This window comes from Calonectris borealis, chromosome 7 (assembly GCF_964195595.1).
Source record: "Calonectris borealis chromosome 7, bCalBor7.hap1.2, whole genome shotgun sequence".
Lineage (NCBI taxonomy): Eukaryota > Metazoa > Chordata > Aves > Procellariiformes > Procellariidae > Calonectris > Calonectris borealis.
In genome coordinates, this window is record NC_134318.1 from 24104230 (window position 1) to 24176318 (window position 72089).

General features: G+C 39.1%; 1 protein-coding gene across 14 annotated transcripts; it reads right to left on the reverse strand.

The window, feature by feature from the left end:
• Positions 1 to 2110: 2110 nt before the first annotated feature.
• ERCC6 (ERCC excision repair 6, chromatin remodeling factor) lies at positions 2111 to 50318 on the reverse strand. Of its 14 annotated transcripts, XM_075154631.1 has the most exons (23): positions 50223 to 50305; positions 49675 to 49727; positions 48700 to 49133; positions 47214 to 47296; positions 46020 to 46140; positions 43506 to 43614; positions 40936 to 41662; positions 31585 to 31710; positions 27621 to 27779; positions 22798 to 22933; positions 15804 to 15974; positions 15165 to 15341; positions 13688 to 13804; positions 12194 to 12289; positions 10148 to 10366; positions 9269 to 9379; positions 8705 to 8824; positions 7538 to 7632; positions 5488 to 5633; positions 4674 to 5405; positions 3898 to 4099; positions 3486 to 3564; positions 2111 to 3036 (listed from the first exon to the last, which is right to left on the reverse strand). In XM_075154631.1, the coding sequence occupies exons 7-23, from the start codon at positions 41634 to 41636 to the stop codon at positions 2608 to 2610; spliced, it is 3816 nt and encodes a 1271-aa protein (XP_075010732.1). In that variant the 5' UTR covers positions 41637 to 41662; positions 43506 to 43614; positions 46020 to 46140; positions 47214 to 47296; positions 48700 to 49133; positions 49675 to 49727; positions 50223 to 50305; the 3' UTR covers positions 2111 to 2607. The 14 variants fall into 14 exon arrangements, 13 of the variants coding, with proteins under 13 accessions (XP_075010732.1, XP_075010727.1, XP_075010725.1 ...); XM_075154626.1 differs by lacking the exon at positions 47214 to 47296; XM_075154624.1 differs by lacking the exon at positions 47214 to 47296 and having other exon boundaries at positions 49675 to 49908.
• Between the last annotated feature and the right edge of the window lie 21771 nt (positions 50319 to 72089).

Below are 72089 nucleotides of genomic sequence, written 5' to 3' on the forward strand. Positions count from 1 at the left end.
TATCATTAGTCAGGAATTGTTTCAGATATTCTATGAAGATGTGAAAGGAATTCACTTTACACAGGTAAAGCTAAACAAACAAGAAATCAGATAATGCTTTATGTAATAAAAGTATTCTGAAATAACTCTTCTACTTTAAAATGTATAGCAGCTATATTATATTTCAGAACAAGTTTTACCTATAAATCAGCCTGTAGACCTTTAATCACATACACTTTTGAGGTGAAATACTTACAAATTTTTTTTTTGAGTATTATACTAACATTCATTCAGTCTTTTAAACATTTTAAACAAAAGCTAGCACTGGAAAAAAATCTAGTGGCCAGAATGCGTAACTTGAAGTTGTACAAAAAATGGAAATGTACTTAAAGATAATATGAGTCATTTAGTCAGAGCCACACTATACAGGAAAATACTGCTCTCCCACCCCATTCTTCCCCCTACCCTCAAAGAAGACTTCTAGAACAGACTTCTGGTTTTGCTTTTTTAATAAGTCCATAAAAGCCAAGGATTTATAAAAACCACATGCAAGTCTATTTACATTAACAGATCAGTGAGAAGCTGCAAACTTTCCTTAGTACAGGAACTATGTCTTTAAGATTGGAAGTAGTAAATAAAACAGGACACCAGAACTGACAGCTAAGGTGACAACAGCAGCTTTGCTGACAGCTGAATTCCTGGTTTCTTCCTGGGGCATAGGGACGCATGGGGGCATGACACCCAAAACCAATTAAAATTCCCTACAGCTTTGGAGAGAACAGCAGAATTGGTTTGTTTTTACTCTTTTACTGACCCATTTTAAGTCCTATCGACATATCTACAATTTTTGAAGTGTTTTGTAATTGCAGCCTAGATTCTTGGTTTCATCTTTTTCCTGAAAGAGGGAATGTAAATGAATATAAATGGGATCAGAAAAAGAGATGTCAGGAAAAGGTGCAGCAGTCCCACCTTCAAATGCCATGAGGAAAAGAAACAGATTCTTGGACTGTCTGCCCTCTCCAACTCCAGTCTATGAAAAGCTAACTGACCAGTTACTGAAACAGTGAGGCACCACTTTTTGCAAATCTCTACAGATCCTTTAGCACTGAGCAAAAACAAGAGGAAAAGCCATTAGAAGTATCTTAAAGACTTTCTTTACGAGACCAAAGTAACAGTTTATATTCCTGCTTCACCATTCATCTTTCAATATTTGTACTTTCACTTGCAGTAAACAAGATACTTTCACTCTGAACAAAAAACTAGAAGTAGCTCAGCTTTCCCTTTTCTCAACAGCTTAGGGATAGGAAGGACATTAGGCATATTTAACTGTTCCTAGTTTAAGCCATACAGTAATTTAACGTTGCTGCAAGAATGTGCAAGAATGTGGTTTTCTTCTCAAAATTGATCCCTTTTTTCCCCCTTAAGATTTCCTTATGTAGCACACTAGTACCTTGAAGACAGACCCACTATAGTACTCGGGTTTGCTACAAATAATCCAATCCTTCCTTCCTTGGAAGAAAATGGGTATCAGAACTTGTCTGACTGTCAGGAAGACTGAGATTTTCCCTATCTACAGAATAGGTATGACCTGTAACTTCTGCATATGCTCCAATTATGTCTCTGGCCAAAAGTGATAGTTTAGTAAAATACAGTGAAACCATTCCCCCTCTGACCAACTAACACCTCAGTCTTTGTCAAGGTATAAAATTTTAAGTGCTAACAGGGAAGTGGAAAGTTTTTGACATAAATTACAGTGAGACACATTAACATTTCATAGGATTTCCATTATTAGTCCACAACCTGTGACAAACATAACAGTTACTGTCACCTCAGTGGTAAGAAATACTGTACCAAGCAATTGCCAGTGGTGTACGGGACTGTAACCGAATTGATGATTATGGTGTAAAAGGGTTTTCCGTAATATAATAAGTTTTCCATAATTATCACCTGTCAGTCATCTCAATATCCTGCCAGGCTTTCAATTTTTTGTGATTAAACCTCCGTGGCACTAGAATTATTTCGCAAGTTAATTAGTGATGTAAGTTACACTGCATATGCAAGATGCTGCCAACAATGAAAGCACCAATATTAAAACAAAATTCTCACTACTGATGAAAATATCATACAATGATTTTGATGCATTTGTCAGTACAAGCGAATCTCTCATGCTGACCACTATCATCTCCTCTTTTTTTTTTTTTTTTTTTGATGGTACACTGTGTGCCCGATGACCATTCAAGTAACATACAGAAAACTGAGGAAGAAGTTCTTGGAATTTCACAGAAATCAAATAAAAGTCTTACAACCCACGGCAACATCCATGGTTCTTATTGCAATAAAAAGTCAGTATGGATTCTTCATCCCATTTATATTAAGATTTGTTTTAAAGAAAAGGTGCTGATATTTTGTATTGTTTCATCTAAGAGGTAGATGGCACTTTCACATAAATAGTGTAAATCAGAAATTAAGTTAGCTCTAAGCCTGCAACACGCGCTGCACCACTGACTGCTCAAGTCAATTACTAAATTATGAATATGAAATAATTCCTCATTTTAAAAGACAAACAGTAAGTCTTTGAAAGGAGAGTGGTGGCTGAGTGCACAGACAGGTGCCTTCCCTTGACAAAGGTCAGCGGAATTCTGGCTTTAGCCTCCAGACACCTTCACCGTTCGGGCTCCTATGGAAGGTGCAGAGATTGCGGAGAAGTTCTCTAAAGACGCAAGACTGCGCCACAGGCAGTTTGGACTCAAATTCGTGCAGTAGTTCCTGAGTGCTAGCCTCGCCGTCCGCGCGGGCCTGGAACGCTATGAAGTTACGCATATCCACGAGCAGTTCATCGTATTCTGTTGAAACCGGGGCTGGGGCAGGTGCTTGCTGATGATTCTCATCTCCCTCATTCCCTGTCCGTTGTGGTAAAATAAGGTGGTTTCTGGCCCTCATCTTAGCTAATAAAGATGAAGAGTCTAGTGCACTGGATGACGATTCTCCAGATTTTCCATCAAAGTGTCCATTGGAACCACACTTCTTTATATTTTCTTTCTTTATTGTACCTGCATCCTGCAAATAAACATACAGACTATGGAGAAAGTTGGATTTTCTGGGGAGATCCACAAAATCTGTTAAACACAATCTGCCCAGTGTTTAGGCTTAAACAACAAACATGAACACTGAGAAGCTAGTCATCTGAAATACACAATGAAGAGGTAATATGTTCTGGTCTCAACTTTAGAACTTACAAAGTGAAAGAAAAGCATTGCGGGTCTTGAGACAGATAACCAGACCATGCTGCAATTTGTGACTGCTGTATCTAATTAGTCTTCATCAAGATCCTATGTCAAAACATGAAAAATCAAATTCACAGGTGACTAAAAATTCTAGAATTCTACATAATCATACAACAAATGGGTATGAGACACATGTACAGTATAAATCAGATTGGTTGCATAAATCAGAACATTTCACATATATCAGCTCTTAAAAGAGAAATGTTAGCTTGCGTCTCTTACCTTGCACTTCTTTGCAGGTGATGCACAAGTGGAATGTGAAGAAAGCAGCATGGGGTTTCTTTTTTGACCAAACCGACTCCTAAAAACCCATAAAAGAATTAACTCCATAAAACATCCTTCTCAAAATGATTAGGATAGTTTTGCGAAAGACACTGACTGGGTTTGCGTTTTAGGGTTCTCAAGAGCCCTCTGCCAAACTCTCTCTCCTCTACTGTGCAACAATAATGCTTTCTTTGTACTTCAGAATGGACTTCCTAGGCTTGTAATATGCCTTCATGTCTTTATTAAATATAAAACATGAAACGCCACTTTGATACATGTTACTGCAAATACCAAGTGCAAAACAAGATAAATCCATAGCATCCTAAGGAACTCTTCTATTTTGGAAAAGTAGTGTGAGAACTGAACTTACTTTATTCCTGCTGGTGCACCTGAAAGACCGCTCATGCCTGTCCAGGTTGGCACACCAGAAGCAGCTCCTAAACATTGCTGTCGAGAGACTTTTAAGGCTCTTAAGGCATCCTGGGCCACTCTGTTTGCTTCTGCTTCCACCAGCACATGATCTGCACTGGAAGCTTCCATAATGGCATCATGCTTCATAACGCTGTGTACCCCTAAAAAACAGAAGATACACGAAAAGGTGAAGAAGGACATCTGTTAATTTACATGGTTATCTGTAAAATTAAATATTCACCATTTAAGTGAATGCCACAATCACATATTTCCTTTTTCAGGTTGATTATATTCAGCACTTCAGTATAGTCATTTCTAATAAGAGAATCCCCTTCTATCAGTTAAGCAATCAATTTGGCAGTAAACCACTTCTGGTGTGGTCATGAGGTCATTAGTCACAACAGACTTGGCAATTATGTGGGTAAATAGATAACTTCTACTGTTATGGACAGGACAGCAGAAGTGAAACCCTTGTGTAAATGAAGGTTGGTTACATCCTTATTTCCAGAAGAAACACTGCATTACTTCTATATCCAGAAGTGTTTCTGGAAGGCTGCAGATCTCTCTGAAATGTTTGTGCCAAGGTAATTACACATTCATAACGAGAGCATTTCAATGATGAACACTTCAATGTTTCACTACAGTAATAGAATAGATAAAACACATTTTGTATTGTAGCTCTAACCACCAGTTTTACAGTCTGACACTGTTGAGCAGCCAAATAACAACGGTTACCTGATTTTTTGAAAAGTCTCTCCAAGACATAATCATCATTTTTCTTTGAGTCCTCCTCCTTCTCTTCACTGTTTTCCCTTCTGTATCGCTTTTGTTTCACTAGATGAGGAATGCGCTCTCCTTCAAATTTGGCATCTTTGTGACGTTTCTTCTTAGACTTATTTTTGTGGCTCTCATGTGACAGCATATCCACCCTGTGCTTTGTTTTTGAGGTACATTTATAATGATTATTATCTAATTGCCCATCTTCAGTTTTAGCAACCTGCTTTTCCCAAGAGCCAGCTGCACCACACGTAAGGCTAAGATCTCCCTTGACATTTGCATTAGCTGCTCCATGTAATTCATCAGCCACCACAGCGTTCAGACATTTGGCATTCTCTGAAGACCCTACATCACCTGGCAATGACTGGAACATAGATTTGTCAGGTCTTTCCAAGCTTCTGTCCTTGCTTTTATTCAATGAATTTATATTAGTAGCAGCTTGTGCATTATCTTTGGCATTGCTATTTTGGTCAAAGGCTTCCAAATTTCCTTTGGTTTTCTCACTTGTCTCTATTGTTTTAGAAGAAGAATTTGTCATGTGGGTGGTTGAGTAGGAACTGGATGACTTGCTGTACTTTGGTGAGGTGCTTTCTGTAAGATGGAGATCACCTTTAGAAGTGTCATTATCAGGTGGCTTTTCAAGTTTCTGTTTCAATTGGTGTTTTGGGACTTGAACATCTGAACCAGTACCTGAGGGATGAATGAAATTAGTATCCATTTATCAAACACTTCAGACATTTTTTCTTTCAAACAGATAGGAAAAAATGTGTACCTGCAAAAATTGCACTTGTTTCTGTCCCCTGAGATACATCTGGGCTGCTCAGAGTAAAAAGTTCATAAAGGTCATTGGATTTGAAAAAGCGCCTCTGCTTAGGGTCTTTCAGCACTCTATTTGTTAAAAACTGTTTGAAGATTTGTCTAAAAAAGAAAAAAAAAGTACTTTGTGCATGAAACAACGTCTAGCTATGTTTAAGTACTGAATACAGTACTTAAACAGAAAATTGTATAAGCACAAATGTTACCCTGCAGAACAATTAAGCAGTGGGAAGATGATGTTAGTTTCCAAAAGACAATCTTGAGTTAGCAACTTTCAAACAACCAACTAAACTGTTAAACACAGGGATTTATTGTTTTGCAGCAACCCCATAACACAACAGGTAACCACCATCCTGAAATATCCTATGAGGCATTCCTTAACTAAGCAATAAATAACTTCACAGCTAGAATTTTTGTCCATTAAAATTGAAAAGCTTGCATATATTACAATAGAACTATCAGAAAGCTCCTGAAAGAAAAACAAGAGCTTGTTAAGATGACAACATTTTAATGGTTCAATTGGTTGGAGGAATCAAAAGAAGCAGAGTAGCTCAGTCTAATGGTGATGACTGGATGACAACCACTGAAAAGGAAGATCAGACTTGTGGTTGAGAGGAAGGGAAAAAAGAGCCCATCTCCAGAGGACGGAAAGGAACAAATTTGGCAGAGAACTAAGCTGCAAAAAGTCTTCTAGCATTGGTAAATCTACTTATCTACTTCTATGCCATGTTTGTACTACGTAGGTTTTGATTGCAAGTTCTAGGCACTATTTTCCTGTACAAAAAATACATCCCTAAATAAAGCTGAAAATCAGTTCTCAAGAAGTGTTTTTATCATGATTTTGGCTCTGCTGGCATTAAACAGGGAAACTATTTTTAAATCCAATTGGCAAAAATCAAGTTTAAACATAGGTGCCAGATACCGTAGTGCACCCATCAGAAGACTTTAAAGTTTTTAAGAATTATCTGAGCTTCATAGCTTCCTGCAAGAATGATCACATATTTGCAGGGAAGAAAACACAGGCAAAGAGAAAAGACAACTTGCTTAAAGTTCAAAGTCCATTGTATTGTTCTGGAAATAAATGAATTTCTGATGGCTGTCCTGACCCTTAGAGCCCACTTCCTTGATGTGGTCAGTGTTGTTCAAACAGAAGTATGCCAGAGGGACGCAAGCCAACCAACAGCGGATGCTTTGTGTCCACGTGGTAAAGTAGATTAAAAAAGGCACTCAGTAAGTGCGGGTATTTCATTATTTAGAGCTTTTCATTCATCTGCATTTTCAAAGAGGATATTCCAGTTCTAAAGAGTAATGCCTAGACAGAGGATTCCCATGTACATTCATTTGGAATTCATGTGAGTGAAGCTAACTACTGAGAAAGCTAATGGGAAAGCAAAACAAAAATATTTCATTGATTTCAAAATACAAGCACTTTAAGGCTTTAGCTACATTTTGGAATAAATAACGTGAACATGACTGGTGGTTCTTGGGATTTAATTCTCTCACTTTGGAATGATTTGGGAATAAAATCAAATTGGGTTTGCAGAGTAGTAAATAGATGTATGTACTGCATACATCTTTACATATCCTAAGGACAACATAAAGAACTTGTTGATTTCGATTTGCATTTCAGACTTGTTGAGTCTCATGTTCTGAGTAAGGGGTTCATTTTTTCCTGTCTATGCCTCAATAGTCTCTCATTTACAGTGAATTCTGGATGTGCTGGACACAGCTGCTGGAACAGATTGATGAGGTATATTTAGCATGTGGGTCTTGGAGCTAGAGAGCCAGCAGCACAACCCTGCAGCTGGGAGTCTAACATTAGGAGAAGGCCCATTTCTCAGCAGAGATTTTTAAAAGTTTTCCATGACGTGCCCATCATGACCAAGGTTGGGGGTTACAAGCCATGTGTGCACATGCACAGGTATGTCAGTCTTACACCACCTCAGATTCGCTACAAACATTTTCTTGATACATATGGCTGTCTCCAAGGAGTAGTTCTGACTGACCTGTGGTATATCTTCTCTTCAATAGTACCTGCGGTGAGAAGCCTATACACAGTCACCTGTTTCTTTTGGCCTATTCTCCAAGCACGTTCCCGAGCCTGGAACACAAAAGGTTTGGTTACCAGACATTAGCCTCTTAGACATCTGTTTGACAGAGAGCTATCGATACCACTGTTTCAAACTTAGTTTGGACGTTTAACAAATAGTTCAAGAAGTTACATAGCCGTGGTATTTCTACAGCATTAGGACAACTAACTCAGCAGGAGAGGAAAACAATTTAGAAAGTTTACATATGTAAAAAGACAAGTCTCCAATTGCACCAAGAAATCGATGCAAAAAATCTCAAAAAATAAATTATGTTAAAATTAGAACTCATATCTAGGATATGTACTTTATATAGACTTATTCCAAAAGGGATCTATTTCACAATAGAGCTTTAACAAACACATTTCCTTTGAACGTTTCTTCTTTTTCTTAATGAAAGCTTTCCTACAAACATCTTGAACCAACTGCTATAACAGACCACTCTAGGTCAGATTACACGCTTGCAGATCTCATAGCTATGTAGGATTTCCGTCAAAAATAGTTTTTTTCCTCTCAAACATGTAAGCTCCATATACTGTTAAGGGATCTGATAAACCAGAGTCTTATCACACCATCAGATAAAGAACAACTTCTTTAACATATTGGCTTAACAGCAGTTTCTAAGGGCATAGCTACGTATCATTATTTAGTGACAAAGCCAATTTAAGCAATACTTCTCCTTTTCTTACCCTGCATTGCCACCATGAACAGTCACGCCTGTTCAAGAGCTTGCACAGTTGTACTCTCCCTTCAGAAACATCTAGTTTGTTTGTTTATTTATTTAAGAAACCCAGACCATTTCAACTGTTTGTTTGGCTACGCTCTAAACAGACTATGTGAATTCACAATATTGAAGAGTGGTAAGGTATAACAGCATAAAGGGGATGTGGTGGGAACCGCTTAAATTGGCTTTGCCACAAGAGTAATCATAATGTGGAACTGCACCCTAAGCCATCATTGCTGAGAGCAGCAACTTAGGGAAGAGCAACATTAGTGCTTTAACACTATTTGAGGAGACAAATGTCATTCGGTCTTCATTTTTATTTCAACTTAGCAGGTAAATGGAATGTAATGAACCAAACTCACCTGGGTGTCTGTACTGGGATTCCAGTCAGGATCATAAATAATAACTCTGTCAGCACCAGTCAAGTTAACTCCAATGCCACCAACACGAGTTGTTAGAAGAAAAATAAATATGGATTTGTCCTATAACACAAGAGAGAATTTACTAAAGCAAGAATTACCAAAGTACAAGATAATTTTTTTTTAAAGTTTCCTGGATTTTTTTTATCATCAGCATTATTTGCAAAGATGCAAAGGGAGTCAAGAGAAGGAATACATTTCCTTGTTTGCCTAATATCTCTTTTGACAAATAAAAGTAGCTTGATCTAAATTTCATTTACTGTTGTCCAATAAAATTTCTCTTCCCCCTTTTCAACAGCATTTTTTTTTTAGCAGAAAACCCAACTTAAGTGTGAAAAAAGTGATGACTTTTCTCCCCTCTCACAAAGAAAGTGGTTTCGTTTGACTGAACTCCTCAGTTTTGTGTCTCAAACCTGAAGCAGTATATTTAAAAACAGACCTAAAAGGAATGCAAGAACTCAACCATACTCACTAATAGGCATTAGTGTGCGGGACGCAACATCTCACCTCATTGTATCTTGTTATAAGGGGCTGTCTGGAAGCTATTGTTGTGGTGCCATCCATCCTGAGGTAGGAATAGTTTCTGTCTCTCACAAAGACTTCAAGTATCTGCAGCATCTGTTGTGATGGAAAAAATATAATGAAATCCAGACGTAAAGACTGAGCAACTGTCTAATCAAGTCATAAGAATTTCTGGTACTAACTGCAGTGCCAATCAAACAAACAAGATGACGACCAAAAACTTGTGAATCTTAAATGAGCAGAAAATTCAGTAACTTATGTAATTGCGGGGCAGGGAGGGGTAATTAGTTACTTCACTGCTGAATGCACGAGTGGAATGTTTGTGCTTAGTTTGGGAAGTCAAGAGCCGTGGTTTCAAGACAATTAACCAGGTAAATGGTGCAGCATTCCAAGAGAATCCACAGAAGCAAGACAAAATCGTGAATACATAAGAAAAACAAATGATCATTGTCTGTGCCCAAAGCAGACAATTCTCAGGATTAGATGTGCACATGCACTAAACAGTGTGAGCAAACTGACTACCAATTCCATCCTGAAACTACACAGTAGGGACAATAAATACATCACCACAATAAATATATACCCACTGTATTATATGGGTACAACTGATACAAGCTTTGACCCAGTACATTGAATTTGGGCAACACTGCCACAACACTGTCATTCCAGTAAAGCTGGGAGCTTGGGAACTGGTCTCCAATTATTCCAAAGACATTAGTCATTTTAGTATTTTTTTCAATAAGATGTTCATTTTCTGAGAAGGACACTACAAAAGGTGGTTCTAATTACAAGTCTCATTGGGACACACATGCACTTTTTTAGTTTCAGTAATAACCAAAACTAAAACCAATTGGCTTATCTTACCTGTCTTGACTGAGTAAAAAACAACACTCTGTGACCTTGCTTGTGCCATATTTTCAGCAAGGATTCTACCACTACCATTTTTCCAGAACGTTTCCAATATCCAAACTGATCTGCTTCCTCCACTTCAGCATCTGGTACACCCCTCAAAATCCTGGGACCACCAGAGAAGAGGTCAGGGTGGTTGCAAATCTTTCTCAAAGCTACTAGTCCTGAGAAAATCTAAAGAATACAGGAGAAAGATGTTTTTATTTTCTTGACAAATACTTGTATCTATACGGGCTGAGAAAAATAAATAGCAATGGATTAATCCAGTCATCATCAAGAAGTTTGTTTTTAATAGTGGTTTCATCTTTAGAGAAGCCAATGGACGCTAATACTCATTTCACGGAAAGTTTTAGGAAAAATCAGTACAAGAGAAGGTCAATGAAATTTTGTGTTCTTGTGAGCCTATTCTGGTGACAAAGTTAAGAGAATTCTGCAACAATTTCCACATTAGCAAACGCAGCCCCTAGCTGTAACTCACAGTCAATTTTTTTCCCCACTCAAAAGGAAAAATTCCACCAAGTTTGTTACTTGAAATTATTGTGTCCTTTCTTCCAACCCCCGCCATGTTAGCAGGTGACTTATGACAGACCTTGAAGATAGCAAGTATTCGCACCAGAATGCATGGTAACAAAGAACAGATGAGTAAACATATTTGAACAAACATATGAAGCTGAAAATTACTTTTGATGCCGTGTTAGAAGGGTTCTGTTCAGTTATTCATTCAATAATATTACAAGTGTTACTTATTCTTCTGATATAATGGGCACTCATAAAAATGGACTAGCTTGAAACAGCAAATCCCTCAATCTTCTGTCACTACAAGTTGGATGAGCCTGCTCATAATTTATTGTTTGTACAATGGGGTTTTTGTTTTTCAGCTGGGATTCACTGCTGTCATTACAAAACATCTAACAAAAGTATTGACATTTACTGTTCAAAATTTTCAGAACTCTAGCAAATATGATAGCCCATTCTGTAACATCTTAGAGAAATATCTGCAGATAGTGTTGTACAAGCCATCTCTTGAAGATCAAGCTCCTTAAAATAATTTTCATTGGGATAACTAAAATGGCTAGGCACTTGAAAAAAATTGGGCACTATACTTTTGCGAGATCTGGAAAAATAAAAAAGTCAAAACAGTGATAAGGTCAACATCTGCTTTGTATGGCACTGCAATATACATGGCTGTACTGACCACACAACTCACGGGAGCCACTGGGGGTGAGGGGGGAAGGGATTTCACAGTTCCCAAGACAAGGAAACGTGGTAAATTACATGTTATAACCAAGACATATTACTTTTCCTCTTCAAACAATAGATTTGTATCCTGCAGCTAAAATGGGAGTGAAAAACACCCACTGCATGCATACAAAAGTCAAATGGACCAGATGTGTGCAATGTAGGAGTCACAGGGAATAGCAGACTTTTTACACAGGCAACAGTAGGCATTTGAAACTGTGTTTCAATTACTACTGTCATCCTGGCCACAGCAATTTCAACACTTATGTTGTGAGGATGGAGGCAAAAGATGCTGAAGTGACTAGTAAGACAATAACAAGGATGCTTGCTATTTGCTCTGCTGTATGTTAAGACTCTGTGAAATCATCAACTGTTGCATCACAAAGTTATCACACCTGAACTGTACTCTCAGGACAAATCACTATTTTCCTTTGCTTCACTTTTACAATTGGTTAAAAGCATGCATACAGTTACCTACAGCAGGTCATCCAACAAGCCATAATTTGTTCCCAAGACCACAAACATATTGCGAAGACCATTCTATTCCTACTTTTATCTGGTCATGCCACTACATATGGATCACTAACTCTACATATTCCATGGAACATTTCTGAGAAAAAAAAGCAGGCATCCACAAAAGCAGAACTGAGATCAGTATGTTTGCTTCCCTTTCTGCTCAGAATCCAGCTAGAAGAATGCGAAGGTCAGTCCATGACTTTATCCATCAAATTCTACCTGTCATTAGCCTTAATTAATGCCAACCTGCATGTCTCCATTGAGAATCTGGTAAACTTCTTTAGAGTTGATGAAATTTTGATAGACTTGACGCTGCTCATCTGTCAAACGGCAAAAGAGAACCTACCAAAACAAACAAACGAACTGCTCAAGCCCAAGCTGTAAACTCCAAACAGAGTTTTAAAGTTTTACAATGAAGCTTCATAGATGTCTGACATACTGAAATACTAAGTTAAGAGATAGTGCATAGAAATCATTAAAAAATAAAAAAACTTAGAATTTTTAGAGAACAAAAAAAGATGGGTTTCATGAGGTTTTTTTGTGCTCTCAGTTGTTATTTTTTCCCCTCAAATTGCTTTAGTTTTGGAAGTGCTACCATTTTCCAGTTTTAATGAGGTAACTGTGCAATGTTAGCACTCTCTCAAAGCTGTTTATAGGAAACGCTTTCCATTGTGTGTCTGTTATGTCCCTTACAACTTGCAAATTCCTAGTACCTCATGGGAAGGTTAGCACACATAATCTATTCTGTCATTAGCCTTTGAGATTTTTCAGATGGTTTGATGGGCTAAAATGGAACAAAATCACTTCCTTGCATCCTGCAAGGCAGCCAACATTATGCCATAAGTCAAGCTTATGTACTGCCCTGTGATTGACAAGAAGAAAAATCAAATTTGTTTAATCTGTTTATGATTGCATTCTTTACCCCAGACTCTTTAAAGTATATAGAAATTCAAAATTTGGTTAAAAAAAGATCATTAGACTGCACAGCAGAAACTGAGTATGGCCTACTCATTTATTATATACCTTTCAGCACTGTCTTACAACGACTAGCATGTCTAACTTCTCTTTTAGAGGCAGGAGACAGGAAGGAAAAGAGTGAGGAGAGGACAAGAAAGCCTGAAGCACTGAAACCTGAGTGGCAGAAGAATCTAGTAATTACTACAAGTGAGTATTTGTAGGAATTTCAGTTGTTTAAATAATCCTTTCACCTCCTCTACTTAGAATCAAAATGTTTCCTAAAAAATATCACACCTCTTCGTAGAGCAAAGAGGTGTTAGATCAAAAGGCTGATATTTTGGAAATTTATTAGAATGTACAGGCCCGGCTAGCTTGCAATGTGAACAACCGCCATCAAGTATTTCTCTACTATTTGCTGCCCAAAGTAACCTTTTTACAGCAGGAAACAATGTTAAAGTGTCCAGGAGATGCACCATAGGAAACACCCCACAGACAACTCATTTGTATGCACCTGTGACCTAGGAGGACAGTATTAAGCAGACGGATATACTTCATATATCCTTTGTTTTTTAGATGAGAGTGTACTTGTATAGACCCTGCAAGACTATGACCATTTAATACTCAGAACACAGGTGAAAAGAATATGCAACTTGAAAGCTCTAAATCTTATCTTCAGTTAAGAGTATTTCATCTGCTATTAGCACAAATTATTTCCAAATGTCCATGAAAGACTGGATTTTGGGGAGGGAGAGGGCTCAGAGCTAATAGTAAAGAGAAGCAAACCTGTTCATTTTTATCTGGAAGTGAAAGGCTCATTTTTACATCAGCCTTCATTCTTCGCAGCAAGTAGGGGTTTATGGTATCCCGTAACACACAGGCACATTTGTATGCAGTTTTTACCTGAAAAAGGAAGAAAAAGCAAAAGTTGTATTTTGGTTCTTGATATTAATTTTAGCAAAAAGCAAAATTCCATAGGAAAATCCTAATGAAATGAAATGATTTATGATTTATATGGATCTACAGTTACATATTGAACACAACATGAATTGCAGTAAAATTCATGTTAGCAACAATTACATTGAATAAGCAAGTCTTCGTCAGATACCACTAATTTATCCTTCCTAATTTAATAGACTTTAAAAGAGACCAGAAACGAGATATTTCTTTTAGAAACCAATCCAAGAAGTGAGTATAAACTTGCACAGAACCAAAATCGTCATGAAAAACTGCTAATACATATACTGAAGATCAAAAAAGAAGCCTGCAGCAATGGTGGTTACTAGACAATAAGCGAAGATTAGTGCCCGCTTGAGACTATTAAAAAAAATCGGTACAAGAAAATCCCTACGATCACAGAAACTAAAGGTCACTCTGGCCTTAAATGGAGCATATGGTTCTATAATGGGTAATGGATGTGTGAGATGGGTATTAACTGTACATAATGGCTAAAAATACCTTCATTTCTCTTAAAGCATAACAAAGAATATAGTAAATTATTGATACGTAAAAAACAAATTGGCTGTCCAATTTAGTAAATTACTAAGCTTTAGACCTGGGAAATACTTAAACTGAAAAAGAAAATAAAACTTTAGAAATGTATGTGTGAAAAACATTACAAAGAAAATTTAAAAGGATACAAGTTTATTAGCATTTATATGAAACTTAGTCTGCAGATTATTATGCAGACAATTTATCTATCAGGTAATTCGAAAAATGTTTAAGAAGTTATAAATACTGAGAACCACAACTACAAAGATTAATAGACATACTTATTCAAAATAATATTCCAAATAATTTTTGCTTTCAAAATTAAATAGTTTATCCTCTTTCAGACTTCCAATACCTACTTTAGCTTTTTTAAATGAAAACAGTTTTCCGTTTCGATTTAAGGATTCCGTTATTGCATAATTTGCTGAAGCTTGGTATCAAACAGGAAAGTTCTATTTAAATACATCAAAATACAAAATCAGTCATTTCCCACCCCAATTTGCTTATCTTTACTTTATATCAAAGAATACTTCTAATGATTTAAACTTCAGGGCTTTTGACAAGAAAACCTTGTGTGTAAGCTATACCCCTGTATAAACGAAATGGTCTCATTTAGTTGAACAGTTATTTTCACACACACAGTAGTAAAAAACACATGCAACTCTCTTCTGGGTTAGTGTCTAGAACATACTGCATGAAGTACATTTAAAAGTCAATTTAGAAACAACATAACAGTTTCTGTCAAGCAAAGTGATATTTTTGACGCATTTACCTGGACAGGAGAGGCATTGGAGTATCCTCCCATGGTTATTGGAACAGAAAATTGTTCCATGAACACAGGTAGTGTTCCCAATTTCCCTGGGAATACAAAGTCAAAGAGGGACCAGAGCTCCTTTAGGTTATTTTGCATAGGGGAGCCAGACAAGATGATTCGATGAGGTGTGCGGAACTGTTAATAAAAAACACAAAACCAAAAGAAAGTTATTTTCATGGTTCGTGGTGTAACCTGCCTCCTGCCTCACAGGATACTCAATTTCACCATCAATGAATTTTCATTTTAAGATATGTGGCCTCATATTCCTGAAATAAACAGCTTTCTGCAATATATTGTCCATAAACTGTTAGCAGAAAATGAATACCAGCAATGTGACATTTATCCCTAATGGTAAATTACTACGCAACTTAAATTTTTTAATTTTTTCCCTCTACCATACTTCTGTAAATTTACTGATGTAAACTCATTAAAAATGTTAAGTAAATTAAATAGTCAAATACAGATCATTGTGATTTATGCTTTTACTCTTTATTAATGGTCAAACATGTATTTTTATCATAAAGTAATACAGGCTATTAGGTTTTGGAACCTCCCCCCAGAGCGCTTAAAATCTTTGATTTATTTTTTATAAAGTACCTGCTTGCATGCAAGTGTGACTGCGGCATTTGGATTTCGGATTTTGTGACCCTCATCCAGAATCACATAATGCCAGTCATAGCTGTGGATGTTATCCTGCATCAGTCGAATGTATGAATAAGACGTAATTAAAATTCCATGGCATGAAGCAATTTCATGAATTAGTTTCACCTAAAAGCAAAAGGTGCATGTTGTCAGTAACAGTGAGAAAACTCAGACCTATTGAACTGCAGATTTGCTATCCAAGGTACGTACAAAAAGTTTTGAAAAAGCAGATATGTAATTTATTTTGCAAAGAAAATAAGTATAGGGAAGGTTTTGATTATATGATTCTTAGCTCATCTGTAAAAGAATGAAGCACTTGAATACTGTGTTATAACAGATCAGAATTTGACCTGAAGCCTGGTCAGAAGGAAACAGTGTTTGGTGTTTTTTTTTTTTTTTTAAAGGCAATGTTTGAAAAAACAAACATTAAATTTGATTAAACTAACCGGTTTCTTCAAGTTCTCCTATATTCACCTCACAAACCCAGCTTTGTGTACTGCATGCAAGATCTAGAACATTACAGCAAAATTAAACAAGCGAAAAACTGAAGAACAATCACAAAAATCTATCTGCTTAATCCTAAATTGTGTCCAACCTTTTTCATAAATAGGATTAATATATTTGTTATTAATCTTCAAATTTTGTGCTTCTCTTGTAAGCTATATCCTTTCCCCAAGTTTTTACTGCCTTTATAGCTGTAAATTATGTAGGGCTGGGACAGTCTATATCACCTTCCACAGCATTCACAGTATTCAAGACCCGTCTTTCTTGCATTTATACTCCACATATAAATCTAGAAGACTTAAACAGAAGATGATGGGCTGGGAGGCAATTCTGGATGAAACAAACATACCCAATGTAAAAGAAAAAAAAGTAGAACCACCACAGAATTTGCTAAAGGAAAGACAAAACCCTTATTACTGGAAGTGCCTTCAAGGAAAAAAAAAAACCCCAAACATAAAACCAACAAAAACAAAAGGGAAAAATCCATCTCAAAGACTCAGATGGTGTTAAAAGCCCATAATCTCTTACTGTAAAATTTCTTGCTCAGACATACCCCAAGATTCGAAAAGCTCTTCTGTGTTTAACTGTTCAAGAATTTCTACTTTCTGATTGTCATCTCCTGACAAAACCATGACACCTTTTTTAATGTTGACATCATGATTCTCAAGAGAATACGCAATCTCTAGAACAATTTGTATTACAGAGTAGGATTTCTAGGCAGGTGTAGACATCCAAAGCTTACATTGCCCATAGTCTGCAACCGTGTCCCAGAGTCTCAGCAATGGCCTATCATAGAGTATTGTAGACATCTCTACCCAAACACTTAAGACAAATCATCTCGGGCGATTTCAAATTAAAAGCTTGTAAAATATGTAACCTCTCCTAGTTTTTGCAATTAATAGGGTATGTCTGCAATTAGCCCGACTTACAGAATGCTACACTGTTGTCATTAAAAGATGTTTTGTGAAAGTGCTGCTGTTATTATGGAGGCTCAAGAGACCAATCCCTCCTAGAGGGCAAACAGTGGACTAGTAGAAAACAACAGCCATAAATCACGTTGTCAGGTAGCAGAGAGAACAGAAGTGAAACACAGGCACATGAAGGCCATTCACTGTAAACACACCACAGCAGAATCCTAGTCAGGATTTACTGAACCTGTAATTAATTAAAGTTTCCTTCAAGCTAAATTTTTAATAAACAAGGATTTGTGCTGACAATGAAGAAACACAACACCACAATTTTATCAACTCACACTACAACACTTATTAACTCTCATTTTACTGCATTGGGTACTTTCTCAGAGGTTGCCTTTGCCTTAGCTGCAGCTCTTGGAATGATTTTAAATATTTTAAAATATGATAGCAGATTTAATATTGGATACACACTGTTTTGAGACTGTGGAATTTCAGAATTTATGCTATTTTATCATGTATTCTTTAATTCACAATTCCTATTTGGTTAGATTCAGGCATGTTTAATTTAATTTTTTTTTTCCTCAGGAAATACACTTCAGTGAAATATTTCAGGGCATGCACTGTTAAACTAAAAAAAGAAAAAAAAAAATCAGCTTAAGAGAGACAAATCCTACTAATGCCAAAAGATTACACAGCAGTTATCTAGCTCTGAAATTCTGAACTCTAGCCTTTAAATGATGCTAATGAATAGAGGAACATGCAAGTAGATCGAGTAATTCTGATCTTGTAGTTCTGTTCAGCACAGTATTTCAGGCCTTTACAATTCAAGGACAGTATTTTCTCCTAACTTAGGGTGATAAGTTGATTGTGTTGCCTTGTCTTCACTGGGACACATGCAATGTACAAAGACTGGAAGATTTTTGGCAAGCAGCATTTCTTAAGGCTAAAATGTTTATCATTTATTCTAAGGACACACCTCTAAGCAAATGTTGGTACCTTGCTGTAGCTACAAGTTTGTTTCTGAAACTACAAAAACAGGACAATTTTTTTGACTGATGCTTACAGAAATAAGATTTATCTTTTTTAGCATAAAGTGGTCTTTTAAAAAATATTTAAGAGGACCCGAACTCCTCTATAATATTATGTATTAAAAATGGTAATTTTCTTAAACAGAAATGTGTATGTTAAGACTGAACTTAAAGAACTAGACTAGTGATAACTATGAAATTCTCTAAATATTCAGATACTTTTAAGGCAAGTGTGAACTTACAGAGATAACATCTAGTCACTTTCACAACCATATATCACTTGTGAATCAAAAATGCATTCTTCAGCAGGCTTATCACTATCTCATAACCAACCATTAAGCCCAGAGATCCATAAATTCAACCTATAAAACCTCTTTATTATTTCCCTGCCCCCAACAAAACAATCTAAATGGCACCATGAAGAGGCTTCAAAAGAACACATTACAATGTTTAATAATGTAAAAGTTGCAATAAAAAGAGCTAAAGCACTTACTACATATTTAACAAGAATGCTACTTCTTGTGGCATGATACTGAGTTTATCTGAGTTTGGTCCTTAGCTCAGAAATAGAACCTTTGGCTAAAATAGAGGTTCCATATGCAGTCACGCCAATAACTCTAACCTCTGCAGCTTATTTTCTTTACATGTAGATTGCGTACTCTGCTGTGAGGTTAGAAGGTCTAAAATCTTCAGTTTGCAAAGTCATCTTCAAATAGATGGTTCCACAGGTGAAAGCAGCATAAAGTGACAATTGCTTTCAAGGGCTGCATTGTGTGTCCAACATTTGACCAGAATAAGGGAATGTAAAGTTATGGCTTTACAAATGGTATGTGATTACCACCAGAAAGAATTGTTAAGCTCAGTGATACCTGTTCTAAAGATCAAGAAATTAAAAGTTCAGCCTTGATCTTAAAAAATACAGCTTCCTTCCCCATGCGATACATTAAACCAAGATAACCGAAGTTCATGTTGCCTCTTACATTTTATGATTTACAAATGCTCATGTGCCATCAGAAGTTTTGAAACAACAGGACAAGCTCTTTGTACAGAAGGCTTTTTTTTCCTACACTTACAGAGCTTCTGTTCTATACCATAAATAAAACAGTATTTATGATACACTACATTAGATTTACTTCTTTATTTTCTCTCATTCTTAGAGGTCTCAGAGCACTTGATACTTACAAGTCACTTAAAGCTACATCAGATTTGAGTGTAAACCATAGTAGGAGGTTAATAGCGTAAGACAGCACCACAGGACATACTTAGCCACAAACACTGTACCTTGTTCAAACTGAAAGCTGACTTCACAGGGGAAGACTACTACTTAAGTCTTCTTTCTACTGCTTCCAACTTAAGCACATTTATCATCATAGAAGAGCCAAATGATCTTCTGTGATCACAAATAGTAATAAAAAAAAGCAAGTTTTACATTTCCTCCAAATACCTTAAACTAGCTCTAAAGTCTTGGAAACCTATCCAACTTGCTATTGTGTCTTCCTTCCATCATCTAAAATACCAATCTGCCTTCCTTTGTGGATAGCTGAAGGCCTTTAAACTATTAGTCATATTTCAACTGGTAAAACTGGAACTTTACACTTCTGTCTCTTACTGCCAAAAATTCTCTACCATTGTTATTTTAGCAAAGGAATGAAGTAGTCTCTTTTGAAGCATCACATATGCTAAAAACCTACACAAATACTATAGCAGCAGAGATACCTAAGCAGGATGTCTCAATGACTCATCTGAAACAGGCTGACCAGATTTGCAGCCAATCTGGTGCTCACAATTCAGGCTGTTATTTCATACCATTATTGTGGAAAATTCTAAAGTTGCTTGCAAAGAAAACCAAGATGGACTGGGAAGAGAGGATATGCCAAGGTAATGATCAGTGAGCCTTTCACCTACCACACTGCTCAGAAGTCCTTTTGTAACACTAAAGAAGTGTCACTAACCGAAAAGATGTGCAAGGTATTACCTAGTATCAATTTATGATAAAACAATCGGATCAGATGTTACCCCACTCTTCACTGCCAAGCAAATACTTCTGTGGGCAAGTCTAAAGAACTGGGAGACAGGATCTTGTATTGATGCTTGGGTACTTAGAAGGTGCAACAGAAAATACCTATTCATAAAAGCATATAATTTCACCAGTGCTGAAAGATTTAGTATTTGCTAATATTTCAGGATTCCTGACAACGTTATGGTAATAAATACGTAGATCCATCTCACCTAAAAGATGAACTTAAGTTTTATCAAATGAAACTTCAGCTGTTGTCTCCTTGTGCTATAAAATACTGTCTTGCCTTATGGGACACCTGTCATTGCTTCACTCTTTTCCTCCAAAATTCTCCTTCATTAGTTTTAAGATTAATCTTTCTCTGTTCCTTAGAGATCATTTGTCCCTCTTTTACAGGCCTTGTACAGAACAAGCTGCAATACTGTGTTTTACCACGAACAACCTGCTGGCCAACTACTACAGGATAATGCATTCCTCAAAATCCATTAAGATCTTCACTGTCTGATGTCCAGTTAATTTGGGGGACAATTATGTTCCTCCACTAGGCGAGACCATTCTAACCTCTGTTAGCCCAAAGGCTGAAGTGACCTTTCTCACTCCAAACCAGATAACAACGTTCAGTTCTCCAATCCTGTCTCCTGGCAAGTTAGCTGTCCAGCACAAAACTCTTCTCATTTACTTCGTGATAAACCATGATACATTAACAGAACAACAGGCGAATCCTGGAATTGTCAGTTTAATTCCAAACAGGTCTGTGTAATATTGAGACCACAGATGCACAGCAACTTGGCTTTTGGCCATATAAAATTAATTTCAATCAAAGAATAAACGCATGTTCTTATGCAGTCTAACCGTAATTTTCTTATTTATTTCTTAAGCCTATTTAAGTTTATGCCTTATGTCAGAGCATAAGGGCAGAACGGTCCCTAGACGAGTATTATAAAGTTAACATACGCAAAAGCAGTCTCCTGTAATACCATATGTTATCAGAAAATGGAATTGTCACGAGATCAGGTCAGCACCAATGTATTCATAGAAATAATGTATATTGAAAAGAAATTCTACGTTGGAGTAAATCACCTGGCCTGTATTTTATGTAATATATTTTCAATGTACAAGTGTTATTTATGCTAATAAATTAGCAGTAAACTTTTTTTTTTTTTTTTTACACTTTACTTTAGTCATGAGCTTGCTCTTCTCTGATTAAGAGGCATCTAGGAAAAAAATGTGCATGAGGTGAAGACCACATCAGCAGTGACACTTGTTTAAAGCATACTGTTGCAGCTCTCAGAAGAGGAGGCATTAGGGCAGAATTAGAGAACTGAACCTATCTAAAGTGATCATATGGTATCCGAATTCCTTAATTTTAAGTTGTTGAGCAGCATTTGTGGGAGGACAACAGGAAGGTGAAGTCCTGAAAACCGGACTATTCCTGCAGATGGAAAACTTTGAGCCAGTCTGTCAAGTGCATTAATTAACAAATACCCCAAAATAAGCACACACGATTTAATTTAGAAAGACATGCGAGCATGTTATTGAGGTCAACAGACTTTTAGGGCTTGAAAACATACCAAGTTAATTGAACAACAGGAAGCTATTAGCACATTACAGCGTGCTATTCCTTTTTTGCCATGTACTGTAACTGCATCAATTACCTCAGAATACGTTTAATCAAGTGCAATTAAGTACCATATCATTTTAATGTTATTACAAGAAATTCAATAAATATTTGAAGAGAAATTTAAAAATGCTTTGCTGAATCCTGAAAATCCATTTAAGCATCTGAAATATGAGGCCAAGGGAAAACAAAAAAAAAAACAACCACCATCTAAGTTTTCCTTGTTTTGTTCCTGCAAGGTACTAAGGATTGAAACTTCAGACAAGTCAGGCTTGTCAACTTAAGAAATGGAATAAGAACACGCATATTAAGAGACTGGCCAAGAAAATTAAAAGACAGAAAAAGCACTGCTTGAAAAAAAGTAAACCAACAAAGTAACACTGTCATTAAAGAAAATGAGACTAGCTGATATCAACTGACATACTGACCAACTGAAAAGAAATTGCCTGTGCAAGCAAAACGTGTTAAATATTAGATCAATGATGCACGGAAGTGCAAGGAAACAATTCACCAGTACTAGAAGCATTATCTGGTGTACAAGCAGTCTAATCATGAACTTCTAGCATGGACTACAGTACAAGCAAAGCTCAAGCAAGAAACCTGTTACTATGTTTAATTTGTTCAGGCAACACTAGTCTATATCACAAATATAAATGTACCCCATGTCATCCCCTTTTGGTCCAGTTTCCTAGCAAATCTATGTAAGACAGTGAACTTTTTGTTCTTTTAAAACAATCAGAGAAAGAGCACAAGCTTGCACAGAAATATTCAGGAACAGGGGATTGTTTTTTTTTTGGCTAGCACAAAAAAAAAAAAAGAAAAAAAAAAGAGAAGCTTCTAGAGTTACAAAATGGATGTCAACCATTACCTTTTTGTCGGTATAAGAACCGGTTTCATGGAGAATGGCAACTCTAAACGGAGGCCACCAAGTGTGGAATTCTTTTACCCACTGATGCATCACAGTAGCTGGACAAACAATCACTGTTGGACCCAATCCCTGGTACCTAAAATAAAGTATTCAAGAAAAAACCTTTAACATGAAATAAATACTCTATATTAAGCGGCTTATTAAAATACACACATATTAAAATGACACACTTTATAGTTCAAGTGGAATATGAGAGCTATGAAAATTAATTGGCACTTTGTTTTTCTGGAAGTCTGTTTTTTAAAGGAAGATGAAAGGGCTACTGCTGTAAGAACCTATCCACTGAACAGTTAATGGATGCATCCATCAAGATAAACACAGAAATAGAAAAGCTCCAAACAATAAGGCATAAGGGAACTTCCTCCTGTAGTAATACAAATCAGGTTTGGGTGACTGCTGTTTCTATAAGAGAAAAGAAGTCATTAACAAACAACTATTTTATTACTTCTATTAAAAAGAATGTGTAGCTTGAGTCTCACAAATGGACTCACACACAGGTGTTCTGCTTCATGTTGGCAATATACTGTACTATTATCACCATAATTTACAGATAAGACAAAGACTCTAAAGCAGCAGAATATATCATCCATGGAAACTGAGGTCTGAACTGGGCTTAAACTCTCTCGTAAGTTTCTTATTCATAATCAAATGATTGTTTCTGAGAATTACTGACAGAAACAAAGTCTTTCTGTACATTAAGTTCAGAGCTACTTTTCAGGTTAAGAAGAGAAAAATCTCTGGCACAACAGCCAAACAAGAAATATTACCGTCACAAACAAATACCAACAATCATATAGGAAATAAATTAAGCAGTGGTTACTAGTAATTATTTTTCAAATATATTTGCTGTTTAAAAAACAGAACAAAATGAGTTTGCAGACAAAGGCAATAGCTACAGTTATCACATACTGATCTGTGTCTGGCCGACTATGTACTACTCAAGTGGTAATAAATAAACAATTCAAAAGATCACAGTATACATTCAAGATCACATGCGTATAGCAATTCCCAGACACCAGCAGTACCCTGCTTTAAAAAGAACTGTAACGCCTTCAGAAAGTGCTGACATTAAGAAATAATATTCTTTATTAAAAGCTTATACATATGCAGAATAACAACCTGGATGTTGCTTATCTCTTTCATTATGAAAAAATATTATATACATAGCCTAATTAAAAAAATCCCAGCAATCCAAGGGGAAGTTAGAAGTTGGAGATGCAAAAAATAGCTTCAGCTATGCTACAAATCCAAATAACCACTGCTACTGCTCTTAAAAATATCTGTAGCAAAAGAGCCAACTGCTCTTAAGAATATCTATATCAAAAAAGCCAACTTTCCCAGAACATATTTCTCATTCTTCATGGGTAGTAACAAATTACCTCTGTTTATTCCCCTGGTGTGTATCAAATAAGCTCACATGCTGGGTTTATCCAGGTTTTTTTTTCCCCCTCAGGTTACACAAAGAGTTTACACTTCCTTTGATCAATTTTCAGAAAATCCATTCCCCCTCCACTCAGCTGTGTGAAACCTCTTCTGTGTCTAGTCTGGCTCTAACCACTTTCCACTACTTTCCAACATTTTACTCTTCTCATGAGAGCTTTTGTTTATTTATTTATATAAAAGAGTATCTAACTTCTTCCGGTCTGTGCTGTTTCACAAAACTAAACAAACCACACACTTCTGCTTGCTACACTTAGGAGGCATCCTTCATTCTCCTGATCACTGCAACAGATTTGCTCTGCTGCCCATCCAATTTATATTTGTTTTCCTTGAACAAAGGTGACACTAATAACATTCCAAACCAAAGTTCTACTGGTGCCTTGTACCAGTATACTAATACTGCCCTACCCCAAATATATTGTCATAACGTATTCTGTCCCTTTTTCACAGTTGCATTGTAACTAATAGCTTATGGTCAATATCATGCATTCTATACAACCAAATCTCTTCCTTCTTCTTCTGTTGCTTCTGGTTTATAAAACCCAAATTCACAGCAAGTATCCTTTATTAGTTCTTATTTAATTGGATGTGATTAGAATTGCAAATGAGATCTATTCCTGCAACTTACTACGAAGAAAAAGGAAGCTGTAGTCATACTATATAATCTAAGTATTCAAAAAATTTGCAGAGGAAAACATGTTGCATTATGACCAACTCTATTGCCAAGCACTGGCAAATCACGCTTTCAAGATGAAATTGAAATGACAACTAAATCCTATGAAAATAAAAGAACAGAGCAGCAAGACCAATACAAATTATCTGGGGCAATGGATTTTTATTTATGTAAGCACCATGGAAATTAATCTCTCTGCCAGTCATAGTAGAGATTGAGCCTTAATGTTTAATGTGTATGATTATATCTCAGTATCTTGAAGAGCACAGATGAGTAAATAATCAGTGTATAAACTTTATGGCAGAGTTTCTCATCTGATCTCTCAAATAAATGAAGCAAAGTCTGTAGTGAAAGGTAACATCTTTGTTAAACAAAATAATGTATTTGGAAACAAGCAAACTTGTGGACCCCCAAGCCCTTCAACAGGTTTCAAGAACAGATTTCAACCTAGATAGAGGCCAGAGATGGATTACTTGAAGTTTGCTGCTGCTTTGTTTTTTCTTGTGAAGGGACCATTGGTCTGAAAGCCTTTGCTTGTTCCAACTATCTCAGCTTGTCTAAAAAAAGACCGTTCCCCCTCTAAAAATCTTGCTTCCCTTATATCCTTTACACCACCACAGCTGCAACGCTTCTAGTGATACCTCACATGACATTTGGCTTTCCCCAGCTGTATGGCTCAATAACCGTTAAAAGTGAGACAACATTTTCATTTCTGTAATAGTTATACTCCACGTAACAAGTAGTTCCTTACTTCAGCTAGTCTTGAGGCTCCTTCAAAATCAGAAAACCATTAGAATCCGAAGCAGTTTACAAAAGGAAATTTCTATTCACCTTATTTTAAAGAATACTTTTGCAGAAAATTTCACTGATAGAAAATAAAGCTGAATATTTTGAATATCAACAAAAGTAACCCTATTGTCTTAATACTCAAGTGCCTCCAAATACAACAATCTTTGCAACTCTGCGCAGGAATGACAGTATTATCTCCATTTCACAGAAGGCCAGCTGAGGCTGGGAAAGCCCGCAGTGCCAGATTCATACAATAGTACGCTAGCTCCACCTACACATCAAGGTAATGAGATACAAGCTAGGCTGGAAGTCATTTAAACATGCTGACAACACAACTACACCCACTCTTAATGCTTGCTTCTCAGCCAGACTGACCAGAAGGTCTTCTGCTTACTAGACTGCATGGCTTTCAGATAGAAGCTAGCTAGCCGGTGTTACTGCTTTCTAATTCAGAGTGCAGATGGGGAAAATACTTGCCTATGCAAAGATCAAGTTGTTTAGACCCTCTGCCTTTCGGCACACAAGCAAAATCAGAGTAAGTTTCACCAAAAAATTAAACCTTGTTTCCTCCCATGGGATTACTATCATGATGGACTTAATGACATGCACCAGCCAAAAAATGAAACCAAACACATAATCTTACATGCAGAAAGAACACTGCAACTTAGGTGTGTATTTATATTTTGGCCTTTTCACATTTTTATTGTTTTCACCGCAGTATCTTGGTCTTAAGCTGTAACTGTGTAACCAGTCAAGAGATGTTCCTGAAGGATTTCCATCAACTCAGTGGTCCTCCAACTGGGGCAGGGAATATACCTACACAAAATAATCTGTACAGTAGCATCCTTAAATCAGGAAGCCATATCAAAGTAAATAACTGACCTGAGTGATGGAGGACCTGGAGATTTTTATATAAAGGCTACAGTAGGAAGCAACTGGAGAAAAGACAGTAATATTTTCTCTTTAAAACAATTTTACAATTCATGTACATGCTGAACATAATTTAAATATGCCTCTATATAAAGTTAATTATTTTTGTTTACTATAGTACTATGACATTTGCTTAATTGCATGTAGTAATTTACACCAGGTAAACAGGCCAACAGAACTAGAAAAATCAAGTATTATTCATGCATGCCTTTGTAAATCCAAGGACACCAACAAGTATCTTTTCCAGTAATTTCACCTATGAAGAAGGAATTTTAAAGCATTGTTCAGTAACAAAAAAGCATAAAAGACCTTGTAAGAAACGCCAGTCACTCTAACAGTTTTGAAAAGCAACAACAACAACAACAAAAAAGGCAGATGGAAATTCCTCTGCCTAAGTTACTGTTTTTACTATTACTACTATTTTTTTTGGCATGGATAATTCCCTGCCGATCAGAAACTCTAACTTTCATTGCAAATCAGCTTGCTACTTCCTGTAAAGCATTTACCTGGTGGCTTGCCAGAACAAATATTTTAATGTAGAATTTAATAAATGGAACTAAAGGTATTACAGCTAATTTAAAATTCCATATTGTGTAAACTATTGATATTAATGTAATTGAGTTTGTAAACAATCCATTTGTGGAAGCTAACCTTAGACACTGTATTGACCCAAAATATCTAGTGTGGCTCATCTGCAAAATGAAGCATCAATGCCTGGAATTCATTAAAAGTGTTACATGTTTAATTTTTCCTGCCCTACAGCTCCATTGTCTCGTAAAATTTTTCCTTTGATGTCCCCCACTAAAAGAATTAAAGGAATATTGTAATTGAAATGTCATTAATAATTCACAGGACCCTCCTCCACCAGCAATACATCTGATGAAATATTAATTGAGCTCCACAGACTGACAGTCTGCAGAAGAGCACTTGCCTGTAATTTGAACCACGAGTCCTTATCTTGCTGTAGCTCAGACCTGCCAAGAAGGCAATTATCTGGATGGTCTTGCCCAATCCCATCTCATCTCCCAGAATTCCTCCTGCCTGCTGGCAGTGCAATTCCCAGAGCCACCTAACACCTGTCTGCTGGTACCTAAAACAAGGAAAAAGAAGATGGCAAACATTTGATAATACAGATCATAACAGAAAGTACTCATGAATTAATCATTTGGCAAGGTTCTTATACTAGTTACAGTAACATGCTGGATGTGTGTTTTACATGAGTGCTGTATTTACTAGGTCATACATTTTTGATGCACTCAGACATTACATGTGACTTTCATCCTTTATGCAACACTAAAACATTTCTAATTAAACTGATAGTCATGATAATTAGAGGGTATTTTATTTCATGTATATTTTAAGTGTCAAAAGCAACTTGGAAACCTACTCTAAAAAAGCATTATCTTTTCAGAAAAGATGACATGTAAGGGTCTAGTAAATTATATTATTTGGAACATATACCTTGAACTGAAGGAAAAGCTTAACTTGTAAGAGGTAGAGACTTCATGCTCCACTGTGAATATTGATCTGCCAAAGCATGCTTTCTTTTTACATAAATTTATTTAATAACATTTAGTCTCTTTCAATGAAGAAAAAAGCCAACAAGGCAAAATGTTTTGGAAGGCAAAACAATAGAAACTATTCCAGTGAATGGGATGCAGCAGAGCTTTATTATGTGAGAGTACCAGGGCAATTTCTACTCCCAGTCATTCACTGGAAATTGTATAAGTGACAATGTAAAATACATTCCAATTAAAAGAAGTAGACTAGAAAGCAAGATTTACAATGGCAAGCTAAAAAGGTGGAGATAAGATGCTGGACTGAGAGTCACTTTAGGACATGCGTTCTTACAATGATATGAAATACTGAGACCAGTAGGAATAACACACAACGTGTGTGGGTTAAATTGAAAACAGAACAGAAAGAAATGAAGAAACAGTATATTTAAATTACGGTTAAAAAAAAATACACATTTCAGCACTTCTGTGTCTTGTAACTTAGAGGAAGAACAAGGTTACTGATACCATTTTCTTGATGGCATGCATTCCTGGAGTGCAGAGCACAGCAAAGAGCAAAACACATTTTTTTTTTGTGAAATAGGGATTGTTCATTTTAGGGCATTGTCTTGTGTGCATTTCAAAATCCTGTTTCATTCTTTGAACAAAAAATATTTAGGACTACTGACAGCTAATGACACTGGTATCTACAAAGTAATATTAAAAAACGATTTATGAGGAGTTCTGTATGGATTCAGAGAATGCTAAACGGAGACAAACAAATGGCTTGAGTAGTTAGAAAAAGATGATCAAAGAACACATCTAATGGTTCAGACATCATACTATTTGCTGGTGTCTCAAATGCATTATACCAAGAAGCCCTTAAAAAACCCCTTTTATTAGAAATTAATTCACCTTAAAAATGTAGCAATCTAAAACCAACTATGAAATGGCTTGCAGGATTAGCTATAATTGGGTTAAGATACTACCATTACTACATTTTTTGAAGACAAAACATTTTTTGACAGAAATATTAAAGAATTGGAGAGAACCCTAATTCCAGACAGAAACTGCTCCTCCAGACTAATGTCCAGCATGTCTCTTCAGAAGACAACCTTTCAAGAACTTCCTCATACTATTTTGTATTATTTCTTAGGATTACATCCAGTGCTTAAAAGCCAGCTGCATTTATAAGCACCTTTCTCCCTCTCCCCCTTCTCCTGAGAAAGTTTCACAGTAGAGAATTAAGTTTGTGAAAAATTCTGCTCCAAGATTATCTAAAAATGGAAAAGATGCAAGTGCTTTCTTTGTATAATCATATAAACATGCAATAATTGCAACTACACAAAAATTAAAGTAAAAAAAAAATCCCCTCCAATAATTTTTTATAGTTATATGGTGAGATAATCAATTCTCTTTAATCCTATGCTTTCATTGCATCAATTTTTATGTTTTGTTTTTTTTTCCTCCAAAAATACTGTAGAAGTAAAATAAAAATGTTGCCTTGTCTTCTAAAATAGTTATGTTTGGACTGTATTTCACATGAACAATCATGCTGTGATGCATGCCTCAAAATTCACCACAGTAGCTAGCAGAGTTTAGCTGCATTGCTGCTGAGACAAAATTGCATTTCAGGCGTATCAGGGAAATCACGTACTGAAAGCAATTGATGAAGAAACCAGGTTTCTTGTTTACACAGACAGCATTCTCTCAGGCTAAGTACAGACAGTATAAGGCACTGTTTGTAAGACACTCTTGCTCACTGTGTTTGGTGTTGTTCCACAGCAGCACCAATGGTATTCTTGCTGAACGTTCCTCAAAGCAGACAAGTATATAGGGAAGAAACAGATTGTCTGCTTTAACAGGCTTACCAAACAATGAACTTAAGGGTCTACTATTTCTAGTGTGAGCTAACTTCTTTAGAATTCAATTCAACTATGCAGGCAGATCACTTACAGTATACTGCTGTATACCTCCTTGGGTCAATATTCTTCCATGTTTTGTACTAAACTTGCTCAGAACTCAAAGTTTAATGCCTGTTGACTATGGGCCCTCCTACATTGGAGATTTCAGCGTTTAAGTTACAAGTCAGACAAATCATTCAACTCAATTGATATTTCTAACCACTTAAGAAGTTTTGCCAACTGACTCATGCAGTTGATTGCAGGGATACCCTTCATTAGTGAGGATGGTATCTCTAAGATTAATTTTTAGTTGTCTGCTTTATTTCAATTCCCTTCGGGTTGCTCAGACCACACATCCGTTCTCAGGATGATTACTTCTGCAGTACCTTTGCATAAACAACTGGAGACCACATATTGGCTGTGTATGGTCCTGGCAACCAAGTCATTAATTCAATTCCATTTCAGAGCTAGTGCTCTCATTCTGAGGAACTGCAGGACAACAGTAATAATTTCTTTGAGGTTAAGACTAAGTGGTCCTGTTGGAAGGGGTACCACTCATGCCCGTTATAAACCAGGTCTTTCTACTACACTAATTATAGGATTTTAGAGAGTTAGCTTTTGAAAGAGAGGATGTTTTTCCTGCTGTGCGACATGTTGCCAAGAAAAATGAATTCAAGCCGATTATGCATGAAAGTTAAGGGAGAGATTATGGATGAAATTAACCTGTCAGCTTGTTTGGGCTGCCTTTTGTAAATAGCTTTTTGAGATGAACTTGAAAGTGTCATTGGGCACCATGGTCTCAAAAAAACTGAAACAGAAAGCAGTCATGTCCAAATCTGTAATCCAGCATTAAATAACTAAAGAATGAGTTGTAAAGTGTATTCGATCTACTAAAGGAATTAAGAATGCACTTTCCATATTTTAAAATTTTACTGGGCAAAATATTCAAGACTATTTTATAATACGATTTATAAGTAGTTACTTTGAGTAGACTTTGAGTAGTTATTTAAAGTTGGCTGTATTTTTTACTGGCAGAAAATTTCACTCACTCTACCCCATCACAGAAACACCTACATTTCTTGTTTTCATTTATCACAACTTGCCAACACCTTATTCTTCAAAATAAAGTTATTCTACCACTCCACACCTGAATTAAAAATGAATAAAAGAAAGCATTTATAAAAATAGACAAGGAGAGCGTCTCAATTCATAGTTTAGCTAATATGCATTCACAATATTCACATCAGCCAGTTATCATCTGTATTTTCATGTAACTGCATTTTGTGCTTGTAATAAATTAACTTCTTTGAGGTTTCATCCTGGAGCCTTTTTTAAAGAAATAATCCTACAGAAACAACTGAAGTACAAGTTGAGGCATCATTCACTTAAGTAAAAGTTGCAGCAAAGGGCATCCAGAAATTACCATGACTATTACTACTAATATTATTAGCAGCATACAGGAGCATAATATTAAAATAAAATACACAATACATACTTAAAAAGCTTTTTGAAGAGAAATCCTGGTACTTTGAAACCCTCTCCAAATTCAGTGTCACTTTCTTCAGAAAGTTCCTCAGCTGTTTGATGTTCTTTGTCCTTCAAACGTTCTTTTTGCCACCTCCTAGAGTGACACAAGTGTTGACAAGGAGTCAACATTCAATTATTGCATAGAAAAGATACTACATGAAAACTACACTGAATTTTTGATCACGTAAAAACCCAACAAAAATGCATTCTCTGATGTCATGATTTAAATAGTAATCCTTTGGAGGAGAGAATTATGTAAGTAAATGTTCAAAATATCTGACATATTAAAAGGTGCATGCACTTCTAACTATTTAGTTATAAGCCTTCAGTTTTATAGCTAGTTACAATTTTGTATAGACAGAAATACTAATATAATGGAATCAACAGTTAACACCATCAAAGAAATCTGGCTACCTTAAATTCCTAAGCCTCCATAAAAAATCCCACAAAAATATCAATAAAGCTCAGGTATTCCAAAGCTATTTTATTAATTTAATCAAATTAATTTAACCAAATACTTAAATAACTTCCTTCACCTAGAGAAATGTGCAGCTGTGTATAATCTTACACAGCTCAGTTGGAAACATCACTATCTTTAGGGTGACGTGCTCTAAATCTGTTAAGCAGTCATTATTAAGAGGATGAGTTTTCTGAGGTTTTGAAATTACAGAGTGATCTGTGGTCTGCAGCCTAATCTTATTTGGACTCTAGGCAGGCTAGAGAATTATCTTTCCGTCCCATCGTTCCCCCCACTGTTGAAAAAGTACCAAAGGATCTTCAACATCCAAGGAAATTATGGACTTGTGTTTTAGTGACCCAAAAACATCTACCTGTAATAGTAAAGCGTATGCTACTGCTAGCTGGGTATGTACTAACCAATCAACAGCACTTCACTGACAATTTGGGTTTTGCTGGAATCTCCCCATGAAAATGCCATTCACTGCAGGCATATGATGTGGTGTATAAACTGAAAACATCCCTACAGAAATTGGCAAGCTATAGAACAGATGAAAAACATCCTTATGTTACTGTTCTGGATGCAGTGCAAAAGTAGCCATATTTCACCTCATAAAAAGGCTGAATGAGAAGGAGACCTAATAGTCTAGAAGTATCTGAAATATAATACATGAAGATTAAAATTGTTCAGGTCCCAAAGAACCTAGCGTTGGGATGAAAAGAAGCAAACGGAAAACTCAGGCCAAAAAAAGTAAGTTAAGCTGCTTAGCACTGAAATCTGCTGCATTAAGTGACAAACAGCCTCCTGAGTGAGATGCTGGAAAACTCATCTGTCCAGTCTTTTAACTTTACATTGAAGAAACCCTGGAGAATGCACTCTAGAACATGAGGACTTAACAGCACGCAACAGCTTTCCAGTACACCTCCAGTTTCTGAATGACAAACATTACAGGTGCAGGAATAGTCTGTTTCCCTCCCGGTAACATTTTACCATTTACCCATTACACAAACAGCTTCTTGTTAGCTTAGGTTGCCTCTGTAGCAGCAAAAAACATGGCAGGATAATGGATTAACAGAGTTCTACAAAACAAAACAAGAACCTTAACCCCCTTCCCCCAAACACGCTCCATATTCTGGGAAAAAGGATTTCTGAACTATTTAAAAACATGAAGAAATTCACATTTTCCTCTCTCTTTCTTTTTTTTTTAATTTTTCAAGTTATTTATCCTGATTTTTCTGTAAAGCTCTGCATTGCTTTCAAGCATTCGAAGAAAAACTGCATCTAGAGGTTGACACGCAAACTGTATTTTATTTCCAGCCTTGCTATGCACAATCCAGTGTGCTTTAAGCTTATGGGGCTGAGTGCCTTATGTTTTCAAAGCTACTAGCCCAGTTTTATCGATGTCAGGAAAAAGCAGCATAATCATTCTTCTCAAACAACTGCCTGTAAGACAGCTACCATCTCTGACATTTTGCACTTCCAACCTGGCAAACAAACCAGAAGACACTACAAAACATCTCAAGCATTGCTCCAAGTCTTTAAGACTTCAGCCAAGCTGCTGTCTAGCTCAGTCATGTTAAGAGCAGACACGACTGGCACAATATCACGTACAGTACCGAAACTCCTTCCAGCCTGATATGAGAAGTGCCTTCTCCACTAGAGAAAAATCCTGTCAGCTAAAACTCTTTAAAATCAAATTTGATTCAAGTTTTCTATCTTGAACACATCAGTGAATGAAAAAAAAAAAACAAACAGGTTTGGTCTAGTGTTCCTCTTGTATTTTTTAACTACATAAGCAGGGGGCAATTAATCCAATGATGCCTGTCTCCTAAGGACACTACTCTGCATTCTTTGGTATGAAATAAGGTGAAAATACTAGAAGAGACCCTTCTTGCTGTTAGGTCATTCAAAATCATCTTCCGCAGGATCTGCAAACTCATAACAAGGCTTAAGCTCAAGCTGTGTTTTCTCCAGTGGCAGCATTAATAAGAGTTTCTCTTGTCTTACTGACCACTTACTTCAGCGAAACTTTTTGGAACTTCCACTTAAAGGTTTCTGCATCTCTGGCAAATTTGTTTAAAAAACTTGGGTTAGGAATGAAAGAACAGGGAAAAGTTCAACACTTCATATACAAACACCACAATCATATACCCATTCTCAAGGAAGAAAGCTAATACGGCAGGTTTCTAGATCAACTTTTCACCAGTATCTTTTGGGAAAATACTTACAGTCTGCCTTTATGGAACCAGTCACAAACTTGGAACTGTGGCATTGTTTTATTAAGTGAAAATAAACACCAACATCTCCAAATATACGCAAGTTAAAATAACTGCCAAAAACGATTGCATTGCAAAACTAAGACAACACAATGCTGGACAGGTTTAGAGAGCCAGCTTCACTGGAATATATTTTGATCTCTTAAGTCAGGATGTCTTCAGAAGCAAAAATCATGATGGAGAGAAAAAGCAGCATATGCAGGAGAAAAAAACCAAGACAGACAAAGATAGTCTTCAGTTTTCTGATTAAAAACTGATCAGTTGCTAATGTTTATTATCGGATTGTTCTTATTTCATTATATGAAATCACGTATCCAGTTAAGTAGTAAAAAAAGAACTTACTAAAAATATATAAAGTGTCAAAGTTTTCCCCAGGATACTTTTAGATACCTATCCTAACACAGGAATGGAAATCTCTATCTTAAACTAGCAGTCTATTAAATGTTTGATTTAGGAAAATAACATTCATGCTCTGGAGTCTAGCAGGATGATACATTCTAGAGGAACAGCATAAAAATGAATCTATTTTTGTTCAGTACTACAATGTTGTGGTATCAGGCACAGATGGTCGATTATTCTTGAGTTCCAGAAAAAGATCAACGATTCAAACTGACAAATGCCGACAGTCATTGCTTCAGACTGTGTCATTACTGGAACTGAGACATGTCAGAACTTGATTATTTTATCCGACTGGGTTATGACGAGACTCAAACCAAGGAAGAAAACTCCTACTTACCACACTAAAATCAAAACAATTGTAGATTACAAATCTTCTAAAGTGACAGCTAAGTAAAGAATCCATATTAACTCAAGCAGGGCAATAACTTGTACAAGAGTTTGCTTCTAATTCTATATTCCAATATGAATCGCCACTAGCCAACACTGGAGCTTCAGTCTCCCCTGGGAAGAAACAGATTGCCCTCTAGTGTACATTAGAAAAAGCGATCCAGAAACAACCGAGAAGAAACATTTCTGAGATTAGCTCGTAGCTGTCCAGGAATTTAGGCACTTCACCTTAATATAACTACTATATTTTCTGCAAGAAGGGTAATCAATGTTGGCATTTCTCTTAAAATTATTAGATACCTAGAAAATAGGTATAGAATTTGAACTAATAAATCCCGTACTTAACTTTCCTAAAGAAAAGTTTATTTTATACACACTGTATCGGCTACTTTACTGAAGGGCATAATTACACAAGCTGTAGTATTGAAGGCTCTGGTACTATCTCTCTTCCACAGGTCTGGAGGGTTTTTTGCCCTTAACTACCAGTTTAAAGAAAAAGCACAAATTTGTTGTTACCACTAACAACTTTTAAAGTTTGAAGAAGCTATTCAGTTTTTGAAAGGCTGTGAACTTAATGCAAGACATTGTATTAAGATATTCTATACTAAAACTTTACTATTTTCTTTAAAAAAGTGTAAATATCTAAATGGCTGAAGCAACGAGAGGACAAACTATTTGCTAGACCAGATCAGTCAGTTGGTCAGTCTGGTCTTGTACCTTTCCCCAGAAGTTAAACTTTGGAGGGAGAAACAACAGTAGCTCATATTTGACTTAACTACACAGTAACATATTGACCATTTGGTCAGTATATTCCTTACTCACCTCAGTTAAAATCATTAGTATGCCCAAACAATCAGAAAATACAGGTTTTACTATATCACCAAGGTCTCTTGAAAATACAAGCATTACCTTTGAGAAATCTATTTTATGTTGTCCATGGTCACTGACATAAATACAATTTTTTCCTGAAAGTGCAGTATGAAGGCCATATATCATACAATTAAATCTTTCTTAATATAAGAACGTATTCAGATACTAAGCCCATTTCCCAGTTATTGCAATACCCTAGAAAGAAATTCTGCATCCAAAACAGTAATGAGCACAAATCGATTTTTTTTTAAAAAAATACAGTCAGGAACCAAGCTGAGTGTTTAATAGAGTTTGTATTTGTGAAGCACAATATGTTTTCTATTTTATACAGCTAAGAATCCCTTACAGATTATTCTAATTTGCTAAATTGAAGCATTCAGCATTACTTTTCTGATCTAACTTTTTATGGTCTATATGGATGGATTTAATTGGTATGTCCTAACAGATGAAATACATGCAGTTAGTACCACAAGTCTCCATAAGTAAATTAAGACTGATGTAGACAATGACACACTTGAGCTTAGAATGAAAGGTGTACTCAGCAAGTAAGCCAAAAATATATCTTCATTTGTGTCTTGGCTTTGTCATTTTAAAGAGCAGTTAGGATGCTCTAAGAAAGTATCTTTCAGGAAAGGTAATATTTAATCCTTTTTTGATTTATAACTCTGAAACATCAAGAGATTCAGTGACTCAGATACTTTAGAGAGAGCTAGCACATGAATACCGATCTGACTTGAGAAAAACAACTTATTTTTAAGTGAATTTTATTTTTTGGTTTGATTCTTTGTATCAACTACTTTGTGCACTGATAGCCACAATTTCCAGCTACTCAGCTGCTTGGATGTCACTTGGGAGACATGGAAAGAAGCAGCTTTCCTAGCCTTGCCTCTGAGCACTTGAGAGCAATTGAAAAATTCAAACAACTGTACTCCACAAACTATACAGAATACACAAGAAAACACAGATATGGCACTTATCTCCCATAACATGACATATAATTCCTTCCTTGAAGCAGCAGGCAGAAACATACTGACAACTGCTACGGGAATAGTGACCATAAGACAGCTAATTTTTTGTTTTGTTTTGACTCTAAGCTATTACCTCATGCAGATACTGTATTAGTGATGTCAATAATGTAACACGTTAACTCCGTATATTATAAGCAGAAAAAATTACTTGGTTATACTTATGCTTTGCATTTTAATCCATTCAAAGGAAAACTTTGATTAATATGCAAAAAAAAAAAAACTTGGTAAGTTGCAGTTTCCACACCTGCAGAGTCTTGAGAATAATACAAGAAAACCATGCAACAGTTTTCTTGTTGAGAACACAGAAAAGGTTTATTTCCTATGCATTTAATCTGCATACAAGGTTACTTGTATGCAAACAGGTGCATTTTCATTCATTCCATAGCCTTCACAGAAACTGGCTCTGCCATGACCTGACCATTCCACCAGGCAGGAGGCAACAGGTAGATTCCACCAGCGCCTATTTTGAACACTTCTAGACCAAGATGGTCACTGTTGTGTATGACAAAATATACATTGATAACATACCTGGGGATGGGGATCAAGTCTCTGAGAACTGCAGCACCATCCTAGAGACTGATTACCTAATCCTCTGGGTTCAGCTGGTAACAGCCGGTATGAAAGACAGTTGGGAATGATGATACGCTACTTTTCACTGAATCTTAAACTTACCTTTTAGCTGCTTGACAGTATCCTACTTATTTACCTTACTCTCCATAACCCTGATGTTCCTTGCTACTGTGTGTTATGATTTGTTACGTGAATCAAGCTATGATTCACCTTAGACGTTAACCTTTTCAGAAGTTTTTTTCCCCTGCATGTCTGCACAGCAACATGGCTCCAGTAATAGTAACTAGAGAAAGGCAAGACCCACAAAAGGGAAAAGAACTGAAATTACTGAGAGCGTGAGCTGAATTCTGTATAGCTAACTTTTACTTTTTCACATTCCACTGATCACATCTTGCTTTGAGTGACTAGGCAGACCACTGCAAGTAGCCTTTAGAAGGAAAGGAAAGAGCCTGGTGCTTTCCCGCCTGCCCTGTTTACTGCAGATAACACCAGCTCCTGTTCTGAAAACAGACTCTTGTTCTAGAGATGCTTTGCAGTCCCGCAGTTAGCTAATTATCATGCTTTAACAACATCATTGTAGTTTCCCCTTGACACAGACCAATCTCTTCAAGTCCCATCTCTGAAAAGTTTTAATGTTACGGAAACTCATTTTCAATCTTTAAGAGTGTAGGACTGTATTCGGCGCCAAGCACAAGACTAGATATTCAGAAGACTAAAGTAATCCTAAAGGATTCTCCCCTGCCTCTCTCAGGGGTAAAATATACCATAATCTCACCCATTCGTTTGCATTCAAAAGTAAAACTGACATGAAACAAGACATAAATGTAAGCAAATGACAACATTTCTATAGCATTCTTAATATGTTTCTTAATTCACTACATTTTATTTTCTCATGGCATTTCCCATAATGAAGATTACCTGGGGGTGTCAGCATAAAAACGTCAATGTGGACAGCTGCAGCTTAACAGCCACAATAACTATAGCTATGAAATTTTTAAGAGATGTAGTGTTTTGGTAGCAATTACAGTTATTGATATTTCTAAAATTCATTTAGGCTTTTATTGTAACTTTAGTAACCAAAAGAAATGTAGTCTATGATATGACTTTGCTAAGGATAAATTGTCACAATCTTAAAGTTATTAAAAAATGTGTTTGAATGAATTTAAGCTGAGAGTCATATTAAAACTTTCAATCAAAATAAATTACTCTTGATGAAAACACTGAATTAAAAATGATTTAATATTGGTCTAATTTAAATGTGAAGAGTACAGTTTTATTCAATAAAATAGTAAATATTTTACCAATTAAGTACAATTAATTTTTGTTAATGCATCCAATAAAAAACATATTTCTTTTTGACCCTTCGGACATTGTTCAGATTAGCCGCTTGCCAAAATCTTCTATTCAAGAGCAATAAACTATGCTTTAACTTTGAAATGCAGCATCCTGAGATTGCAAACCTATTGCATATCATATCAGCTCCTGATCTGCCTTTGTAACCTGGGATGTGAAAGTGAAGTTAGGCTCTTCCTACCTGAGGTTTTGTCACCAGTAATTCTACAACTGTGAGTACCTCTGCTACCAGATGATACCTCTTCCTCCACAGCAGCTCAGGCTCTCACCACAGGAAGAGATGGTGTTTATACCTCTACTTCTTGACCCCTTCTCTGATACAGCTTCATTTAAATCCGTAAGATTTTATATTTCCATTGAAGTGTAAAATTAGAGTCTCCCAAGCATTAACCAAGTTCCTATGCTAGGCCTTACCACTGGCCTAACCACCTATGTGAGGCCCAATCATGCTTCACTGACGGCCCTGATATATATTCTTCCTTTCACTCTGGAGCAGCTGTTTTCAAGTTGGAATCCATCCATTTTCTAGAGGACTATAAAACTACTTGAAGGACATTCACTAAGGGTAATTAATTAAAAGTAAGCATGCTATCAACACGCTGAAGTTGAAGCTCAATCCTCATACTAGAAAAGAGTCAACATGCCAGTGGTTAGAGAACAATTAAAACAAAACACCTATTTCAGTGATCTTGATCTTTTGACTTCTAGTATGTGCAGAAATGTCTCTTAACTTCACTGGCATGTCTAATTAGCATTTTTAACAGCTTAACAAATTACATGTCAATTCGTTGCCCTGCAAAATGTTTTCCAGGCAGTTGTGAAAATGGAAACATTGCTTAGTCTTATTGTTAGGAGCTCAACAGCTATGCTATCAGTAGAGAAAACACCTCAACAGCACACTGTTGCTACAGAGAGATCATCAACACACAGGTTATACAAATTTCATAAATCACAGATTAGCACAAGGTGTTTCAGCTGCCATTTTCAAAAATAATTTGTGTTCTTAGCTGTATTTCCCCACCTAACATATTAGATTCTTCTTAGAAACCTTACTCAGTTTACAACCTTAGGTCATCATAGCAACAGAAAACACCACTACTACCACCATTGTCACTATCTCTTCGGATAAGGATGTTTTTACCCTCACTCTCATCAAGAACAAAGAGAGGAAAATCACTGTCAAACAGAGCAGCTCTTTTTAGACTTGACTAACAGCAGTATAAATGTCCAGTCTTCATTACTTATGTCTTCTAATAGAAGTTATGGAAGACATATCATGTGCATTAAATAATATAGATATTGTCCTTTCCAGTATAATTTTTTTACAAGTTTAAATTCAAAAGATCCTTTTAATATTGATTTTCAAATAAACCTGTTAGCCATATAAACTATACATAATTGCCTCGGATTTCAACAAACTAACAGATTCTACAAAAATAGTATGTAACTATAATTTATTCAAATGATTTCTTCTTGTCTAGCAGTTAATTATTTAAAGCTGAAAACTAAGCATCTCACCCCATCCAAAACTAAAGATTTCTCTCTCAAAGGAGAAGTGCCATCCCTCTGAAGAGAGAGGGCATTGTCTGTCTGCATTGTAATTTTGCCTATCAAACAGAAGACATCATCTTTTTTTTTTTTTTTGAAAGGTAGGTATATGATCTACAGACAAAGGCAGTACTTAAGTATAAAACTGCAAGTAATATGTTGTTTGATATATACTTGATTTTGGGCACATTCACAGTTCTGCAAACAACAAACGCACACTGATACACAAATAGCTTATTACTGAAGGACCTATAACGATCAGAAAAATCTAATAGCAAAGTCCTGTAATGTCTGATTCCTTTTGGAAGGCTATGATCATTCCGACTGTCTCGTTTTCCTTACTTCAATTCCTAGCAGTGTATTACAGACATTGCCCTTTGCATGTTCAACGTCATTTGTTAATGTTACTAATAAAAATGTCTAGGACTAACCTTAGTCTCTGTTTATAATAGTCTTCATCTCCATCATCTCTCCATCTCCTTACTTTGCGCTTCCCCAGTGTATGCTCTTCTTCCTCAGAGCTTGGAAAGAAGTCAGCATCATCTTCAGTTTCTTTAAAATCTCTCTTCACCAAGTATTTTCTTTTTCTTGACAAATTCCTGAGTTCATAATCAGAATCATTCTCAGCATGAGAAGATGCCTGCTCTTCCTCCTCTTCTGCTGCTTCTGGATCAAAGAGCTCCTCATCAGGTACATGTTCAGACTCTCCACTATCATCCTCCTGTTCATGCCTGAACTTCCTGGCCTCAAGAGTTTTCTTTTCTTTTGGAATCTCTGCCTTTGATTGAATCTGAAGGGCATGCTTCTGAAGTTTTCTCATGTGCTTTTTTAAGCGCTTATCTGTTTTTGACAGGGCTTTACCCCTTTTTTCCTTTGTAGTAGATGTGGGAGCTATGCACTGAACATTTTTGGCTTGTGCTTTCTTCTTTGCTCCTTTGTGAAGGGATATCTTCTTTCTTTCAGATGACAGCTTAGCTTGGTCTGCTAAATACTTCTCAAAATCAGATGCTTCATTTAGCATTAATCGTCGTGTCTTCCTCTCTGGCTTCTGAGGTATTTTAGTTCCAAATGGAGTCATCTGGCCAGTACGAATAAGCTCTTCCCACTCTGTTTCCTGAACAGGCATAAGCATACTGCCAAGACATGATGGACCAGGTTCTACAACAAAAATCAGAACATCCAGCACGCCTTTAACACCCTCTGAATAACACAAACACAGGAACAAGGGTGTTTTGTTTTGTTTTTTCCCCCAAGCTTTATATGCATTCAGTTCAGTTTTTATATACAACTTAAAAGTCCAAATTATTGTCACACATAATACTTGAAGTTCAAAAAAGGCAAAACCCAACAAAACAGAAGGCCAAAAAAGTCAGACTGTACCTTTTACTTCAAACTACTTCTCCAACTTCATACAGGAAACATTACACATGCTATCAAAATGCAAATACTTCTGAAACAACAAACAGCAGCAAGAACTACCATAAAATTACAGTCCCCCATGGCCCATGAACTCTAATGTGCTCCCTATGCTGTCAATTCAACCCATGTCACCACATTCAGTGCACTGCATTCCCATATGCAGCAACATCGTCCATTTCTATTTTATCATTGATTTTTCAGTCCTACTCATAAGCTTGAAATTTGACATTTCCATTACCATACCAGGACAGACACAAATCTTACAAAACACATCAAAGACTGTCTTCCCACATGCTTCAAAAAAAAGAAAACAAAACCCATCTCCCTATTCTACAATACTAATAATAGGATTATGACTGGCTGCACCGCACGTTGCCATAAAAGAACACTTCAGTTAAAGTGGATACACAGTTACTATACATATTAACACAAACTGTAATTGGTGTTTGAAACCAAAGAGGGGGAAAAGCTCTTGAATTCAGAATCTAAAGAGGAATTCCAGCCTGAAATCTATTATTAGGGTCCAAATTTTCAAAATAGCTGAACCAGCATGGCATGCTACTGCATATGGTCCCATTTAGAGCACTGTATTTATCACCAAAACATGTTTAACAAGTAATGATGATGCATCAGGCATGAAACTCCTCCCTCTTCACCCCCTCACTTCTCAAACTACTAGAACTGCTCAACTCCATTTCTTCTGCCTTGGGCTCCATTCACTTCCTAGTTACATTTCATCACACTGGGTGCCTGAGTTTTACTGCATGAACCCATCCAAAGAAAAAGGATTAAAGATGCTTTTCTACTAAGAAAAGTTTACTGAGGCTTTGATTCCTGTAAGTTTTGTTGAATAAGGAGAGATCTGGAATCCACTCCAGCCACATCTGCAATGGATAAATAGCATAAAGAGTTTACACCCCTGCAAACAACAATATAACCCAAAGGTGATGTGCAGATGTCAACGGGGTCCAGACTTGCACTACAGAATACTGCAGATTAGCGATTGTGGCCAAGACACAGCAAAGCTGGAGTTACAAAACCCAAGCTCAGTTTGCAGACAGCAGTGAGAAAGAACATCTAGTTAAACACTGAGAGAACAAATATCCTGCTTTGGAAGAAGCCTTATTTTTATTTTTTAAATCACAGTGCAGCCTGAAAAAAAGAAGCATTTCCCCCTTCCATTTCTACTGATACTTCCCAATAGTAAGAAAAAACAATTTTGTTAATGCTGATTGATAGCATTCAGCATATAAAATGTAATTCAATCATGATGTTAGTCATCTTTATCAAATTAGCCATGAAAAAACGTTAGGATTTCCAATTTATTAAGCCCAATACTCTAATGTGCCTCAGCCATCCCTACTGAGCTGAACACGGATTAACATCCATTTTTTAAAACTCCCCACATGAATACGTCAAGATCTGCAATTCTGCAGGTGCAGAGCGTAAGTGTTCTTAACTCTCTCTGTGAAAGCAAACCACTGAAATTCATTTCCTTATTGGCAAAGATCTTGCAAACTAGCTTCAAACAAAAAAAGGTATTACATCAAAGTAGAACAGAACTTTCAGCCTTCTCCCATACCTTCATCTTCCTCAAATTCAATCTCATTTACTTTATCAAGAATTTCTGTTCCACCAAGAATTGCTTGGAGACGCTTCTGTTTTGCTTTGATCTTCTTTAGCTGTTGCTCCTTGAATAACAAGTAGATACATAATTAAATTTTTAATCTTGTTCATAAACTTGCTACCCTTTTAAACAAGACATAAATTACTACATTTGCAGTATTTTCCACCAGAATCTCATATTCAAATGGTCACAGTATTGCATTTGAAACAAAAAAAGTGCAAAAAAGTGTCACCAAAATATCCGTAGGGCTCCAACCCACAGAACACACACAATTTTGTGCATACAATCATCTTATGATATGCGTACAGTAAGATCAGATTGTTTATACACACAAGTCTCATGTGCACATTACGCATTTTTATGTACATCTTTTGGGGTCATCTTATGAATGTGTTGATTCTAGTGAAGGAAGCCTATCAAGCAGATTAGTGAGATGCACAGAGAACACCAGAAGTTTTGTTCATGATTTGCAAGACTGGGTTAATGGTTAATAAGCCACTAAAAACAGCTATGAGATTTAGTAAGATTTATTTATCATCCCAGAAGTTTTGGAATGTTTTGTTAGAAAGAAACTGAAATTGTAAATCAGTCCATCATATATGTTTGTATGCAGTTAATTCAGGAGTGGTCACAGCTAATTGAACAGCAAAAACTACAAAGTGAAATGACTTTAAAAAATGTAAGTGAAAAAAATCAACATTACACATGCTGTAACAAGTATAGTTCATTACTGCTATGAAAATAATTCATAACTAGCTCTTCTGTTACACCTTTTATCTGATTGTAATATCCTCAACTGTATATTTGCTGGCGACGTTGTGATTCCTTGGTGTTGCTAACTTTTATTTATGAAACAAGAAATTCCAACCAGTAAAACAAAGACATAGGCAGTGTAGCTTTCCACATTTATAACTCCATTCTTTGGAAGTATTTTCTTACCTAGAGAGGCACATACTTCAGTAAAAATCAAGTTCATGGCAAAATCAGCAAATTTTTTTTTATTTTTGGTGAAGAACAGCTCATTAGCCTGCCCATGTCTTCATGTAGCACTTTTCAAACCATAAAGGGTAGAGTATATTCATGTATGGTACGATATATTATCTTCTGTATATGCACTATTATCCTCGCTACCAGAGTACTTTATATCATAAAACACTCCCTGTATGACAGCTCTAAGGAAATAGCTCTCTTGTACCAGTCACTAATTTCCCATTTGTCTCAATAACGGAAGAATTCAGTCTTCTTTAACCATTTCTTTTTTTAAATACTACAAAAGGAAGAGTACCTAAAGGCACTTCTCCATGCAAAAAGCAGCACAACACCAGCTTTAAATACACTGCCTGCCTCCAAACAGCCTCCAAAACACTCTTGAGGTTATTAGGACCACTTTTACAGATCATAGTTTTCATACAGGGATTTATTCTTACACTTCAAGGACTGTTAGAGATGGCTAAAAATGAACTCGCAACAAGGTCTGAACTTCCCCTGCAACTAACACTTGTGGAAATTACTTCAAGTAGTAGGAAAAGAAGCAAAATACATGATCACTCTTTAGTGGTAAATCTGGTCCAATGCATTGCTTCCCACTACTTCCAGCTACTTGTTTCTAGTCCTGTGCCACTGTTCAGTACTGTCCCCCACACTCTCTTAATTGGCCAAATTGCGAGCACAGTGTTATCCAAGTTTTTAACCTTATCAAGGTTAAAAAACAAACAACTGAATGAGTCAGAGGCAAATGGCCTGAGACTGGGACGATGTGTCTGCGGGCAAAGGACAATAAGTTTTTCAGTCAGGTTTACCATTGGAGAAAATATTAGGGTGAATTTCCATCAGACGGTTTGCTGATCAAAGTTTCCCTTTCCTCAACTCTCCTTCTTCCTATTCACAGCTGTATAGGTCTATTGCTTACATTACCCTGATGCCTGCTAGATTGCTCTACAAGCTCCTTTAACTTACTACTCTGGCAGAAAAAACGCTGGAGCGGTTTCTGTCAAACCAATGATTTAAAATGGCTCCCAGAAAGGAATGATGTGTACTGGTACAAGACAGACACAGACAATGAAAGAGGATTAAGGAAAGGAAGGTAGGGAATGAAGACCGCTGAGATTTAGGTCAACTATTGAATCATGCCCTAAAAATGCTTTGCTAATTCTCCAAATACTACTGGGAAGGATTTAATTAAACTAATGCAAATCAGTCTTCCGAGCAGGTCCTGGAACTTCAGTTTTACAGCTTGTTCTGAAACTTAGAATTAAAAAAAAAAAAAAATTCAGCTCTCACTTTCACATCTTTAAATTAATTATTTACATGTTTTTTGGTAGAAAATTAAACAATTTAAAAGGGAAGGAACAGCAATTGTAGATTGACTCTGAACTACATAATTAAGCAAGAATTATATCACATAATCCAAACCTTAAGCCAAAGTACAAGCTAAGTATTGTCAACAGGAAATTAATATAATCCAATCACCTTGTTATATTTTTGCCGTTTTACGGAATCTAGTTTTCTGTTTATATCTTTGTTGTCGGCAGCCTGAGGTGAAAGTTGCTCAATGATTTTATTTATTTGTTTCAGAGATGTTGCACATGATCTGAAAAAACAGGAAGATTGCAATGTACTAGTCAACTCTAGAAAGAAAATAGCACAGTCTCAATTCAGACAATTTAGAAATTCCAGATTTAAGGTAAGATTTAAAAAAGTCTAAAGGTAAGTTTCTAAATAAGCATCTTATATTTAAACACTGGAAATACTAAATGCTTTAAGAAGTTGTACATGATAAAATATTTTTATTCAAAATTTTGCTAATACTAAAATTCCAAAGGCAAGGAAACTGAACAAACCACTGCAATATTTAGTACTCAAAATTTACAAGTCTGATAATGATAACAAGCAAGTGATAGTGATTGCTTTTATTATTCAAGGTAAACAAAACGCAAAACAAAAATTAAATGGGAAATCCCATGTTTTCATTTTCTAAAACTGTTTTAATAGTTTGATGCCATAATATGAAGAAGCCTATTTCTTTTACCTTTACAATGTCTCTTTTACACAAAGAATAGACTAGAAGATACAAATACAGTTTCAGGAAGACAAACTAACTCAAAGAATTAACAGCACATCAACATTAAACTTTCCTTACCTATGCACTACCGTTTTTCATGTTTCCATATACAATATGAAATTCAGGCTGAACCATATACTATAACCTAATATCATCTGTTTCTGCTGTTGAATTCATTTGCAAGGAAGGAGGCACTGCCCCACCATCATAAGCAACAAATCTAGGTTAGTTGATTCAAATAGGACAGTATTTCATAAGGGTACACAAATTAACATCTCAAAGCATTATGTAAAATGTCAAAGAAAACTTTTTACAATACTTGCAAAGCGGCCATTATTCCCCTTATATGCAAAGAAAAGCACTACATAACTCTCCTCAATTGTCATGTTGACAATGTTGGCCACATTTTTCTCCATTTCTAATCTGGATTCTACCACTGTTCCCCTAGCTATCCCTAGGAGATGATATTCTACCAGCTCCCCAGCTATCACTGCCATCTTCACTTCTCCATTCTCTTTCCACACTTTTGAACCATCCCATCCCCTTTCTCAGTCTTCTGTTTCGCTGCTTTGAAGTATACCATCCTCTTGCACATCTCCTACCTTTTGGCTCTTGCTTCCTTGGCCCTAGGGTCTCTTGACACATACCGCTACTGTCCTCTTCCACAAAGCTTTATTTAACAGGACTGCAGGATTTAAACAGGATTTAACTTTAACCATTTTTTATTTTCCTTCTTCTGCTTGAATTTGTGTGTATATTATAGAATCACGCAGCTTCTACCATGAACTCTGTGTCAACTACTCAAAAACCACTTCTTGCCTGATTTTACCTCTAGGCATGCATCCACCATGTTACAGAACCAACTATATCACGCTCTACTGATACATCTTTACTTTTGTTAGTCCCTCTGCTCAACAAGCCAGCTATATCTCTGCTAATTTTCTCCAAAATCAACTTTCAGACTTATACATTACATCTTATACAGACAAGGTTCTACAGGTCTGCATAAACCATTTGCATCCCCTCATGCAAATCTCATTTTATGACTTTAAGTGGAAGATGAAAATAGAGGGGTAAGAAAAATCACAGGATGTTTCTCAAAGAAAAACAGGAAATTATCAACTAATTGACAGTGCCATGCACCACTCTTTCAATAACTCCATAATCTAATCGCAATGGTTACGCTGCTCGATTCTTCCTCTCAATGACCATCTTACTCATTACGTCCTTCTGCTACATAACATCTGAAATTAGTTCCAGTTTTGCAAATTTACTTAATTTCACATCTCCACACCCAAACTGGAAAATTAATGAAGTGCATAAAATTAAGCATATGCATAACGAGAGCTATGCGAGAGTTCACATAGGTAATGGAGGCCTATAGCACCCTTGAGCACTAAACCCCAACATGTGATTAATGCAATACAGTGAAAGATGCACAGGTAGAATTACTTACCTGCAGTAGTTCACACAGTAACTCTACAACGAGACTAGAAACAGAAAGTGAGATCTGAGATCGAAACTCAAAAGATTAGTGGCTCCTATCCCTCAAAGTCTTCTACTGTCAATATACCATGTTAATTAAGCATTTGATTCTTTTAAGGTGTCACTAAGTACTTGATACAAGCACTTGTGATACGGATGTTTTGGTTGTAATACACTCATGACATGGAGTCATCCAAGTTACAGAAAGCACATAACCAGAAGAGATAACCCCATGAAGCATACAGAATTGAAGAATTGGCACTTTTTCTGACTATAACTTCGAATAACAGAGTATAATACAGTTCTCCACTGCCCAGAAAACAGACATGCATCTGGCAAGGTAGGAGACAAAGCAGAAAAAGGAGATGCGCTGTCCTCTACTGCCTTGATGCGTGACTGAATTAGTCAAATAAGAGCAATGAACCACTGCTCTGATTTGAAAAATATTTTCTCCTTTTGTAAAAGGTGGGTGACTCGGAAGAGTACATGTGATCTAGTGCTTTCAAAACATCTTTTCGTCTTCCAGCTTTTAAAAACATGAGACACCGAGCCTCATTAGATAGTCAGTAACAGAAAGGAACAGTAAGAAAAGACACAATTTACCTTAAGTCATCCAGCACTGACTGATATTCTTTCTCCGCATCAGCTATTTTTGTTGCTTTATTAGCTTCATTAATTGCATTATCTACTTGCTGAAGAACTCCTTGCTCCAACACATCCTGGTCATAGACATCAATTCCTAAACCTTTGAGCTCAGCAGCCTGTGCACTATATGAGATGGACTGAATCTGCTGCCTGTTGATCTGTAAAAGGGGTTGTCCTCTTCTGGGCACCTCCAAAGGAACAGCCATGGAAGTGGATGACTGGCTGGCAGAGTTGGGAACTCTAATACTATTATCCGGGTCACTGTTACAAATGCCATTTTCTTGTTCAGTGCTCAATTCCTCAGCATTATGCAGGCAATTATTGCTTGAAGTAGTAACAAGGTCTTGTTCTTGGATACTGTCTGGCAGGTGGCTGTTGTCTGTTATCATCATCTGCTCAAAGGCAACAAAGAACCACATCATCATAAGAACATTCACACATGCAAAGTTCCTCATGAAGACTGCCCAAATAAAAGTAGGCAAAACAATGAGCATGTTTCTTTATGAGAAATTCTTGTTTCAAAACACCTAGCAGTCTACTCCTCCATGAGTCCTCCCCCGAAAGGCTTCTCCACACTAATTTCCACAGTCAAAAGGAAAAAATGGCCAAAACGTCTTAAAGACAACTATATGGAATACTCCTGGAAGACACTGATATCAAAATAAAACAACCTGTAAAAATTACCCTCCTTGCCAGAGAGTGAACTCAATCGCGTGTGCAAATGGTCATGTTCCAGAAGACTATGACATAACAAAAACATACGCAACTTAACATATCCAAAACCAAAAAATACAAGTTTTTGAAACAGGATAAGACTTGCCAGTGAAAGCACTGATGAGGACAGCTGGCTGTAGGCTTTAGTTTGAAAATTCAGCTTTGAAGTAGAACATAAAGCATCTTAGTTGTTAGGAAATTAACACTGGACTGACTTACCAAGGCAAGCCTGGAGCTGGTATTGTTTGAAGCCTTCAAGGTGAGACTGTTTCCTGCAAGGATGTTTTTTTTTATCAACTTCGGGGAGAAACAAGTGTTATTAACGTGCAGGAAGACATTAATAAGGCAGTGGGCTTCATCAGCAACCTCTCCTAGCATGGCAGCCCGCGGATCTCAGTCCCAGCTCACGGTTTTCTTCCATCAGCTCCAAACCCGCACACAACGGGTTTGGCCCTGCATTCAGGCAACAGGTACGAGGACAACCGCGCGCACCGGGGACCCCGGACCCCAGCCACCCCCCGCCTATACCGGTCCCCAAGTTCCCGTGCTCCACCACCTCTCTCTGCGATCAAGCCCGGAGCCGGGACAGGGCCGCCGGCCGAAGGCTGTCCCTCGCGGCGGGCGACAAGGCCCGGCCGGGATGGAAATGCGAGGGGCTGCGGGGGGCGCCGCCTCCCCCCGGCCTCTGCCCGAGCCGGGCAGGCCGAAGCCGCGAGGAGGAGGAGGAGGAGCGGGAGCGGCACCCCCGGTCCCGCCCCGGGACTCACCTCGCTGGTCGGCACCCCGGTCCCCTCACCGCCGCTGCGCACGCGCGGCGCACAGCACCACCGCTCCGCCACTCACCGCCCACCCACGCCGAGCGCGTATGCGTCACTTCCTTAACGTCCGTGACCGTGCCAGTTGCGCATGCGTTGCGCGGCAGGCGGTGGGAGGTGCCGTGCTGCGGGCGGTCGTACTGGCTTCCCGCCCGCCCGTGGTGGGGTGGCTGCCTGCGGGGCGAGCGGCCGTGCTCAGCTGCCCCCGAGGCCGCTGGCAGCCGCTGACCTTTACCGTGGGCTCGTCAGGCTGCCTCGTTCATGCGGTGTTAGCGGGCAGTGCGTGGGCTCGGCTTGGGCCGCTTGCTGTGGCCCACAGGTCACCTCGGGCTGGGCACCCTGCAGGGGGTTGATGCCTGTGGCAGAAGTGCCTGCAGACCAGAGCCGCAGAGGAACTGCTTACGGGGATCACCTCAGAGTTCAGTTTTCTCCCTTGACGTGCCTTAACGTCGGGTGATTGTCCCTTGAAAGGCTTGGGAGACGTCATCTAGTGGTTGCAATATTAGCCCAGGACTCGACAAACAGGCATTGTTGAGCAAATTGTATAATTTGATTGCATTAAGGTTCCTCCAGGGCAAAAAGAGAAGGATGCTACGCAGCTGGGGATATAGCAGCAGGATTGCTTATAGGCTTAGTAATCAATTGGCGAGAAGAGCAATCTTAAGGGCTACAGGTCTCCTGCCTGCTGGGCTCTGTAGTAGCAGTTCGTTCTGTTTTCTGCATTCCTTTCTATTTTCTCCCCAATTCTCTGGTAGTGACAAAAGCAGAAAACTAGATTTTCCCCAGGGCTCCTTTCACTTTTGCTACCTTCTTTCCCCTTCCTTCTATCTCCCTATTCCGGTGGCAGGAGAGTCCTGGACCCAGCTCCTTCTCCTTCGGGCAGCAGAACTGAATTTATTTGCCGTCAGCCTTGGGACAACTGTGAGAGGATAAATACATTGTGGAATATATGTGGAAGTGTTTTGCTAATTAAATGCTAAGGCATATAGAGTTTAACAGGGACAATTTGTGATTCAGTTTGACCACAGAGTTGCTTTCTTCAATTGTCTTTCAGTTGTCCCGCTCCATGTATTCTTACACCTTTTGCAGTGAATGTCTTGAAACGATGCAGATTTAATAAAACGTATTACTATTTTGTAAATTATTCAGGGGTGGAGACAAGGCATATATAAGTAAGTGACATTCATGACACCTTATTCTTCTCACACTTAATTTCAAAAAAATGCTACAGAGCAAGAGAGAAAGAAAGCTTGTCCTGTAATGATAATACATTCATAGTGCATCTTTGATCCAAAGAAAGCCCAGACCCTACTGATTAGTCACCCTGCATGTAGAATATTACGATTGTAACTATGCAGAAATGTCACAGGTGTTTAACAGAGGAGTAGCAGAGGTGGCATTTGTATGTGACTAGATGTAATGTTTTAATCATGAAAGTTTAAGGATGTAGGTTAGGATGTATAGGGAGAGAAGATAACTTTTATTAGATTTGGGTCTTTGTCTTCTTTACACCCTGCCTTTAGATATTTGTCTACATTGATGAGATCTTCTCTTCCTTCTTCTTTAGGCTATACAGTCCAGGCTCTTTTCAGCCTTTCCTCACTGGGCAGATGGTCCAGTCTCTACTCATCTTAGTGGCCCTTTGCTGGACTCTCTCTGGTAGCCCCATATCTCTCTTGTACCGGGAAAGTCCTTGTCTTTCTAGACATTGATTTTCTGACATTTTCTCAACTGTGTTTCTACAGTGCATTGATGAAGCCCACATTGCTGTAGTAAAACACTGTTGATAGATTAAGTACCCAGCAATTCAAGCATTTAAAACATCATTGAAGCTTTTTTTTTTTGCCAGATTTGTGGCATATCTAAAACACCCAAAGTCCCTACACACTTGCTCCAAGAGTAGGAGTTCTATTCCTTTTTCTCATAAATCACCACCACTGATAGTTTCAGTAAAATACTGTATCCTACGAAGTTCTCCATGTTGCCAGCTCTCTATGACACGTTCTACCATTTCCTTTAATACCCACTGGTGTGAGTATTAATGAATAACTCTGAAAATTGTTGGTGGCCTGGCTTTATTCTGAACTACAATTACAGGTCCGTCACTGAAGATGTTCCTTTTCCTTCCTTCTATTCCCTTATTCCCTCCAGCCCCCAATGTCTGTAAGTCTCAAGAAAACACAGAACTGGTCCTCTAAGGTCTGTAAGGCCAAGACCGAAAAGGTCAGCAGGCAAATAAAACAGTGCTTAGTTGGTATACTCTTTTTTGTTTCCTTTGCTCTGAAATATGCTATTACTGCAAATATCCTTTACTTAGTATTTAATGACTAGACTGAGGAGGCTTATTTTTAACCTTTGGTGCCATGTTCTAAATAGAAGGAACAAAGCTTTGTAATTGCTGAAACAATTGAAAATGTGGAGTGCGAAGTCTTTCAGCAGAGTGAGAAAGGCAGCAACCAGGGGACCTTTAAGGACAGAGCAACATCAAGCTGTTGTCAAAACTAAACTGAGGTGTAGGCTCAGTTTTCCAGAAACTGATTAATGAGGGGGAAAAGATAAGTTGTCCTGGAAGAAGAAAAAAAGAGCTTTGTATTATTTGCTAGGAGAGGAGTTCAAATGAAAGGCTGCTTCTTTCCCAAGCTTGAGAGGAAAATAAATGAAGATTTTCTTACATGTTAACAGACTTCTATGGGTTAACAGATTACTAATGTGGGAGATGTGTGATCCAGAAGAAAGAGGCTATAATCCGACATTAAATACTATCGCTTCAAGGCAGGTACTTGCAGAACAAAGCAGTTACACTGGTATCCTGACTGTGACTTCAAACGTCCCTGGTAGAGCTTGCTCATAAAGATCCCTATTGTGCTTTCCATTGAGGGGATATATGGGACTGAAGATGATCTTTGTGGGAGTGTTTTGAAACCATGATGTAAAAATGTGGGAGGCCCTTCAGACAGAGACTGATCAATGTCATCTGTCTGTGAAACACCATATACACTGGAAATGATGTATAAATAATAAGCCTATTGTGCAACTAGTCTTTTGCAAACTGGGTCAGGCTCCCAGGTGGTGTGAATGAAGGCTGTTTGACTGAAGTCTGCAGAAGCCAGGTCTCCCAGCAGTTGAAAATCAATGTGGCTCCATTAAAATAATAGCAGGGATAGATTCTGTAGGCCTTTAAAGCTAGTTCCGTGGTGGTCCATCTTTGATGCATTTACAACACTAAGCCTTTCCTTACCTCTTCTACCTCAACACATAGTTTTGCTTAAGCAGGTGAGATCTATGGTTTCCAACTGTTCCCAGCCTCAGCTGTTGCCTGGCACTGTCCATTGCAAAGGCTGTAAAAGCACAAAATCTATATTAAAAAAGAGAATTACTTTGAAGTTATATTTTCAGTGCAGTCATTTTCACAGAGAAAATTAACCTCTGATGAACTGAAAGTTCAAGTATGCTCTCAACTACATACACACATGGCTGCTGATCCTTTCACATAGTCACCTGTAGAGTCCTATGCATCCATGTTTCTCAGTATTTTAATGCAGTATTTCATTGCATTTACCTTAATTTTCTTTAATTTTTTTTCTACATGTAGATGACTGCTAGCTGCAGTGCAGCTACTCTGCTAAATCACTGGCAGTGTGGTTTCCTGGGCAGGACTAGTTCTGCTTGTTTGGTTAGGTTTTTTTTAATGTTGTTAATGTAGCCACTATCTTCACCCCCCTTACGTGCAAGCATTAGTGATGACACTAAATCCTTGCTGGAGCTGGTTCTGGCAGCTTTTGACATGCAGTAATTATGCTCTTTTACTTGAACTAGCAAGACTGGGAAATTAAATTGTGTGGATGTCGTCCCTTTCTATCAATCAGCCTTGCGGGATTACTGGGAAGGATCCTGGCAGAGTGTGCAAAGCAGCAGCTCAGAGTTCAGCTGTCGGTTCTGGAGGGCTGTAAGGAAACGCAAACAGGCTTCCAAGGAAGCTCAAATAGGAAAACAACTTGGAAAGGAAGCTATTTGTTTCTGTGATTCTGAATTGGGTAATGAAAAATCAGGTTCTATAAATTATTGTCAGTGATGAGGGGGAAAGGGGCAGTGGTTTAATTTTTAGTCCATCATTTTTATTCAGTTTCCTACTCTAAAAGGTTATCCCAAGAGTCATGGCCTGGGAATTCTATGAGAAACACATGTCAGTGATGTACCCAGTGTATCCTGCCATGTAAAAGTCCCTGGTTCTTAGTATGAGATGATCCTCTCAAGCCCTTTAGTGGCCTGGTTGTGCTGTTAAGGGTGTGCCCTGCTGACAGTTGGCCAAATCTTCAGTCGTGCTTTTTCAATTAGGCGTTTCCTCCACAAATTTTAGTATGTATTTTGCCAAACTGAAGGCTAAGGAAGAACTTCGTGACAGAACATATTTATGGATTTTGTTCTGAGGAAATCCTGTACATGAACTATGACTGATTGCAACAGAGCAACCTCACAGAAAGGCTTGGACTGACCAGCTAAGAAAAAAGTAATCTGAACCACTACATTATCAGAGTTAAGTGACCCCAGGGTTTGAACATCTTCTTCGAGCTCTCATCACACAAGTGTTTACTTGCATTAAGGTGACCTGAGATGGCTAAGCCTCAGGCATGCGACTGCTACTCTTATTTATGGAGCAGTCCCAGTGGACGTAGTGCTTTGCTAAATATTTAAAGACGCTCCTTGTCCCGAAGTGCTTAGGCCTAAGACTTTCATTTATTCATAGGTTCATAGAGCTTAAGGCCAGACGGGACCATTAGATCATTTTTTCTGACCTCCTGTGTGACACACAGCAAAAATTCTCACTCAGTAGCTCCTACATCAGGCCTGTGTCTTGGAGCTGAGGTAGCACAGATGGCTTAGCAAGACATCACATTTTGATTTAAATACATTGAACGGTAGAAAATCCACTACATGACTTGGTAGATTGTTCTAGGGGCTAATTCTGCTTGCTATGAAAAAACATGTTTCAAGTAACCTGAAACACACTAGCTTTAAAAAAAAGCCAGATGCTTAAATAAGGGGCTGGCTTATTAAACATAGTGGAGGGAAAGACTCCAGTGGAATTTTGGAAGAAGCCTCAAACACAACTTTGGAAATTCTTGAGACTGAATTTCAGACGAATAAACTTTCCATTACTTGCTTAGACGTCTGCAATGGGATGGACACCTCAGGTTCCACCTAAAACTTCCCTAAGCAGTTATGTGCTTCCCTGTGCTCTGGGTATTCCTAGAAATGCTGCTTTTGTGGCTGAGCTATCAGCTGGGTACATTTGTCCTGCCTGAGGCCAGCTTAGAAGCTAAAAATCCCAACACTATGCTAGAGGAGTCAGATAGTCAGGTACGGAGTGTTATAGTGCCCGCAGGCAGCACTGTTCTGTTAAAAAACAGATGGGAGTGGCAGATTTTAGTGCATATCAGTTTAGCTTCTCTAGTTTTCAGTCCTTTCCTGATGAAGTATCAGCTCTGAGTCTGAGCCAACATCCTAGGAGATTTCTGTGCTGGTGGTGAAAATGCTATACACTGAGGCACACTGACACTTGTAAAACAGAATGCTAAAACTGTGAAGTTGTGATGAAAATAGATAATAACTAATTTAGGGACTGCATTACTTCTCAGGAGGGCACGGAATTGCTGGCAGCATTGGCAGAAATGGGAATTCCATCCACAGTAATAAAGCATCTATATGTCTTTGTACCAGCGAGTTGAGTGGCAAGTATCTCTCAGAGCCATGCCAGTGTAATAAAGCTAATATATCAACTTAAGAGAGATACTAAGCTCTTTGAAAATAATTGTGTAGTTGGCAAGCAATAGCTTTTACTCTTTATATTGCAGAGAAATAAAACTGTTTTTTTTTTCTCCCTCTCTCTCCCTGCTGTGGTGCATTTAAGAAATTAAATGCAGAAATCTACTCCTAATGCACTATTAGGTTGGAAAAATCATGACTGCAAATGGGAACAAATTCCAGAAGTGAAGGTTTCTCCCACTACTTTGCTGTGGTTAGATTGCTCACCTTTTGTGTTTCCAACAAATATTGCTGGACTAAGGCTCATATGTGAGGAAGTTCTTGACAACACCAAATTTTTAGGAAAGCTCCGTGTTTGTGCTTATTTGAGCTGCATGTTTCTCCAGAGGAAGAAAAAAGTAACTTTCTAGCCGAATCTGCTGCAGCTCGTAGAGGACTGTTCCTGAGCTTGCAGCTAGATCATTGAAGCATGTGTCTTTGCTATCTATCTAAAGATAGCTAGCGCTTTTTAAGGCCCCGTATAAAAAGCAAATAAATACATACTAGTTTTAAGTACTGGATAAGCATGTAATAGGATGTTGCCAGAGCAATTGCATCAATCTCCTGCAGGCAAAGAGGGAAGTTGAACCCGGAAGTTTATTGAGTCTTTGCAAACCGTTCACATTTTGTGTACTTCATAGCTGTTCAGCGGGAAGCTTATGGCGAGGCTCTGGCCCAGCCTGTATCCCAGAACCAGGATCTTCTGCTGCCATTTTACCCAGGCAGCCGTAGGCTGCTGCTTTCTCACCTGCTGACAGCCTGTGCTAGGTCTCCTTGCGGTGACTAGCACGTATGATGATTCCTAAAGCTCGCTGGCAGAGTCATGCTAAGACCGTGTCTGAACTGTCGGATGGTGCCAGAAAGAGAAACATATGAATATTCAAGTACTCGAAAATCTTTCACCTCCTCAAAAACTGAGCTGACAGAGACAGACCCGGTAGCGGCCACCTGCCTGCTTTAACACTAGAGGGAGGCATCACCTAAAAGAAATCACAAAGGCTTCTAAAATAGCGCAATTTAAAACGATTTATGTGCCTTGGAAGGGAACAAAACACTGATTTCTTTTTAAAGCCTCTGTTTTTATTGGAATACGTTATGGGAGGCCTCATTTGTTGCCCAGAGTGCTCTTGGCCAGGGTGAAATTCAACCTTCCTGATGAGGCAGGCAGAGTCAGCTTGCGCTGCTCTGCTTTGTCTTAGCTGGGCTCTCCTGGGACAACCTTATGCACAGGGCCTGGAGGTAGTTCAGCCTCTATAAATAGCTCATGGCTGAATTCTTGTGTGAGCAGATTTTGAAGGCTGTGCCAAAGGATAAAGAGTTGTGTTGTTTTAGTTCACTTGAGACTGACACACTCAAACAGATTTCCCTGTCTGGCCTCAGTTTGTACTCAAAGCAGAAGCCAGGAAGATGAAATGTCAGTGCCTCACTCTGTATTTATTTCTCCCTAATTGCAAGCCTATAAGCAAAATAATAGGGATTGACTTAATGATGGTGGCTATGTAGGGATCGTTGTGGTCCCTGAGGAGGCTTTCCCTCTCTCCCTTTACCCCATTAGCTCCTCCCGTTGCAGCATGGATCTTGTACCATATAAGGGGTAGATAATGCACAGCTCCCTCATTCATGGTAGGACTGCTTCCATGTCTGTAAACTGCATTTTGCTAGGTTGCACAAAAAGACCATAGAAAAATGTGAATAGTTATTTGAGGGCTCCACAGCAGTTGACAGTAACCTAGAGCAGTATAAGGCATCTATTGTACTGAGCACAGAGCTGGAAGTTACATTTCTAGAGTAGGGACCAGGTAGCTGAAAATCCTGCAAGTTAATTCCAGCAAAGGGGGAGAGGGAGTATGATTACCTGTTCTTTCTCCCACTCCTTATTGTCAGGAGTAAAGGTGGTTCACGGTGAAGGGAAGTGGGGTAGGAGAAAGGGCCCAGGAGCTCTGGGTATCCTGCCCAAATCTTTCAATGAGCTCTGTTCAATGGAGATGCTTATTTCTTCTTCTCCTCGGCTTTTACCTGCCTTGCCTCAGCTGGTAAGCACAGCTACACCTGGCAGGAAAAGGGGAAAATGTGCTCTGAGGCAGTCTTTTCCAGTCAGGTAGGAGGGATGAAACACTGCTGAGGGAGCAAGAAAGGCAGAGCTGGGGTGTGCAGATGGGGACAGAAACAGATGTGAGAAGGAAACATGTAGAGGAGGACTGGAGAGGAAAGAACAGATGTGAAGAGTGAGGGAAGGGCTGCTATGAAATCTGAGGACCAGAATTAATCGCTGGGCAGGGCAGTGCAGAGTATATGGGTGGCTGTTTTGAGTGGACTTAAATCTTTGCATTTAAGTGAGGTATAGCATACATGCTGATGGGCCCAGGTGCTCTGAGATCACTGTGATGAGAGATAGAAGGTCTGTTGTCAGAAGGTGCAAGTTACAGCACTTCAAATGGATGGCAGGAATTTAGAAGGATAATAAAATGTGTAAGTTACAGCTGTCAAGACCCTGTCTAGAGTCACTTAAGCTGTTCCATGAATTTATCCTTTAACAAGTTCCAGGCAGTGCCTTTCGTCCTTTTGGCAACACTTAAAATGTCCTGAGTCTCTGCTGAAGTGGGACTTGGTCCACTGTTCGTATTGCATCGTGCTGCTCCAGCTCAGCCATATACTGCTTCTGATAAAGGAACTTTCACAGTGTCTGTCCGTCGTTTCATTCTGTTGAATCCCTTGGACACCTCATCATCTGTGATTCTCACCAAAGGCCTTGAGATATGTTTTGTTAAACAGCTAAAAGAAAATTGCATTGGGGAAGCTGCTGATGTGGTTCCTTTTGCCTTTCAGAACATAATCCTGCAGATCTGTAGTTATTATAGCAGATCTCTGTTTAGAGCAAGGAAGATTTCTCAAGGTGCTGTTTAAGACTTCCTGGTTTGTGCTGCAAATTGTTAATCAGTCCATGACAGCATAAATAAAATTAAAGGGTTTAATTAAAACTAATGAATGAGTGAATGGAGAATACACAGCATGTTCCACTTGCAGAGCGCTGGTGCTGTGAATAATTAAAATGTCACAAAGTAGGAGATGTCTTAGTAAAAATGTTGGAGCTGCAAAAATAGAGGCCCCTGAACTTTGGTAGTTTGGGAAGGTTTTGCTCTTTAAATTGGTTGAAATCAGTTTATGTAAGTTAGGGGAAAGATACAAAAATATATACAACTCTGATTTTTATTAGGATGGAGTCAAAGTTGGAAGCTTGGTGCCAAACAAACCCTACTGCATTTTGGATCGGTTTGCATGTCTCTGAAGATCTAACTTTTTCATACGGTATTAATCCTAAAACCATATCACCCAGGGGATTAGTTTCTTCTTTTGACTCATCTGTGACTGTATTCTTGCAAAGTAAACTTGTTATTACAGGCTATTACATTGTTGTTACTTGTTAATGTTCTGTCTACTCAAAGCACAAGCAATTTTTGATTTAAACCCAAACCTGAACCACAGCCTGAACTGGATCTGCCTTTGGCTCAGGTTTGGTGTGTGTGACATGGTCAAATAACAGGCCAAGAAAATAATTTTAGCTGGACTGTTTTAAATAGATCCAGGGGGCATGAGGTGGGAGTTAGAAAGATGAGGCCAAGAGGCTGATCAGACTGTTGTAAAGTTTGGGATTACAGAGCAGACCCAGAATATCAATTCTAGGAATAATAGGAAAACGTCTTCCATCTTGCGGCTTTACAGTGGCTTCCTATTGACTGTGGTACAATGTGATTGATACCACCCCTCTGTGACCTATTCTGAGGTTGGCGTTCTCCTCCTCAGCTCTGGACTTTTCCCCAGATTTCCTGACCCTGTGACATCTTCTGAGGCAAGGAGCCTGTTGGAGGATGAAATAGGATCTGGATAAATGTCCTGGCTACTGACATCACTGATGAAATAGTAATGCCCCCGCAGCCTGCTTTCTGTGTCATAATGACCCAAGGTGAGCGTCAGTGAGGGACCTTACTCAGTGCAGGGGTTTAACTACATGTGTTGGGAGGTTTAAAAGGTACCATACCTCCATCAAGTGCCTCTAGAGGCCATGATCTAATGGTAGGCAGTATTAGATGCAAGTTAGAGTGGGGTGAAAAGGTGAAGATCATCTGTGAGGTAAGTGGCTATGCTGTTGTATAATCCTAGCTCTGTATCATGTAATTTCATAAGATGGCTGAGTAAATAAATTTACCTTGAGAATTTCCACCAATTTAGCCTAGTAGGTTAAGACTAGAAGAACAGTGCAACTTCCAAGTGGCATCATGGAGTCTTCCATGTCCAGACTAGGTATACAAAGCCTCACTACTAGTGGTATCCACAATATATTCCCTCTTAATGTTGGCTGTCTGTTTAGCGGAAGATCATACTGGATTATGATAATGGTCCCTCTGAGCCTTAAACATTTATAAAGGAATGAGTAGACTTTGCCAGGAACTCAAGTGATTTCTTAACGTTACATTAAATAACATTTAAAAGTATGGCATAACCCTAAGGTATTCGCCGTTGGCTTAATGCTTTGGCATTATGAATAGTGTGGAAAAAAGGTATCTCAAAAATGCATTTCTCTCAGGAGAAAAGACTTGGAGAATATGGAGGTTTTATGCCTAAAGTTTTCTCTTTCCATCTAAGTTTTTGGCTTATTTTGGTCCAGAATTCAAATATTTTCGAAGCAAAACATTGAGAGTCTACCTAAGAAGAAACGTAATTCTCCCTGCACCTCACTTTGGATGTGTTTGAGTTGGAGGAATTTATACTGAAGAAAATGTGGGCCTTTCAAATCCCAGATATCTATACATTATCAAAGCAGACTAGACTTTCTGGCTCACCCTATAGCATTAGGGGCCTTGGTTACCCAGAAAAAATAATAATTAATAACCAGCAATTGGAGTTAATTAGGTATGGTCAATTCCTCACATAAATTATGCTGATTTATGTGAATTCTTAGACTTTAATGGCTACATTAATAATTAACTACAAATTAAAAATAATCGCAAGTGCAATTGAAAAAATATCTTCCCACTGGTTATTTATGATTCAGTTTCAATTAAAGGGTTCGGTACTCATTTTCAATCAACCAGGGCTTGTATGCTGCTCCTGGTGACATCACTGTAAATCACTGTAAATCTGGGGTGAGGTTCTTATGAAGTCAGTGGCATTACTCCAGATTTACATAGATCTAGCCAAAAGCAAAATAGAGTCCATCAACTAAAGCATTCCCTTATCTTCAAAGGGAATTGGTTTCATCTGTAGTAAAATATCTCAGGGCAGCTTAGGGTAAGCCTAGTTATTTGGCTTCACTGAGGCTCTTTGTGTGAATGAATCTTCTTAGATTTGAGCCTAAAAGGTTGAAATCCATAAGCAACCTTCCATAGACTTCACTGGAGCAGATCCAGGCTCTATAAAGCCTCTGCTAAGAGGCTTTTCATTACGGCAAGATGCAGTTAAGGTTGCAAAAATTTGTTGGGTTTTTCATAAGCACACGTATAAAACTTATATTTCCTAAATTCCAGAAGCTGCCAAATATGATTACAAAGTAGCTAGAAAGAGGAAGGCATGAGGTGTTTGGGACTCCATGCTGGTCTGTTTTTGCAAGAGAGAGTTCTGGTTAGCTATATTCTCTTGCAGTATCTATCAGCACAATATTTTTTTCCAAACGTGGATCAATCCGTTACCTCATAAGTTTATTTTCTTAGTTACTTGTGAAGTGATCAAAAGTCAAAACTTCAGATCAAGATTCCTCAGTGAATAGTCCCATGTTTTTAACTTAGCCTTATTGAGTTTAATGCTTGCTACACGGTAGGGTATATGGTGTATACTTCTAGGACGTAGGAGCTCTGGTTTGTATTTTGCCACGTGGTATGGCAAAGCAGAGCAATACCTTTGTTTAGGTATATACAAAAGGTATTGCTATGCTTTCCTTCAGAGCACATAGTAGGAACTGTGAGCCAGTAAATTCTGCATTAAAATATATGTCTTTGCTCAGCCCATTCAGGATGTTGGCACACCTCTTCCCCATTCCCTATATCTTGCTGCAAGACTAATATAAAGTAGATCTAGGATTGGTTTGCAGAGCTCAAGATTTTTATCTGATGGGTTATTTGCACCCTTTCGTGTGTAAGGGAATGGCGGCATGGTGCAGCGTTTCCCTACTGTCGGGTAGGCTGGTTGATACTCCTGGAAGCGTCTGTCTTGCTGCGTATCAATATCACTGCTGTTTGGCACATGTAGGGAACACAGTGCTCCCAGAACTGTGGGATGAGAGTAGATGGCAGCACCATGCATACACTGTAAGGAAGGGCTGGAGAAAAGATGTCTGGGGGTAAGCTGCTGACACCAGTATGACTGCCAGCATTCAGTATGCTTTCAAGTTGCTCCCAGGAGTGGTCCTAGTGAATTGTCCTGGAAGATGAGCAGGCTCATCTAGCAGATGTAGGAGCTCACAGCTCCTGCATCAAAAGGAAGCTTGCAAGAATTTTTTCAACATATCCATGAACAGCCATGTAGGGAAGAGGGGATTCTTCCTTTGATTGAGTGGGATCTACCCTTGATCTCTCACTGTCAGGGAAACTTTTGTGTTCTCTGACTGTTTTGGATGAAGATACACTGTTTTGCAGTCCTTCTCCTTGTAGAGTAGCTGGGGACAGCATTCATTTATAACCAGAAGTATCATGACAATATTAAAAAACAAAATTTAGACTAAATATCAAAGAACTTCATGACAGCTAAATTTATGACAGTTAAGTCAGCCAAAAGAAACATCAGAAGCCCTGTAGCATGGGTCACATACAACCATGATATACCTAAACCTGGGAGAATACCGTATGAGGAATAATCTTAGACTCCTGTATCTGGATGATGAAGAAAAAGAGCAGTATGGAAAGTAAAACATTGGGGCAGGGGCCCAGAGGGGCTCAGAAACCTCCATCCCTAGTATGTAATTGGAATTGCCCTTGTTGCATCTTGTGTATTGCTGCTCGTAGTATTCATCTGATTTTAGACCGTTTATGCCAGCAGGCCATGGAGTCACGCAGCTGTGAATCAACTCTAGTAACTAGGGTAGGATCGATACCTAATTCTATAAAGAAATCCTCTTAAAAAGGACAGGAGACCAAAGCTAGGATTAATAGAGCCTTCCAGTGTACACCTCCAATTGCACGTCAGAGAGTTGTCAGTATCCCTGATACAATTTACACTGCATCAAAAACACAAACCTCAGCAAGTACAGAAAGTGAAAGCAATTTTAGAATGATCTGTGCTAGAGCAATTCCCTCCACAATAGGTCTAAGCTAACCCAAACTGATGCTTTTTACACAAATGATTATAAATAGAAGCCAAAATTTTGTCAGACCAATAGTGCAAACTTAACATATTGGCCCCTTGGTGTCATTTGAAGAAAATTAATGCAGAGGGCCAAAGAGACAGAGTCTGCAATATGTAATGCTCCAGAGACATAGCTGAGATTTTGTTCCTAGTGTAGCAGAAATAAATGCTCTTGGCAAGTCATAGGGGAGAAATAAGATGTGCATAAGTAAGATTAATCAGTAAAGCCAGTGTCTATCTCATGAGTCATATCTGACATCAAAAAGGCCAAGGTTGTTGCATTTTAAATTTGTGCTACTACAGGAAAGGAAAAATAACAAAGAATCTCTTGTGCAAATTGTGCTGTAGATTTGGAGAACGTGCAAGCACTAGTGAGAATGGGGGCAGGGGAAGAAGGAGGGGGGCTTCCTCTTTCCTCTCTCAATAGAAGACTAAGTGTGGAATTGCAGCCCAAGCAAAATCAGCGCCAATGCTCCTGTGGCTCATAGTGGGGCCAGATCCTGCCTGTGGTTTGTATACACTGGGTTACAGTGGAAGGGCTGAGTTTCTCAGCCTCTACTCAGGTAAACTCTTCGAGAACTAAGTGGGAGTGAAAACTGGCCAAAGAGCCTGATTCTCTGTGCTGAGATTGCTAGATCTGTTAAATCAGAGGCAAGAGAATTTTTCTTCAGTGAGGGTCAAACAGGCTTTTCCTACACCTTTGGTGAGCTGCTATAGTGTGATTGAATAATGCGGGGACCAGGGGGAAAGAAGTGGCGGCCAGAATGTCCAGCTGTGGCCCCCAGGCTGCAGGTCCCCTGCTCACCTCCCCTTCCATGCAGTGTGTGCAGGTGTGACCTGAGAGAGGCAGAAGAGCCTCTTCTCTTGCGTGCTGAGCAGTGATGGCTTGGTGTGTGCTGCTTTGTTTCCCTTTGCAGCAAACCACTGTGCTAGCTGTCTGCCCTTCCTGCAAGGAGAGGGAGGTGTGGAAGGAGAGATACTGTGTTCCTGCAGCATCGTTCTCTGTTCCACTCATAGATTTCCTGGCACAGTTGAAGTTTGTGATGCACTGGGCATGGTTTTGCTCTGCATCAAAACCAGCTCTCAGCAGGGTCCAGGAGAAAGCACATCAGCAGAACCAAGAGGTCTTCTTTCAGGACACGGGGCAGAGATACCTGGTCTTGCTTTTTTAAAGAAAAGTGTGTTGAAGGGGGCAGATACAAGGACTCTTTATCCACTTACTGCTCTTTTCCTGCTGGTCCCTTCCCCAGCAGTTTTCTGGTCTTACTTTCAGAGCTCAGTGGACCTGTCAGGCACAAGCCACCCTCACTGTGAACAGGGGAAGGGGGCAGTGCTTTCAGTATAGCAGAGATGACTGTCAGTCGAGGGAAAGACTGCACCTCCTCTTGGAGAATCACATTTCGAGCTTCTGCCCAGGACATGCAGCTCAGTGATGGTCCCACATGGGCCCAAGCCTTCAAGGCACAATCTGGCTCTACTAGTTTTGTTGCAGTGGTTGTCTAGGCAGGTTCCCCCAGGATTGAAATGAGAGACCTCCTGTGCTGAAAACACTTGGGTCTGTCCAGACTGAGCTAAAGTGGGCTCTGTAATTAAGATTTGTAATGGGCTTATATCCTTGGGGAAATGACCATAGGGCTCGGGAGGGGTTGAACAAAGACTGGCCGAACAGTGGCCTGTAGGAAACAGCCACACAAGTGTCAAGTGTTGGGAATCCTGGGCACCAGGACAGGAGGGTGGGTGGATGGGGTCCCCATTTCATTTCCATGGAAGGACTCTTACCAGCCCAGTATGGAAAGCATTGTGGAAAAACATTTGTTGCTGCAGTGTCTAAACCGAGCTGTTGAACTGGAGTTTTGTCTTGCTTTCTGTGTTAAAGATGCTGTCCTGCTCTCCTCTGGCAGAGGGGAGGCTAATAGCTGTCCTCTTCAGGGCAACTTTTTCCCCTTTTGTTCAAGTCCATTTTTCACTTGCCAGTCTACCCAAAACAGGAAAACCAGGTGGTACCCTAATACAGTTTAGGAGATCAACCACTGCGCAGGCAAAATAGGACTCAGTGGAATAAAATCAGAAGGGGAAAACGTGCCCTGCTTACACCACAAACTCATCCATTGTGAAGCGTTTCCAAAGGATTTTGGATGCTGGTGCCAGCACTCGCGGGGTCCTGCTAGATGGGGAGGGGGGCGGAGGCGCAGTGGGGCGGGCTGATGAGCGGTGGTAGTGGCAGTGCCAGCAGGCTGAGCTGCCCTGGCCAGCTGGCCTGCGGAGCCCAGGGGTACGCTCATGTTTCGGCTGCAGGCAGCGTGCCAGGCTCCCCAAGTGTGCCTTTACAAGGCACCACTGCCCAGTTCATTGGGATGTGAGGGGAAGCTTTGTGAGCGCTGCGCCCAAACTGGCATGCAGATGTAGAGCTTTTTAAAAGCAGCAAGACTTAAGGCTAGCTCTAGCTGCGTGGGAGCTTTTAGTGCAGGAATGTGCTAGCTGTCCTGCTGCTGGCTCATTCGTATTAAGTATCCTAAATAGAAAGTGCAGATAAGAGGGACTGGTTGCCAAATGAATTGCTAGATAAAAGATGTAAAGATGGAGTTAAAGGTGAGGTTGTGTATCACTCATTTAAAGGTTAAAATCATGTTGTAATTAGCTGTGCAGTTCTAGGAACTTTTGAATACAGATTATATTGGCAAGACAACTTGTCATGTTAAGAACACGCAATTAAAGCTTTTTTGCCTTCAAGTGATGAGGATGAAAACCCAATAAAGATGATAGACCTAGATTGAAAAATCACTGTCCTCCAGCCCTGCCCTGTGAGTTGTGAGAAGATAAAGTCCTGCTCATATGCATGGATTTGTGCAGTGAATGGACCTGTTAGCTACCCTGCAGTTTATTTCTTTTTGTCTGTGTAGAGCCACTGTGTGCTCCTTGGATGCAGGGAGGGAATGAATGGATGAGCCTAAGTGCTGATAAACTTACCTTCTTCTGGAGTCCCAGCATAGTGCACATGCCTTGGGACAAGGTATCTGCCCTGTGTTAGAGAGTTCGGTGACTTGTGCCTCCCTGTCTTCTGGTCCGGCTTTGTATTGTCTCATAGCAGAGACATCCTCTGCTCTGCACCTGTCATAACACTTGCAAACCACCCACTCTTCACAGGAGCAATTATATGTAACCCAACCCCTTGCCGTATGTGCAAGCTGATCTCTCTCCCACTGCCCTAATTCAGGCTCCAGAATCCCTTTGTTTTGCAGCGCTGTCACCTCTCTAGCAATCACAGCAGACCAGCTTCATTATTTTCCAATTTGTGCTCTGGGCTGTGAGACCTCAGACCTGCCGGCCTTCTCCCAGGGGAGTTCCACTTAAGCAGCTCAGACAGGGTGCTGTCTGCTGGAGGTGCCCTCGCCTGCCTCTTTTGGAGTAACTAACAGGCTGATTTATCTTTCTCCTAATTGTATCAAGCTATTTGTCAGCCATAATTTTTGCTTCTGATTTAATTGTCTCCTCTCTACTCCACAGCAGAAATTTGCCGTAGAGCTTAGCTTATTAGCGCTGATTTATTTGAGCACTTGTTGCAGTTTAGCACGGCCCACATCTCCCTTTCTGCGCTGCTGCATCCCTTACTGTATCCTGGGCCAGTCTGAATGGACATTATGGGGAAGAGCTCTGACAAAAAAGGACCCCTCTCCCTCCCGTGAAATCCAGTTTTGTACTGTTTCATCCCGCATTTTTAGATCAGGAAATTTGCTATGGTGGGTAGACCTTTCCAGAGATGTTGGGGCTGTAGTTGTTGCCATTGTTAAGTTGACTTTCTCAGCCAGCGTTTGATTTGAGCTGAGATGTTCTCATTGGGATCCAGATTTTGGTTGCTCTGAAGCTTGATGTTTGTATCCACTCAGGTGCAAGGACAGCATTAACTTAATTTTTATGCCTTCATGGTGTTCCTAATAAATGTATATGGCAAATAGGCAAAAAGTAGTGAAAAGCTACTTCAGATTTCTTTCCTGCTTCTCTGGGCAAAAGTGTTAGCCAGCTCTAATAAAAGTCTTCCTTGGGGAGTTGTGTTTTGCAGTTACAAGTAGGATTCATAGACCAACCCTTGAAATCTAAACTTAGGCATCTAAATAGAGATAGTCTAAAGATAAGACTAGCTTGGAGTAGGAATCCTCAGAAATAGAATTCTGCGGTCAAAAATACACTTTCTGGACAAGCCAGCCATCTGGGGCTTTGATGGAGTGTCACATAAATACAGGCACTGATGTAGGATAGCCTTCTCCTGTCCCTTCTGTAGTGAGACACACAGGAAAATGCTGTTGTGTGCATGGGGAGAAAGAAGCGAAGGGCTGGTGAATTTGCTCAGCGCCATGCAGAGACAATGGCCAGGTGCCAGTTTGACATTGGTTTCTCAGCTCTGGGATGCTGCTGTTCTGTGGGATGGACCTTTGGGTGGGGGGGTCAGTGGTTGCCTAAAGCCAGAATCAAAAAACACCAGTAGCTTGGTGTGGAGAAGAATTGTGGAATCGGGAGTTTTGGCCAAGGTAAGATAGGACTTGGGCCTGTGCGCTGAGAACTAGCAGACACGTACATACGCCCGAGATAAGACCTGAACACCTGCCTTACTTGTCTGCTCTGTAAACATCAAAATGAGAAAGCTCTCAGCTAGGGGTGCTGCTTGCAGTCACCCTGAGGTGGCAGATGTGGAAGCCAAAGAAGAATTGAATAAAGCAGAAGAGGTGACCTAATGAGCCCCAGTTGATTCAAGAGCTGAAACAGGTGAAGGGAATTGTGAGCAGACATGTGATCATTGCCAGAATGAAGAGAGACTGTTTTTTTTCTTAGTATATAAAGGAGATGAATCAGGTCATGAAGGAGGTAAAGGAGAGAAAGACAGCAGGACTGCCCTGTTATGATAAAGGATATTTTCCCCAGTATTGTAAGAATAAAGGATTTTGTGCATGTATATGTGAGGGCCTGCAAACATAAACCACACTGACTGACTCCCTTAACAGAGCTAGATGAGCCCCAAAGGACAGAAGAAAAACCCTGGAAATACAGGAAACGTCTCAGAAACTGTGTGAAGCAGCCCCATTAATGCCTAAGGAGCTAGGACAAGAACAACTTGCAAAACACCACAAAAAAAGCCACGGGAGATGTGTCCATAACAACAGGTGAAGGCTGTCGCCTTCTCTGAAAACTCAAGAGGAGGTCTGAGCCGGCGACAGACATCTTTGGGGTACCAGACACCAAACAGAACCGCACCATAAGACAGGAAAAAACCAGACTGCTGCGGAGCACAGACAGAGCAAGACGCATCGTCACAGGGCTTAGAGAGGCCGACAGTTGCCGCCGGCGTCCGTCATTTGGGCTGCTGCCCTGAGGCTTGCGCACCACCTGTAAATCACAAACGACAAGGGATGCTTGTAACGTCACCCACAAGACACCACGACAAAAATAACTGCTACTTCAGCCCACCAGTCAATGCAGCCGGCATGGCCCCTGCCAGCGGCGCTTCCCCTTTTGGCGCCTCTGCTTGAGCCAAAAGACGGGGACGGGGACAAGTCGAGGCTCGCCGGCGGTCCCCGCCTTTCCACTCACCCATGTATGATTCCCAAGTAGGACGCTGTGCCTCTTCTAGCTGGTGCCAGTTCAGATGCCAAGAAAGAAAATGACTCTTGTGCTCGTGAGACATCACCAGCCCCGTGTTCCCCCTCACTACTCTCCCACCTCCCCTCAAATATGCCTCCCATTCCAAAGGTGGCCAGCACGGCGCCTGCAAAACCAAAGACAAACGCTTCCCCGAGCTGCCATAGGATTCTCTGCTCTTAGGCACCGACCTGGCCGACAATGGCCTCACCTTCTTAGGCCGCTTGTCGGCATCCCGTGCTCTCGTGAGTCACCTGCAAAAATCAAAGCAAATGGCGCACGCTGAGATACTGCCCAGCAATTTACACAGTGTACAGCAAATCTGGTGCAAAAAAAAAAACGAATCCCACATGGTTCCATCTTCAATAACGTCAGGAATTCCAGGAAAATGCAATGCACCCAGAATAAAGTAAAAAAATGCATACTATTAAACCATCTTGCCACCCCTGAACACTCAATGCAAAAGTACTGACCTTAAAAAAAACCCAGAAGCTGGACACAAGTGTATTTGCCACTACGTACGCTGCTGAACCTCGACTGGTCCCGAAGCTCGTGCCTCAACCAGACACCTCCGCTTCTCTAAACGTCAGAGCGCATCTGCCCAAGTCGCTCGGACGGCCCAAAAGCTGCAGTCCCCTGAAGGAGCAGCAGAGCACTGCCTCCGCAGAAGCCCAGCAGCGGAGTGAGCTCCCTGGGGAGAGGCTGTGGCCCCTCTCCCCCGGGCCCCGCCCACCGCCCTTCCCACAATCCCCTGGGCGGGGGCGGGGCAAGCCCCCAGGCGGCACACGGGGGGTTTCTCACCTGCCTCGGGGTCACGGCCTGCAAAGCACCTGGCAGAGGCAGCCACCCTGGCTGGCGACCACGGCTCCTGCGCTTTTGCTGCCACTGCAGCTATCGCTTCAGCCCTGTGACCTGGGAGGGAAGTAAACTTCATTTTTCTGGGGCCGAGATAGCCAAAGACAGATGCCATACTAAGCCACATAGGAAAGTAGTTCGTTAAATGCAGTAACAACGTTATTACCAAAAATTAGGTACTTTAGATGCCTAGAAACAAACCAAAATGCTGTGGATGGGGTGACACCTCCGTTCTAGCAAGACCACGCGCACTACCTAACTTCTACCAGAACTACGTTCTGGATAGGACTGAATGACAGAGCAGAATTAGATCCCGTAAGAATCCCTTCCCAAGAATATCTCCGGTTGCAAAGTAAACTATTTACTGTAAATGGCTGACAGTTCAGAGTCACCTCGACGGTCTCCCCGACTTGTGGAGAAGAATTGTGGAATCGGGAGTTTCGGCCAAGGTAAGATAGGACTTCGGCCTGTGTGCTGAGAACTAGCAGATGCGTACATACGCCCGAGATAAGACCTGGACACCTGGCTTAGTTGTCCCCTCTGTAAGGAAACTGTAAACATTGAAATGAAAAAGCTCTCAGCTAGGGGTGCTGCTTGCAGTCACCCTGAGGTGGCAGATGTGGAAGGTAAAGAAGAATTGAATAAGGCAGAAGAGGTGGCCTAATGAGCCCCAGCTGATTCAAGAGCTGAAACAGGTGAAGGGAATTGTGAGCAGACATGTGATCGTTGCCGGAAGGAAGAGAGACTGTTTAGTTTTTTTAGTATATAAGGGAGATGAATCGGGTGATGAGGGAGGTTAAAGGAGAGAGAGTTAGTAGGATTGCCCTGTTATGATAAAGGATATTTTCTCCAGTATTGTGACAATAAAGGATTCTGTGTATGTATATGTTAGGGTCTGCAATCATGCACCACAAATGGTGCCTGAACAGGGGCTGAAAGAGGAAAGCCTGAAGAAAGAAGGTCTTGAAGAAAGGAAATAGAAGTATCCGATGGTGTACCCCTGTTGAGCTGGACGGAGGATAGACAAAGGATCAACATATCAAGCTCGATTCATCAGTGGTTGCAGTACGATTCAGGTGAGCAGCTGTAGGGAAGTGATATGAATTTTATACATTAGTCATGGGGCAGTCAGCATCTCAGTCACAGAAGCTTCAACTTGAAATATTTCAATGTATTTCAAAGGAACAAGGTTTTAAGATTGCTCCCATACAATTGGTGAGACTCCTTGTGTGGGTCTGAGAACATTGTTTTTGGTTTCCTTCTGAGGGAACCATAGGGTGTTTTGATGTAGCCCTATGGTAAAAGATGGGAGAAGAACTGCAGATGAGGAAAACTTTGGAATTAGAAGTTCCAGAAGGAATATTGATTACCTGGTGAGTTGTGTATACGGCTCTGCAGAAGTTGCGTCCTGCAGAGCAGGTGTTGCAAAATGTGACTGATTCGGCAATACTGGAGGGAGAATCAAAAGATAGGAAAGATTTGTTTGAACTTGTGCCACCAGCAGATGAAATCTTACAGCAACAGAGACTAAAGACGCTTTCTTGGTCGTCTGTCGTGAAACGACACCCCCTGCGCCCGTCTCCCCCGCCCCCCCCCCGAAGATCCACTGTGGGGATTTGCACACCCCACCCCCCCACATATCAGCCTTTAGGTACAGTAAAAAAATGAATGACTACACTGTTTCTTCTGTTCTAAAAAGCTAAAAGAGCCCTGCATATAGGAAACCGTTTCCCCCCTTAGTTGCGATGAGATGTGTCTGTATTGTTTTGTGTCCTGTTTCAGTGATGTAGAGTGATCCTAAATATTTTTTATATTTTAAATAAAGAGTTAAGAGTCTTTGTTAAAGAGTCTTTGTATTAGAAGTGTTAAGTTTGTCTGGCTAAAAAGAAAATAGGTCTTTGTATTATAAGTGTTAAGTAAGTTAAGATTAATATTTGTAAGTTTACACATTGTTGAAAAACTGTTGTTTTGAAGATGATTCCATTTAATTTTCTGAATGCTACCAAACTTCCTGTGGTTTTTTTTTTTGTGTCAAGTATTCTGGCCAACTCTGATAATCAAAAAAAAAAACCAAACCTTTCAAATCTGCTTTGGCATCTGGGAGGATGGATAAATCATATGTGAGTTAAACTTCATGAAGAATAATCCAAAATAAAACAGGAAAATGCAAAAAAAAAAAAAAAAAGGGGGGGGGGGAATGTA

Coding starts and splice junctions, on each gene's coding strand:
- ERCC6 (XM_075154624.1), bottom strand. CDS start 49,833: ATGCTAGGAGAGGTTGCTGATGAAGCCCACTGCCTTATTAATGTCTTC. Junction 22,934..27,620: donor ACTCGTGGTTCAAATTACAG/GCAAGTGCTCTT, acceptor ACTTTATTTTAG/GTACCAGGGATTGGGTCCAA. Junction 9,380..10,147: donor TTTTTACTCAGTCAAGACAG/GTAAGATAAGCC, acceptor CCATCACAACAG/ATGCTGCAGATACTTGAAGT.